The sequence below is a fragment of the Carcharhinus amblyrhynchos genome, unplaced genomic scaffold, assembly GCF_965287045.1.
Source record: "Carcharhinus amblyrhynchos unplaced genomic scaffold, sCarAmb.v2.hapA scaffold_40, whole genome shotgun sequence".
NCBI lineage: Eukaryota > Metazoa > Chordata > Chondrichthyes > Carcharhiniformes > Carcharhinidae > Carcharhinus > Carcharhinus amblyrhynchos.
Window position 1 is genome coordinate 2489249 of NW_027649781.1, and position 72089 is coordinate 2561337.

The following is a 72089-nucleotide window of genomic DNA, read 5'->3' on the forward strand; positions in this document are numbered from 1 at the left end:
ACAATGTTAGTTTAATGAAACTAGTGATTTGTGAGAAAGAGCTGGAATTGTGGCAGTAGTTAGAGGTGGGAGTGCATTTGTGTGAATCCCAGAGAACACAGGCCCAGGAGAAACAATGGAACCATCGGAAGGCTGAGACAGTCCGAGTCAGAATGGTTTATGTGGGAATTCAGAGTCTAAGGGTGAGATTCTCTGGCATCCCAGCTGCGTGTTTCCCACTGGTGGGAGGTGGAACGTTGTTTGCGAGTGGCAGGATTCTCTGGTCTGTCACTGTCATTGGGAATCCCATTGACACCAACCCATGTCAGCAGGAAACCTGCTGCTGGTGGGGCCAGAGAATCTCGCTGGTGTAAATGGCCAGAGGATTCAGGCCTAAATTCTCAACATCATGAGTTGAACCCTGTCCTGAGAGGAACATTGATTTAATGGCATGTTCTAACTCACAATGGTCACTGATATCTGGGTGGACTGCTGAGAAATCCAAGAAATCTATCTTGGTGGCATCTGCCATTTAAAGTGCTGTGTGGTGGACTTGGCCACAACTTCCCTGCTAATGTGCATGTATCTCGTGTTAAAAATGAATACTGGAGTATAAGTTAGATGTTATAGATTGTTTGACTTTGCGGACTTTGTAGAGTGAATTTTACATATTTTGTTCCAAATCATTGTTTATTCTCCGAGCGGGTAACTGGCATTTCAAACTTTTGTCTCCTCTAAACACAACGTTACTGATCACTAACGGGATCGTAAGGAAATCAGGTCTGGAGTTCTTTCATGGACAGGAACGACACAAATAAGAAGCAACTGATGTGAACAGAGCCAGTACCGAGGGGGAGAGTCAAGTCAATGCCTGTCCGATTGGAAATACAGTGAGGAACAGAATACTGAAAGGACTGGATAGAGTGGACGTGGGGAAAGATGTTTCCATTAGTCGGAGAGACTCAGATCTGAGGACACGGCCTCAGAATAAAGGGACGACCCTTCAGAACCGAGATGAGGAGGAATATCTTCAGTCAGAGGGTGGTGAATCTGTGGAAGTCATTGCCATAGAAGATTGTGGAGGCAGGGTCACTGAGTACATTTAAGACAGAGATTGATAGTTTCTTGTTTGGTAAGGGGAGCAAAGATTATGGGAGAATGGGGTGAGAAGCTTATCAGCCATGATTGAATGGTGAAGCAGATTCGATGGGCAGAATGACCTCACTCTGCTCCTTGTGGTCGTATGGTCTAAAAGGCCAATTGGTTGGTAGGAAAACCAAGAGAACGTAATTCTCAAAAACACCCTGATGGTGTAGAGACCCTGTGATGAGCAACAGTCTAAAAGCCAGGGGAATAGTGAACCTGCAACTTTCCAAATTACTGTTACTGGTGATGAAATTACCCCCTGATCTGAAAATCATTTCATTCATGATGTTTTGCTGGATTGTCTGTGTCCCCACTGGCAGCTGTTAGGTAACTTCACCGAGCCATTGGAGGATTGGTTCAGGTATAAATCTGTGTGCTGCTTCCAATGCATTACGCAGAGCGCCAGTTGGAGGCTTGATCTCGGGAAGTTTCAATAATCTCCGTGTAAAATGGGAGCAACCAAACCTATCGACATCACTGTGATTGGTTATCCAATTCTTGTCATTATCAGTATCCCTGGTGAGTAACAGTAAACAACTATTTATTTTAGAAAACCCTGGTTTCGATGTGTTATCTTTTTCTTCCCCATTGCTGTCTGTTGCTGTCTCCACGTTGACCATTGCTGCTCCAGTTCAGGCAAGAAAATAATCATATTTTTCCTGAATTGTATTGATGTGTGGATCTGAGACAGATTTTTGACAGGATACTGTGATTCACAGTGGACACTAATATATGGGTGGATTGCTGAGAAATCCATGGAATCTGTCTTGGCAGCATTTGCCATTTAATGTGCATTGTGGTCCATTTGATCACAGTTTGCCTGGAAACTCACACGCATCTCATGTTAATTATGTTAATGTGACGGTGATACAATGGCACCGTGTTTAGCACTGCTGCCTCACAGCGGCAGGGACAGGGGTTCCATTCCCGGCTCGGGTAAATGTCTGTGTGGAAACTGCACATTGTCCCCTGTCTGCATGGGTTTCCTCCGGGTGCTCCGCTTTCCTCATACGGTCTGAAACACGTACTGGTTAGTTGCATGGGTAATGCTAATTTCTCCCTCAGTGAACCCGAACAGGCATCAGAGTGTGGCGAGAAGGGGAGTAATTATTTTTTCCAATTTCTTACAGCTAATCTGATGGCGATTGTGGTCCTGTCCCGGGGAAGGTGCGGCCTCTCCAAAGGGATGACCTGTTATATGATCACCATGGCGATAGCCGATCTCCTGGCCTCCATTTTTAACGTCACTCTGGGCGGCATCTTTAGCCATCATTTCCCGTATTCATTCTTGATGTACACCAGTTTCTGCCGTGTCAATAACGTGATGCAAACATCCAGCGTCCAAATGTCCGTCTGGTCCACAACATTATTTACTCTTGACCGTTTTGTGGCCATTTGTTGCCCAAAACTAAAATTAAAATACTGCACCAGGAGAACTGCCACTGTGATTCTAATGGCCGTAAGTGTACTCAGTTTTGTCATGAATATTCCGGTCTATTTCCGTCATGAACCCGACTATATTGTTGACAATGTGCAGTGGGGCTGCCGCACAGTGAAAGATTACGTTTCTTCACCAGCATGGAGAGCTTACAAGTGGGTCATTCGCCTCTCAGTGCCATTATTGCCATTCTCCTTGTTGCTGCTGTTGAATTCTCTCACCGTCCGTCACATCTTGGTGGCCAGTAGGTCTCGCAGGGCCCTGAAGGCTCACGGCCCTGGGGAGGGAAGCAGTGACCCCGTGTTGAAGAGCAGAAGAACGACTATCATCCTGCTCTTCACTGTCTCCGGGAGTTTTATGGTTCTGTGGACACCACTCGTAATAATTGACCTCCTGTTCGATTTCACCGAGATGCCTACCTCGGAAGATTTCAGTTTGCTTCACTTGGCAATGAGAATCTCACTCCTGATGATGTATTCCAACACCTGTACGAACACATGCATTTATATATTGACCCAACGGAGGTTCCGGGAAGAGATTCTGAACATGGTGAAATCTCCATTGATTCTCCTGTTCAAATTCCTTAAGTAATTTTTGAATAATGTAAAGCTTGATTGAGTGGACGTAGGGAAGATGTTTCCATCAGTCGGAGAGACTGAAATCCGAGGGCACAGCCTCAGAGTATAGGAACCAACCTTTAGAACTGAGATCAGGTGGGATTTCTTCAGCCAGAGGGTGGTGAATCTGTGGAACTCATTGCCACAGAGAGCTGTGGGGGCCCGAGCATTGAATGTTTCTAACACAAAAATAGATAGTTTCATGATTGGTAAGGGGATCAAAGATTATGAGGAAAAGTTGGGAAAATGGGTCAAGAAACATATCAGCCATGATTAAATAGTGGATAAGATTTGATGGGCCGAATAGCCCAATTCTGCTCCGTTATCTTACAGTCTTAAGTATTGGAAGGTTGAGTTGATGGAGTTGGGGACCTAGTTATTGTTTGATATCTCAATTGGACCTCACCAAGTGGCCAGTAGATTGAAGCAAGTCTCGCTGTTCACGGCTTCTCAATCTCTCACAAAATCAAGGGTTTTTATAACTGAACAGTTTGGACCAATATTGTTGTCCTCGGCACATGTGGTCACCATTGACCAGAAACTCAACTGCACTCGCGACATGAATACCATGGCTACACAAACAGGTTAGAGGCTCGGGTAACTTGGGGGAGTTTTTGTTTGCCCAGAAACAGTAAAAATCCTAACCGAGATCAACGGATCTCATAGAGTCATAGAATCATAGTCATGGAGGTTTACAGCATGGAAACAGGCCCTTCGGCCCAACGTGTCCATGCCACCCCTTTCTTTTTAAACCCTAAATAGTACCAATTGCCCTTATTTAGCCCATATCACTCTATACCCATCTTCCCCATGTAACTACCTAAATGATTTTAAAAGACAAAACTGTACCCACATCTCCTCCCACCTCTGGCAGCTTGTTCCAGACACTCATCACTCTCTGTGTAAAAAAATTGCCCCTCTGGACATATTTGTATCTTTCTTCTCTCACTTTAAATCTATTCCCTCTAGTTTTAGACCCCACTACTTTTGGGAAAAGAGATTGACTCTCCAGCTGATCAATGCCCCTCATTACTTTATCGATCTCAGTAAGATCACCCCTCAGCATCCTTCGCTCCAGAGAAAAAAGTCGCAGTCTACCCAGCCTCTCCTTTAAACTCAAACTATCAAGTCCTGTAACATTGTAGTCAATATTTTCTGCACACTTTCTAGTTTAATACTATCCTTTCTATAACAGGGCAACCAGAACCGTACACAAGATTCCACGTTTGGCCTTACCAATGTTTTGTACAACTTCAACAAGACGTCCCAACTCCTGTATTCAATGTTCTGACCAATGAAACCCAGCATGCCGAATGCCTTCTTCACCACTCTGTCCACCTGTGACTCCACTTTCAGGGAGCTATGAACATGTACCCCTAGATCTCTGTGTTCTGTAACTCTCCCCAGTGCCCTACCATTTACAGATGATCTTTCCATGGCCTGCCCCTCGCCCACTCCAATTCCCGTGACGGACTGGTAAAATTCCGGCCGCTGTATCCAAATATGTGTGAAATTAATAACTCAAATCAAATCAAAATCAAATCAAACTGTGTCTATCCTGTGACACTTTGGCCCTCTGCTAGCACTACATTCCTGCTAACTGCTTCAATGACTTCCTGTACCATGGTGTCCAGGTCAATTATCCACCTTTGAATAATTCCAAAGCTGAGAGAGACGGATCTCAGGATTTTTAGAGAGTCAATGGATATTGGGGAATGAGATGGGAAGTAGAGTAGAGGAAGGAGATCCTGCTGATTGTATTGAATGGTGGGGCAGCAGGCTGGTGGGGGACATATAGTCTACTCCTGCTCCTATTTCTTATGATCTGATGCCCATCGTGTTTTCCTATTCCTTTTGTTACGACACAGACGTTAATCCCCCAAACAGGAACACCTCACCTTGTAATGTGTTAAAAGTGTGTGTGAAAGTCTGAACCGCCCTTCAGTCATGTTCAGCGGTTAACTGACAGAAATACCTGTCACTCACTTTAAAATAAAAATTTAACAATTTATTTATCTAACAGGGAACTTTAAATCAACATTAAACACAACGAAAAAACAAGATTCTACTGGATTGCTGTTCAAATAAACACAATATTATTTCATTAAAAAAGATGGAATTTAGACACTCTCAGACCACATCCAAGCAGGAATTGTGTCTTTTGGAAGGTTCCGGAGATTCTCATTTGATTTCCCAATTTGGTAACTGTGTGTCAGAGGGTGTTTTCTCTTCAGAGATATATAAAGCTGGCAGGGGGGAGAGCTGGTCACTCCCTCTTCAGACTTGAGAGGTGACAGTTGTTAACACCTCTTTTCCCTTTTGCACAATCTTTTATACCTGTGATGACCGATCAATTTTCCCACAACTGGATTGGTCTGATTTTTTTTACAACATCATCAAATTCAAATTGTACAGGTTCTTGGTAGCTGAGCACCAGCTTTAAATTATTTGGGTCAATTCAAATGTTCAAATGCCTGACGACTGTTACCAAGGCAACTCTGCTTTCTGGCCTTGGAGAAAAATGTTTCAGCTTGGATTCAGTGTGTACTTTTCATTTTCAGTGCGGTACGGTGGCACAGTGGTTAGCACCGCTGCCTCACAGCTCCAGGATCTTGGTTCGATTCCCGGCTTGGGTCACTGTCTGTGTGGAATTTACACATTCTCCCTGTGTCCACGTGGGCTTTCTCTGGGTGCTCCGGTTTTCTCCCACAGTCCAAAGGTTGATTGGCCATGCTAAATTGACCCTGAGTGTCGCAGGATTTGTGTGTCAGAGGGATCTATGCCCTCATTGTGAACATCCTCTGGACTCTTTCCAAGGCCAGCGCATCTTTCCTTAGATACGGGGCCCAAAACTGCTCACAATATTCCAAATGGGGTCCAATCAGAGCCGATACAGCCTCAGAAGTACATCCCTGCTCTTGTATTTTAGCCCTCTTGACATGAATGTGAGCATTGCATTTGCTTTCTTAACTGCCGACCGAACCTGCAAGTTAAGCTTAAGAGAACCTTGAACAATGACTCCCAAGTCCATTTGTATTTCTGATCTGTGAAGCGTTTCCCCATTTACAAAATAGTCTCTGCCTCCATTCCTCGATCCAAAGTGCATAACCTCACACTTTTCCACATTGTGTTCCATCTGCCACTTCTTTACCTACTCTCCCAACCTGTCAAATACTTCTGCACCCTCCTGCTTCCTCAATAATACCTGCCCCTCTTCATGTTTTTGTATCATCTGCAAACTTAGTAACAGTGTCTTCAGTTCCTTCCCCCAAATCGTTGATGTATATTGTGAAAAGCTACGGTCCCAGCACCGTCCCCTGAGGCACATCACTAGTCACTGGCTGCCTTCCGGAGAAGACCCCTTTATCCCCACTCTCTAACTTCTGCCAGACAGCCAATCCTCTATCCGTGCCTGATCTTACCCTTTATACTTTGGACTCTTCATTTCTTTTATAGTCTGCTGTGTGACACCTTGTCAATGGCCTTTTGGAAATCTAAATAAATCCTGTCCATTGGTTCTCCTTTATCGAACTTCCTTGTTACCTTCTCAAAGAACAGATTTGTCAGACATAACCTCCCCTTGACAAAGCCATACTGACTCTGTCCTGTTTTATCACACACTTCTAAGTACTCCACAATCTCATCTTTAATAACGGACTCTAAAATCCTGCCAATGACTGAACTCAGGCTAACCAGCCTATAATTTCCCATCTGCTGCCTCCCTCCCTTCTTAAACATTGGTGTTACATGAGCTACTTTCCATTCCTCTGGGACCCTCCCTGCCTCCAACGATTCCTGAAAAATCACCACCAATGCCTCCACAATTTCCTCAGCAATCTCTTTTATAACACAGGGGTGTACTCCATCTGGTCCAGGTGATTTATTCACCTTCAGACCTTTCAGCTTCCCCAGAATCTTCTCCTTAGTGATGGTCACTGCGCTCACCTCTGCCCCCTGATTCTCCTGAAGCTCTGGCATCCCACTGGTGTCTCCCACCTTGAAGACTGATGTAAAGGAACTATTCAGTTCTTCTGCCACTTCTTTGTTTCCTATTGTTACGACTCCAGCCTCATTCCCACTGGTCCAATGTCTATTTATGCCTCTCTCTTACCTTTTATATATTGAAAAAGAAAGCTTCCTATTTTCTTTTATATTCCTAGTTAGCTTACACTCATATTTCTTTGTCTCCCCTCTTACTGCTTTTTTTAGCTGTCCTCTGCTCACTTTAAAGTCTTCCCAATCATCTGGCTTCCCACTAACCCTCACCACTTTGTTTACTTTTCCTTTTGCTTTCATATTTCCCTTGACTTCCCTCATCAGCCATGGATCCTCCCCGGAGCATGTTTCCCCTTCCTTGGGATGAATTTCTCTTGTGCCTTCCGAATAACTCCCAAAAACTCCTGCCATTGCTGTTCCACTGTCTTCCCTGCTGGGTTCACCTTTCCAATCAACTCTGGCCAGCTCCTCTCTCATGTCTTTGTAGTTGCCTTTATTTAATTGGAATTCCATTCCATCTGATTCCAGCTTCTCCCTCTCAAACTGCAGGGTGAATTCTATCATACTGTGATCACTGCTCCCTAAGGGTTCCTCCACCTTCCGTTCCCTAATCCAGTCTGTCTCATTACACATCACCAAATCCAGAATTGCCTGTTCCCTCACAGGCTCTGCCACAAGCTGCTCTGAAAAACCATTGTCGGGCGATGTTCATTCATCCGTTGTCGTAGCGTCTGCATGGTCTCCCCAAAGTACCATGCTTCGGGACATCCTTTCTTGCAACGTATCAGGTAGACAATGTTGGCCGAGTTACAAGAGTATTTACCGTGTACCTGGTGGATGGTATTCTGACGTGTGATGATGGTATCCGTGTCGATGATCCGGCACGTGTGAGAACCTCTCCGGCTACGTTGAGTGCATCCTGAAACCCATTTTCCAAAGAACCCCCAGCTTTTGTTGCAACACTACGGACTTCCTACAGAAACTCAGCACACATGGAGCAGTTGAACCAGGGACACTCCTCGTCACAATGGATGTCTCGGCGCTCTACACCAACATCCCCCACAACGATGGCATTGCTGCGACTGCCTCAGTACTCAATGCTGACAACTGCCAGTTTCCAGATGCAATTTTACAACTCATCCGCTTTCTCCTGGACCACAATGTCTTCAGCTTCAACAACCAGTTTTTCATCCAGACTCACGGAGCAGCCATGGGGACCAAATTTGCACCTCAATATGCCAACATCTTCATGCACAGGTTCGAACAAGACTTCTTCACTGCACAGAATCTTCAACCGATGCTATACACTAGATACATCGATGACATCTTCTTCCTTTGGCCTCATGGTGAACAATCACTGAAACAACTAAATGATGATATCAACAAATTCACCCCACCATCAGACTCACCATGGACTATTCCCCAGAATCAATTGCATTCTTGGACACATGCATCTCCATTAAGGATGGTCACCTCGGCACCTCACTGTACCGCAAGCCCACAGACAATCTCTCAATGCTCCACTTCTCCAGCTTCCACCCTAAACATGTTAAAGAAGCCATTCCCTATGGACAAGCCCTCTGTATGCACAGGATTTGCTCAGGTGAGGAGGATCGTGACAGACACCTCCAGACCCTGAAAGATGCCCTCATAAGAACAGGATATGGCGCTCGACTCATAGATCGACTGTTCCGATGCGCCACAGCGAAAAACCACACTGATCTCCTCACAAGACAAACACAAGACACAGTGGACAGAGTACCCTTCGTTGTCCAGTACTTCCCCGGAGCGGAGAAGCGACGACATCTTCTCTGGAGTCTTCAACATATCATTGATGAAGACGAACATCTCGCCAGGGCCATCCCCACACCCCCACTTCTTGCTTTCAGACAACCACACAACCTCAAACAGACCATTGTTTGCAGCAAACTACCCAGTCTTCAGGAGAACAGTGACCACAACACCACACAACCCTGCCACAGCAACCTCTGCAAGACATGCCGGATCATCGACAAGGATACCATCATCACACGTGAGAATACCATCCACCAGGTATACGATAAATACTCTTGCAACTCGGCCAACATTGTCTACCTGATACGTTGCAAGAAAGGATGTCCCGAAGCATGGTACATTGGGGAGACCATGCAGACGCTACGACAACAGGTGAATGAACATCACTCGACAATCACCAGGCAAGACTGTTCCCTTCCTGTTGGTGAACACTTCAGTGGTCACGGGCATTCAGCCTCTGATCTTCGGGTAAATATTCTCCAAGGTGGCCTTCACGACACACGACAGCGCAGAGTCACTGAACAGAGACTGATAGCCAAGTTCCACACACATGAGGACGGTCTCAACAGGGATCTTGGGTTCATGTCGCACTATCTGTAACCCCCGTGACTTGCCTGGGTTTGCAAAACCTCACTCACTGTGCTGTCTGGAGACAATACACATCTCTTTAACCTGTGATCAGTGCCCTTTCCACTCACATTGTCAGCCACTTTAGGACTTGAACAGCAGGTTAGGTGTCAGGATTCGCATTCTAATCAGTAATCTGTAAACTGTCGGTGATTTATATGCTCTGTCCGAGGCCAGAACTCTCCATTCACCTGACGAAGAGGGAGTCCCCTCGAAAGCTTGTGAGTTCACTATCAAATAAATCGGTTGGACTAAAACCTGGTGTTGTCAGACTTTTTGCTCTGTTTACCCCAGTCCAACGCCGGCACATCCACATCATTATTTAACCTTACCATAACACTCCAACCTTTATACTCGATACTCCGATTTACAAAGGCCAATGTACCAAAAGCACTCTTTATGACCCGATCTACCTGTGACGTCACTTTTAGGGAATTTTGGACCTGTATTCCCAGATCCCTCTGTCCAACTGCACTCTTCAGTGTCCTCCCATTTATCCTGTACGTTCTACTTTGGTTTGTCCTTCCAAATTGCAATACCTCACATTTGTCTGTATTAAATTCCATTTGCCATTTTTCAGCTCATTTGTCGAGTTGTAAATCATCCCAATAAATCTTTTCTGCACTCTGTCTAGTTTAATAACATCATTCCTATAATAGGGTGACCAGAACAGGACACAGTATTCCAATTGTGACCTGACAAACGACTTGTACAACTTCAACAAGGCATCTCAACTCCTGTGTTCAATATTCCGACCAATGAACCCAGGTATGCCGTAAGCCTTCTTCACCACTCTGTCCACCTGTGACTCCACTTTCAAAGAGATCTGTACCCCTAAATCTCTTTGTTCTGTGACTCTCCCCAGTGCCCTCCCATTAACTGAGTAAGTTCTGCTCTGGTTCGATCGATTAAAATGCATCACCTCACATTGATCTAAATTAAACTCCATCTGCCATTCGTCAGCCCACCGGCCCAATTGATCAAGGTTCCGTTGCAATCCGAGATAACGTTCTTCACTGTCCACAATGCCACCAATCTTGGTGTCATCTGAAACTTACTAACCATGCATACTAAATGATCATCCAAATCATTAATATAAATGACAAATAACAGTGGGATCAGCACCGATCCCTGAGGCACATCACTGGTCACAGGCCTTCAGTTTGAAAAACAACTCTCTCCAACCACCATTTATCTTCTGTCATCAAGTCAATTTTGTATCCATTTGGCTAGCTCACCCTGGATTTAACTTTATGCAACAACCTACCATGTGTTGCCCTGTCAAAAGCGAAGCTAAAGTCCATGTAGATAACATCAACTGCACTGCCCTCATCTACCTTCTTGGTTACCCTTCAAAAAACTCAATCAAATTTGTGGGATATGTTTTTCCACTCACAAAGCCATGCTGACAGTCCCTAATACGTTCTTGTGTCTCTAAATGCCTGTAGACCCTGTCTCTAAAAATACCTTCCAACAACTTATTCACGATGGATGTGAGGCTCATCTTCCTGTAGTCCCCAGGCTTTTCTCTGCAGTCCTCCTTGAACAAATACACATTTGCCACCCTTCAATCTTCAGGCACCTTCCCTGTGACTATCAATATTCAAATATCTCTGCTAGCGGACACACAATTTCCTCCCTAGCCTCCCACAGTATCCTCGGATACACTTCATCAGATCCCAGCGATTTATCGACTTTGCTGCATTTTAAGACTTAAACACCTTCTTCTCAGTGATACGTTCCCTCCTCAAGACATCACTATTTATTTCCCCAAGTTCCCAAACATTCATGATTTTCTCAGATGTGAATATTGATGAGAAATATTCATTTAGGATCTCACCCATCTCTTGTGGATCTGCACAGAGATGACTTTGTTGCTCCTTAAGAGGTCCTACTCTCTCCCGAGTTACTCTTTTGTCCTTTATGTATTTGTAGAAGCTGTTTGGATTCTCCTTTTCCTGATCTGACAAAAAAAGCTCGTGACCCCTTTTTACCCCCTGATGCCTCCTTAACTATCGATTTAACTTCATTCCTTACTAACAATACAACCCCCGCCCCCTTTGCCCATCTGCCTGCCCTTTCGATAGGACACATATCCTTGGATATTTAGATCCCAGCCCTGATCACCTTGTCCCTGTGAGGCCCACAACATCATACCGGCCAATTTCAATGTGTACAACAAGCTCATTTAAATTGTTCTGTATACTGCGTGCATTTCGGTACAACACCATCAGTCCTGCATTGACCATCTCCCTTCTCGGACTTGTCACCTTGTTTGCTCTGCTGGAGGTTAGATTCCTGCCACCTTCTATACTCTCTGTTCTATTACATGTTCTGGAAACATTACTAATCTCTCCTGAGCCCTCGGCTCCTTTAACTCATTGAAAGTCCTCAGCTTATGGTATGTTAGTCTTGATAGGAAGGGGTGTAGAGTACAAGAGCTGGTGTTGAATGTTGCAGTTGTATAGAACGTTGGTTGGGCCGCCTTTGGAGTGATGCGTCCAGTTCTGGAGGCAGGCACGCTGGAGTTGTTTAAGGGATACTTAGATAGGCACATGAGTGGGATGGCGATGGAGGGATGTAGGAGACTGTTTTCAATAAGAATCAAGAGCCTTGGGACATCCCTGGGAATCAATTGATTCCTATTGACCTTCCAACATATTTTCTGCCTCACTTGTTTTACCTTTGAGCTTCTGGGGATTCCCTTGAATGTTTGCGTAAGGATGTGCATGTTATTGATGTTTTTCTCTTTTAATCCACAGGTGCTGCGGTCCGCCTTGTTGTCCAACAAGGGGCAGACACGCGGTGGGTCGTGCGAGGGCTGCTCTTGGATGTTTCGAGAGTAGCCTAGTGATTCACGTCGTTAGTGTACGCTTAAACTGGACCAGCTGATGGGCACCACGACAGCTCAGTGACTATCACTGTTTGCTGTGCAGATACATGGATTTGGGCCAGTATAAGAACAAAAGAAATAGGAGCAGGAGTTGGCCATCTAGCCCTTCGAGCCTGCCCCGCCATTCAATAAGATCATGGCTGATCTGTCGTGTCTCAGTTCCACATTCCCGCCCTCTTCCCATAACCCTTAATCCCCTCGCTTATCAAAAACCCATCAACCCGCGTCTTAAAAATATTTAGCGAGACAGCCTCCACCACTTCAACGGGCAGAGAATTCCAGAGATTCACCACCCTTTGAGTGAAGAAGTTCCTCCTCAACTCCGTTACAAGTGGATCTCCAGCCTCAAAATCCCATTTTTGCCATTCCCCTTGTTGCTGCTTTTGAATTCTCTCACCGTCCGTCACATCTTGGTGGCCAGTAGGTCTCGCAGGGCCCTGAAGGCTCACGGCCCTGGGGAGGGCAGCAGTGACCCCGTGTTTTATGGTTCTGTGGACACCAATCGTAATAATTGACCTCCTGTTGGACTTCACCGAGATGCCTACCTCGGAAGATGTCAGTTTTGTTCACTTGACAATGACAATCTCACTCCTGATGATGTATTCCAGCACCTGTACAAACACATGCATTTATATATTGACCCAGAGGAGGTTCCGGGAAGAGATTCTGAACATGGTGAAATCTCCATTGATTCTCCTGTTCAAATTCCGAAAGTAATTTAAGAATAATGAAAAGCTTGGATCGAGTGGATGTAGGAAAGATGTTTCGATGAGTTGGAGAGACTGAGATCCGAGGACACAACCTCAGAGTAAAGGGGTGACCATTTAGAACAGAGATCAGGTGGGATTTCTTAAGTAAAAAGTCTGACAACACCAGGTTTTAGTCCAACCTATTTATTTGATAATATACTCACAAGCTTTCGAGGGACACCCTCTTCGTCAGGTGAATGGAGAGTGAATTGTCTGAGAGTCACGTCTGTTGTGGGTAAAATATTAGAATCTGTCATCAAGGAGGAAATAGCGAGGCATCTTGTGGGGAATTGCTTGATAGAGCAGACGCAGCACGGTTTCGTTAAGGGGAAGTCGTGTCTGACGAATTTACTGGAGTTCTGTGAGGATGTGTCTAGGGCGGTGGATAGAGGAGAGCCGGTGGATGTGGTCTTTCTTGATTTTCAGAATTCGTTTGACAAGGTACCTCACAAGAGGTTATTGCAGAAGGTCAGGGGGCATGGAGTTGGGGGTAGGGTGTTCGCGTGGATAAAGGATTGGCTGTCAAATAGGAGGCAGAGAGTGGGGGTCAATGGGTGCTATTCGGATTGGTGGTTGGTGACGAGTGGAGTGCCCCAGGGGTCGGTGCTGGGGCCTCAGCTATTTACCATTTATATAGATGATCTGGAGGAGGGAACCGAGTGTATGGTGTCGAAATTTGCTGATGACACCAAGATTGGTGGAACGGCAAATTGTGCGGAGGTTGTGGAAAGTCTGCAGAAGGATCTAGATAGGCTGGGCGAATGGGCCAGGAAATGGCAAATGGAATTTAATGTTGGCAAGTGCAAGGTGGTCCACTTTGGTCAGAATAATGGTAGGAAGGACTATTACTTACATGGCGAAAAACTGCAGCAGGCGATGGTGCAGAGGGACCTCGGGGTCCTTGTGCATGAGTCGCAAAAACCCAGCTTGCAGGTGCAGCAGGTGGTCAGGAAGGCGAATGGGATGCTGGCCTTCAAAGTGAGGGGGATTGAATATAAAAGTAGGGAGGTCTTGCTGCGGCTGTATAGGGCATTGGTGAGGCCGCAGCTGGAGTACTGTGTGCAGTCTTAGTCGCCACACTTACGCAAAGATATTTTGGCCTTGGAGGGAGTGCAGAGGAGGTTTACTAGGCTGATACCGGAGTTGAGGGGGTTGAACGATGAGGAGAGGCTGAATAAACGAGGCTTGTACTCGTTAGAGTTTCGAAGAATGAGGGGAGATCTCACTGAGACATATAAGATGATGAATGGGATGGATAAGATAGAGGTAGGGAGGCTCTTCTCACTCAGAAAGGACAGTAGGACTAGGGGGCACAGCCTCAAGATAAAGGGGGACGCGGTTTACAACTGAGTTGAGGAGGAACTTCTTCACTCAAAGGGTGGTGAATCTCTGGAATTCTCTGCCCGTTGAAGTGGTGGAGGCTGCCTCGCAACATATATTTAAGACACGGTTTGACAGGCTTTTGATACACAAGGGGATTAAGGGTTATGGGGAGAGGGTGGGAATGTGGAACTGAGACACGACAGATCAGCCATGATCTTATTGAATGGCAGGGCAGGCTCGAAGGGCTAGATGGCCGACTCCTGGGTTTCCTCCGGGTGCTCCGGTTTCCTCCCACATCCCCCAAAGATGTGCTTTTAGGCTGATTGATTGGGTACTAAATTGTCCCTAAATTGGACCTCCCTGATCCTCGCACGTTAGGTGTAGACTAAAATCATGAATAGGTCACTGAGATAGTAGGACGGCGGCGCGGGCTCGTTGGGCCGAAGGGCCTGTTTCCCGTGCTGTGTTGTTCTTTGTTCTTTGTTTGTTTTGTCCTGCTCCTATTTCTTATGTTCTTATGTTCTTACACTGGCCCAAATCCATGTATCTGCTCAGCAAACAGTGATAGTCACTGAGCTGTCGTGGTGCCCATCAGCTGGTCCAGTTTAAGCGTACACTAACGACGTGAAGCACTCGGCTACTCTTGAAACATCCAAGAGCAGCCCTCTCACAACCCATCGCGTGTATGCCCCTTGTTGGACAACAAGGCGGACCATAGCACCTGTGGATTAAAAGAGAAAAACATCAATAACATGCACATCCTTACGCAAACATTCAAGGGAATCCCCAGAAGCTCAAAGGTAAAACAAGTGAGGCAGAAAATATGTTGGAAGGTCAATAGGAATCAATTGATTCCCAGGGACGTCCCAAGCCTCTTGATTCTTATTGAAAACAGTCTCCTACATCCCTCCATCGCCATCCCACTCATGTGCCTATCTAAGTATCCCTTAAACAACTCCAGCGTGCCTGCCTCCAGAACTGGACGCATCACTCCAAAGGCGGCCCAACCAACGTTCTATACAGCTGCAACATTCAACACCAGCTCTTGTACTCTATATTGCTTCCTATCAAGGCTAACATAGCATAAGCTGAGGACTTTCAATGAGTTAAAGGAGCCGAGGGCTCAGGAGAGATTAGTAATGTTTCCAGAACATGTAATAGAACAGAGAGTATAGAAGGTGGCAGGAATCTAACCTACAGCAGAGCAAACAAGGTGACAAGTCCGAGAAGAGAGATGGTCAATGCAGGACTGATGGTGTTGTACCTCAATGCACGCAGTATACAGAACAATTTAAATGAGCTTGTTGCGCACATTGAAATTGGCCGGTACGATGCTGTGGGCATCACAGGGACAAGGTGATCAGGGCTGGGATCTAAATATCCAAGGATATGTGTCCTATCGAAAGGACAGGCAGATGGACAAAGGGGGCGGGGGTTGTATTGTTAGTAAGGAATGGAGTTAAATTGATAGTTAAGGAGGCATCAGGGGGGCAAAAAGGAGACACGAGCTTGTTTTGTCAGATCAGGCAAAGGAGAATCCAAACAGCTTCTACAAATACATAAAGGACAAAAGAGTAACTCGGGAGAGAGTAGGACCTCTTAAGGAGATGGATAGGATAGAGGTGGAGAGACTCTTCCCGCTCAAAAAAGACAGTAGGACTAGAGGGCACAGCCTCAAGATAAAGGGGGGGTGGTTTAGAACGGAGTTGAGGAGGAACTTCTTCACTCAAAGGGTGGTGAATCTCTGGAATTCTCTGCCCGTTGAAGTGGTGGAGGCTGCCTCGCTAAATATTTTCAAGAAGCGGGTTGATGGGTTTTTGATAAGAGAGGAGATTAAGGGTTTTGGAGAGAGGGCCGGAAAGTGGAACTGAGCCACGACAGATCAGCCATGATCTTATTGAATGGCGGGGCAGGCTCGAAGGGCCAGATGGCCTACTCCTGCTCCTATTTATTATGTTCTTATGTTCTTATGTCATCTCTGTGCAGATCCACAAGAGATGGGTAAGACCCTAAATGAATATTTCTCATCAATATTCACATCTGAGAAAATCATGAATGTTTGGGAACTTGGGGAAATAAATAGTGATGTCTTGAGGAGGGTACGTATCACTGAGAAGAAGGTGTTTAAGTCTTAAAATGCATCAAAGTCGATAAATCGCTGGGATCTGATGAAGTGTATCCGTGGATACTGTGGGAGGCTAGGGAGGAAATTGTGTGTCCGCTAGCAGAGATATTTGAATATTGATAGTCACAGGGAAGGTGCCTGAAGATTGAAGGGTGGGAAATGTGCATTTGTTCAAGGAGGACTGCAGAGAAAAGCCTGGGGACTACAGGAAGGTGAGCCTCACATCCATCGTGAATAAGTTGTTGGAAGGTATTTTTAGAGACAGGGTCTACAGGCATTTAGAGACACAAGAACGGATTAGGGACTGTCAGCATGGCTTTGTGAGTGGAAAAACATATCCCACAAAATTTGATTGAGTTCTTTGAAGGGGTAACCAAGAAGGTAGATGAGGGCAGTGCAGTTGATGTTATCTACATGGACTTTAGCTAAGCCTTTGACAGGGCAACATATGGTAGTTGTTGCATAAAGTTAAAGCCAGGGTGAGCTAGCCAAATGGATACAAAATTGACTTGATGACAGAAGATAAATGGTGGTTGGAGAGAGTTGTTTTTCAGACTGAAGGCCTGTGACCAGTGATGTTCCTCTGGGATCTTGTAACTCTTGTAACTCGGCCAACATTGTCTACCTGATACGTTGCAAGAAAGGATGTCCCGAAGCATGGTACATTGGGGAGACCATGCAGACGCTACGACAACGGATGAATGAACATCACTCGACAATCACCAGGCAAGACTGTTCCCATCCTGTTGATGAACACTTCAGTGGTGAGGGGCATTCAGCCTCTGACCTTCAGGTAAGCATTCTCCAAGGCGGCCTTCACGACACACGACAGCGCAGAGTCGCTGAGCAGAGACTGATAGCCAAGTTCCACACACATGAGGACAGTCTCAACAGGGATCTTGGGTTCATGTCGCACTATCTGTAACCCCCGTGACTTGCCTGGGTTTGCAAAACCTCACTCACTGTGCTGTCTGGAGACAATACACATCTCTGTAACCTGTGATCAGTGCTCCTTCCACACACATTGTCGGCCACTTTAGGACTTGAACAGCAGGTTAAGTGTAAAGATTCGTATTCTAATCAGTAATCTGTAAACTGTCTGTGCTTTATATGCTCTGTCCGAGGCCAGAACTCTCCATTCACCTGACGAAGAGGGAGTCCCCTCGAAAGCTTTTGAGTTTATTAACAAATAAATCGGTAGGACTAAAACCTGGTGTTGTCAGACTTTTTACGAAGCTAAATAAGGCATTTATATAACCGAATTTTGTATATTGTGTACAGTTGTGGTCACCTAGTTACAGGAAGGATGTGAATAAGGTTGAAAGAGTGCAGAGAAGGATCACGAGGGTGTGGCCGGGACTTGAGAGCGATTGAAGAGGTTAGGACTTTATTCCCTGGAGTGTAGAAGAATGAGGGGAGATTTGATAGAGCTGTACAAGATTTTGATGGGTATAGATAGAGTGAATGCAAGCAGGCTTTTTCCATTGAGGCGAGGGGAGGAAAAAACCAGAGGGCATGGGTTCAGGGTGAAAGGAGAAAAGTTTAAAGGGAATATTAGGGAGGGCTTCTTCACGCAGAGAATGGTGGGAGTGTGGAGTGAGCTGCCGGATAAAGTGGTAAATACCGGGTCACTTTTAACATTTAAGAAAAACTTGGATGGGTTCATGGATGAGAGGGGTGTGGAGGGATATGGTCCAAGTACAGGTCAGTGGGACTAGGCAAAAAATGGTTCAGCACAGACAAGAAGGGCCAAAAGGCCTGTTTCTGAGCTGTAATTTTTGATGGTTCGATGGATGCTCTCGGGATTTGACGGTCTGAGTTTTTAGGAAAGATTGGATCAACTGAGACTTTTTCTCTGGAATGTATGAGGCTTTGGGGTGATCTTATCAAGGTCTATAAGATCCTACAGGGGATCAATCATCTAGAGGGGCATCAATCATCTAGACAGTCAATATATTTTCCCAAAGTTAGGAGAGTCTGAAACTCGAGGGCATAGATTTAAGTTGAGAGGGGAGAGACGCAAACTGGCCCAGAAGGGCAATTTTTTCACACAGAGAGGAGTGAGTGTCTGGAACAAGCTGCTAGGTTTAGTAGTAGAGGCGGGTCCAATCCTGTCTTTTAAAAAACTTTTAGACATTTACATGAGTAAGATGGGTATAGAGGGATATGGGTGATACTGGGACAACTGGGATGAACTTAGGGGTCAAGAAAGGGCAGCGTGGACAAGTTGGGCCGAAGGGCCCGTTTCCATGCTGCAAACCTCTCTGACCCTCTGGCCCTCTGACTCTCTGACACTCTGACCCTCTGATTCTCTGACCCTCTGACCCTCTGACTCTCTGACCCTCTGACACTCTGACCCTCTGACTCTCTGACCCTCTGACACTCTGATCCTCTGACACTCTGACTCTCTGACTCTCTGACCCTCTGACTCTCTGACACTCTGACCCTCTGACACTCTGACTCTCTGACCTTCTGACCCTCTGACCCTCTGACTCTCTGACCCTCTGACACTCTGACTCTCTGACACTCTGACCCTCTGACACTCTGACTCTCTGACCTTCTGACCCTTTGACCCTCTGACTCTCTGACTCTCTGACCCTCTGACACTCTGACTCTCTGACCTTCTGACCCTCTGACCCTCTGACCCTCTGACTCTCTGACCTTCTGACTCTCTGACCCTCTGACTCTCTGACACTCTGACTCTCTAACCCTCTGATTCTCTGACTCTATAATAGGAAGAAGCGATCGAGGATCAGAAGGCATAACATCTCTGTGGGTGGATTTGAGGAATCAAAAAAAGATCCTGATGGGAATTATGTGTTGGCCCCTCGCAGTAATCAGGATGGGGGTAGCAAATAAATTAGGAGACAGAAAAGGCACATAAAAAAGGCAATAAAAGAATTATCATGGGGGATCTTCAAGATACAGGAGGACTGGGAAAATCAGGTCGGTATTAGATCCTGAGAAAAGGAATTTGTGGAATGTCTCAGGGATGGTTTTTCGGAGCAGCTTGTGGCAGAGCCTGTGAGGGAACAGGCAATTCTGGATTTGGTGATGTGTAATGAGACAGACTGGATTAGGGAACGGAAGGTGGAGGAACCCTTAGGGAGCAGTGATCACAGTATGATAGAATTCACCCTGCAGTTTGAGAGGGAGAAGCTGGAATCAGATGGAATGGAATTCCAATTAAATAAAGGCAACTACAAAGACATGAGGGAGGAGCTGGCCAGAGTTGATTGGAAAGGTGAACCCAGCAGGGAAGACAGTGGAACAGCAATGGCAGGAGTTTTTGGGAGTTATTCGGGAGGCACAAGAGAAATTCATCCCAAGGAAGGGGAAACATGCTTCGGGGAGGATGAGGGATCCATGGCTGATGAGGGAAGTCGAGGGGAATATGAAAGCAAAAGGAAAAGAAAACAAAGTGGTGAGGATTAGTGGGAAGCCAGATGATTGCGAAGACTTTAAAGTGAGCAGAGGACAGCTAAAAAAAGCAATAAGAGGGGAGACAAAGAAATATGAGTGTAAGCTAACTAGGAATATAAAAGAAAATAGGAAGCTTTCTTTTTCAATGTATAAAAGGTAAGAGAGAGGCAGAAATAGACATTGGACCAGTGGGAATGAGGCTGGAATCGTAATAATAAGAAACAAAGAAATGACAGAAGAACTGAATAGTTCCTTTGCATCAGTCTTCACGGTGGGAGACACCAGTGGGATGCCAGAGCTTCAGGAGAATCAGGGGGCAGAGGTGAGTGCAGTGACCATCACTAAGGAGAAGATTCTGGGGAAGCTGAAAGGTCTGAAGGTGAATAAATCACCTGGACCAGATGGAGTACACCCCTGTGTTATAAAAGAGATTGCTGAGGAAATTGTGGAGGCATTGGTGGTGATTTTTCAGGAATCGTTTGAGGCAGGGAGGGTCCCAGAGGACTGGAAAGTAGCTCATGTAACACCAATGTTTAAGAAGGGAGGGAGACAGCAGATGGGAAATTATAGGCTGGTTAGCCTGAGTTCAGTCATTGGCAAGATTTTAGAGCCCATTATTAAAGATGAGATTGTGGAGTACTTAGAAGTGTGTGATAAAACAGGACAGAGTCAGTATGGCTTTGTCAAGGGGAGGTTATGTCTCACAAATCTGTTCTTTGAGAAGGTAACAAGGAAGTTCGATAAAGGAGAACCAATGGACAGGATTTATTTAGATTTCCAAAAGGCCATTGACAAGGTGTCACACAGCAGACTATAAAAGAAATGAAGAGTCCAAAGTATAAAGGGTAAGATCAGGCACGGATAGAGGATTGGCTGTCTGGCAGGAGGTAGAGAGTGGGGATAAAGGGGTCTTCTCCGGAAGGCAGCCAGTGACTAGTGATGTGCCTCAGGGGACGGTGCTGGGACCGTAGCTTTTCACAATATACATCAACGATTTGGAGGAAGGAACTGAAGGCACTGTTACTAAGTTTGCAGATGATACAAAAACATGAAGAGGGGCAGGTATTATTGAGGAAGCAGGAGGGTGCAGAAGTATTTGACAGGTTGGGAGAGTAGGTAAAGAAGTGGCAGATGGAACACAATGTGGAAAAGTGTGAGGTTATGCACTTTGGAACGAGGAATGGAGGCAGAGACTATTTTGTAAATGGGGAAACGCTTCACAGATCAGAAATACAAATGGACTTGGGAGTCATTGTTCAAGGTTCTCTTAAGCTTAACTTGCAGGTTCGGTCGGCAGTTTGGAAAGCAAATGCAATGCTCGCATTCATGTCAAGAGGGCTAAAATACAAGAGCAGGGATGAACTTCTGAGGATGTATCGGCTCTGATCGGACCCCATTTGGAATATTGTGAGCCGTTTTGGGCCCCGTATCTAAGGAAAGATGCGCTGGCCCTGGGAAGAGTCCAGAGGATGTTCACAATGAGGGCATAGATCCCTCTGACACACAAATCCTGAGACACTCAGGGGCAATTTAGCATGGCCAATCAACCTTTGGACTGTGGGAGAAAACCGGAGCACCCGGAGAAAGCCCACGTGGACACAGGGAGAATGTGTAAATTCCACACAGACAGTGACCCAAGCCGGAAATCGAACCAAGTTCCTGGAGCTGTGAGGAGCTCAATCGAACCAAGTTCCTGAGGAGCAGTGTCGAGAGGCAGCGATTTTTGGGTGTGTGAGGAGGCAGCAAAAAGGTACATTTTTCTGTTTATATTGTTTAACTTTTTATTTCTAGTTTTAAGTCGCGAGTTTCGGCGGGTTTTTTTTTAAATTAGTTAGAAACCGGAAGTCGTCACTAGGACGCTTGCCGGTAGTTGTAGTTTTCTTTTCTCGGGCCCCTAACCCTATAATTTAGCGCAGAGAGGATACCCGATGCTCTACACTAGTAGAGAATCCCACCCTCCCACCTCCTCTAACCTAATTATAAGTGTGGGGGAAGTTTTTTTTTATTTTTATTTTTCTGCTGGTAATTGTTTCAGGGATGGCAGTTCAGGCAGTAAGCTGCATCTCCTGTGGGATGTATGTGGTGAGGGACTCTAGTAGTGTTTCAGGTGATTTTACTTGTCAGAAGTGTGTCCGATTGCAGCTTCTGGAGGAGCGAGTAAAGGAGCTGGAGGTGGAATTAGAGGAACTCCGCATAATTCGGGAGGCGGAAGCAGATATCGATAGGAGTTATAAGGAGATAGTCACTCCTAGAAATGAGGCTTGGGTCACTGCCAGGAGGAGGGGAAAGAAGCAAGTGGGGGGACGATCCCCTGGGGCTGTTCCCCTCCAAAATAGGTTTTCGGTCCTGGAGGCTACAGTTGAGGAGGAATCAACTGGGGATAGCCAAAGGGAGCAGGTCTCTGGGGGTGAGCCTATTGTAAAACCTCAGGTGGTTAGGGGATGTAAAAGATTGGGCCTCGTGATTGGGGACTCCACAGTTAAGGGGACGGATAGGAGAGTCGGAAGTAATGGTAGGGACTCAGGGCTGGTGTGTTGCCTACCAGGGGCTGGGGTCCGGGATGTATCGGAGAGGGTATTCAGGATTCTCAGGGGAGGGGGAGATCAACCCCAAGTTATAGTTCATGTGGGGACGCATGACATAGGGAGGTTAAGGGAAGGGGATATTAAGCAGAGATTTATGGAGTTGGGGTGGAAACTAAAGGCCAAGTCAGAGAGAGTGGTTATCTCCGGACTCTTGCCTGTGCCACTGGATAGTTTAGAGATGAATAGAGAGAGGGAAAGTTTGAACTCTTGGCTGAGGGGATGGTGCAGGAGGGAGGGGTTCAGGTACTTGAGCAATTGGGGCTCATTCTGGGGAAGGTGGGACCTCTACAAGAGTGATGGTCTACACCTGAATCAAAGGGGAACAAATATCCTGGGGGGTAAATTTGCAAAGGCTATGAAGGGAGGTTTAAACTGATTCGGAGGGGGGGGTGGGGTCCTGAGTAGAGGGGGTGAAAGTAAGGGGGGCTTAGATGGGGACTGCAATGCACCGCATCGTGGGGGTGGGGCAGAGCAGGGTTTGAAATGCATATACTTTAATGCGAGGAGTATTCGCAATAAAGTGGATGAACTTGCACCGTGGATCAGTACCTGGGACTTTGATGTTGTGGCCATTTCAGAGACCTGGATAGAGCAGGGTCAGGAATGGTTGTTGCAGGTCCCGGGGTTCAAATGCTTTAGTCGGAGTAGAGAAGGAGGTAGAGTCGGGGAGGGGTAGCATTATTAGTCAAGGACTGTATCACAGTGTCAGAGAGGAAGTTTGATGAGGACTTGTCTGTTGAGGTAGTATGGGCGGAGATTAGAAATAGGAGAGGAGAGGTCACCCTGTTGGGAGTCTTTTATAGACCTCCTAAAAGTTCTAGAGAGGTTGAGGAAAGGATTGCGGAGACGATCCTGGTTAGGAGTGAAAGTAATGGGTAATTGTTATGGGGGACTTTAACTTTACTAATATTGATTGGAATTGCTACAGCTCTAGCTCATTAGAGGGGTCAGTTTTTGTACAAAGCGTGCAGGAAGGTTTTTTGACTCAGTATGTAGATAGGCCAACTAGAGGTGAGGCTATATTGGATTTGGTGTTGGGAAATGAGCCAGACCAGGTGCTAGACTTGGAAGTTGGTGTGCATTTTGGTGATAGTGATCACAATTCGGTTAAGTTCACCTTAATGATGGAAAGGGATAGGCATGAACCTCGGGTCAGTAGTTTTAGCTGGGGGAAGGGTAATTATGAGGCTATTAGGAGAGAATTAGGAAGCATAGGTTGGACTAGGAGATTACAGGGACTGGGAACGTCCGAAATGTGGAGTTTTTTCAAGGAGCAGCAACTGCGAGTCCGTGATAGGTATGTCCCTGTCAGGCAAGGAGGATTTGGTAGGGCTAGGGAACCGTGGTGCACTAAAAAAGTTGATTCGTTGGTTAAAAAGAAAAAGGAGGCTTATGTTCAGATGAGGCTTGAGGGCTCAGGTAGTGCATTAGAAAGCTTTAGATTGGCTGGGAGGGAGTTGAAGAGTGAGTTAAGAAGGGCTAAAAGAGGACATGAGAAGACTTTGGCTGATAGGATTAAGGAGAATCCTAAGACGTTCTATAGGTATGTCAAGAACAGAAGGTTGGTTAGGGCAAGATTAGGGCCAGTTACGGACAGTAGAGGGAAGTTGTGTGTGGAACCGGAAGAGATTGGAGAGGCATTGAACCAATATTTCTCTTCGGTGTTCACGCAGGGGGACGTGAATATAGCTGAGGAGGAGACTGGGTTGCAGGGGTGTAAAATAGACAGTATTGCAGTTGATAAGGGGGATGTGCTGAATATTCGAGAGGGTTTGAAAATAGATAAGTCCCCTGGTCCGGATGGGATTTACCCTAGGATTCTCTGGGAGGCAAGAGAGGTGATTGCAGAGCCTCTGGCTCTGATCTTCAGGTCGTCGTTGGTCTCTGGTATAGTACCGGAAGATTGGAGGATAGCGAATGTTGTCCCATTGTTTAAGAAGGGGAACAGAGACTTCCCCGGGAATTATAGACCGGTGAGTCTTACTTCTGTTGTGGGCAAGGTTTTAGAAAAAATTATTAGGGATAGGATTTATAGTTATTTGGAGAGTAATGAATTGATTGGAGGTAGTCAGCATGGTTTTGTAGCGGGGACGTCGTGCCTTACTAACCTTATTGAGTTTTTTGAGAAAGTGACCAAAGAGGTGGATGGGGGTAAGGCAGTTGACGTGGTGTATATGGATTTTAGTAAGGCATTTGATAAGGTTCACCATGGTAGGCTTCTGCAGAAAATGCAGATGTATGGGATTGAGGGTAGTCTAGGAAATTGGATCAGGAATTGGCTAGCAGATAGGAGACAGAGGGTGGTGGTTGATGGTAAATATTTGTCATGGAGTTCGGTTACGGGTGGTGTGCCTCAGGGGTCTGTTTTGGGGCCACTGCTGTTTGTAATTTTTATTAATGATCTGGATGAGGGTATAGTTGGGTGGATTAGTAAATTTGCTGATGACACCAAAGTCGGAGGTGTGGTAGATTCTGAGGAAGGGTGTCGTAGTGTGCAGGGAGACTTGGACAGGTTGCAGAGCTGGGCCGAGAGGTGGCGGATGGAGTTTAATGCGGAGAAGTGTGAGGTAATTCACTTTGGAAGGAATAACAGATGTGTTGAGTATAAGGCTAACGGGAGGACTTTGAATAGTGTGGATGAACAGAGGGATCTAGGTGTATGTGGACATACATCCCTGAAAGTTGGGAATCAAGTAGATAAGGTTGTTAAGAAGGCATACGGTGTCTTGGCGTTTATTGGTAGGGGGATTGAATTTAGGAGTTGCAGCGTCATGTTGCAACTGTACACAACTCTGGTGCGGCCGCACTTGGAGTACTGTGTGCAGTTCTGGTCCCCACATTACAGGAAGGATGTGGAGGCTTTGGAGAGGGTGCAGAGGAGGTTTACCAGGATGTTGCCTGGTATGGAGGGGAGGTCCTATGAGGAGAGACTGAGCGATTTGGGGTTGTTTTCACGAGAAAGAAGGCGGCTAAGAGGGGATCTTATTGAAACATATAAGATGATTAGAGGTTTAGATAGGGTGGACAGTGATAGCCTTTTTCCTCGGATGGAGAAAGCTAGCACGAGGGGGCATGGCTTTAAATTACGGGGGGGGTAGTTATAGGAGGGATGTCAGGGGTAGGTTCTTTACCCAGAGGGTGGTGAGGGATTGGAATGCCCTGCCTGCTGCAGTTGTAAATGCACCTAGTTTGGGGGCGTTTAAGAGATCCGTGGATAGGTTTATGGACGAAAAGGGATTGGTTTAGATTAGTGGGTCATTGTTTTTTAACTTGTCGGCGCAACATCGTGGGCCGAAGGGCCTGTTCTCCGCTGTAATGTTCTATGTTCTATGTTCTGTGTGAGGCAGCGGTGCTAACCACTGTGCCACCGTGCCGCACTGAAAATGAAAAGTACACACTGAATCCAAGCTGAAACATTTTTCTCCAAGGCCAGAGAGCAGAGTTGCCTTGGTAACAGTCGTCAGGCATTTGAATATTTGAATTTACCCAAATAATTTAAAGCTGGTGTTCAGCTACCAAGAACCTGTACAATTTGAATTTGATGATGTTGAAAAAAAATCAGACCAATCCAGTTGTGGGAAAATTGATAGGTCATCACAGGTATAAAAGATTGTGCAAAAGGGAAAAGAGGTGTTAACAACTGTCACCTCTCAAGTCTGAAGAGGGAGTGACCAGCTCTCCCCCCTGCCAGCTTTATATATCTCTGAAGAGAAAACACCCTCTGACCCACAGTTACCAAATTGGGAAATCAAATGAGAAACTCCGGAACTTTCCGAAAGACACAATTCCTGCTTGGATGTGGTCTGAGAGTGTCTAAATTCCATCTTTTTTAATGAAATAATATTGTGTTTATTTGAACAGCAATCCAGTAGAATCTTGTTTTTTCATTGTGTTTAATGTTGATTTAAAGTTCCCTGTTAGATAAATAAATTGTTAAATTTTTATTTTAAAGTGAGTGACAGGTATTTCTGTCAGTTAACCGCTGAACATGACTGAAGGACGGTTCAGACTTTCACACACACTTTTAACACATTACAAGGTGAGGTATTCCTCTTTGGGGGATTAACGTCTGTGTCGTAACAAAAGGAATAGGACAACACGATGGGCATCAGATGATAAGAAATAGGAGCAGGAGTAGACTATATGTCCCCCACCAGCCTGCTGCCCCCCCATTCAATACAATCAGCAGGATCTCCTTCCTCTACTCTACTTTCCATCTCATTCCCCAATATCCATTGACTCTCTAAAAATCCTGAGATCTGTCTCTGTCAGCTTTGGATTTATTCCAAGGTGGATAATTGACCAGGACACCATGGTACAGGAAGTAATTAAAGCAGTTCAGTGGAATGTAGTATTAGCAGAGAGCTGTAGATCGGAGGCTGGATGCAGTTTGATTTCATTTGATTTTGATTTGATTTATTAATGTCACACATATTGGGATACAGTGACCGGAATTTTCCCAGACACATGTCACAGGGATCAGTGCGGGTGAGGTGCAGGGAATTCCAGGGTTTTGAACCAGCGACAGTGAAGGAGCGGTGATATATTTCCAAGTCAGGATGGTGAGAATGGTTTGGAGGGGAACTTGCAGGCAGTGATGTTCCCATGTATCTGCTGCCCTTGTCCTTCTAGATGGAAGAGGCTGTGTGTTTGGAAGGTGCTGTCTAAGGGTCTTTGGTGGATTGCTGCAGTGTATCTTGCAGATAATACACGCTGCTGCTACTGAGCGTTGATGGTGGAGGGAGTGGATTTTTGTGGGTGTGGTTCCAGTCAAGCGGGGCTGCTTTGTCCTGGATGGTGTCAAGTTTTTTGAGTGTTGTTGGAGCTGTGCCCATCCAGGCAAGTGGGGAATATTCCATCACACTCCTGACTGGTGCCTTGTAGATGGTGGACAGGATTTGGGGAGACAGGAGGTGAGTTACTCACTGCAGTATTCGGAGTCTCTGACCTGCTCTTTGAGTCAATGTGTTCATGTGGCAAGTCCAGTTGAGTTTCTCGTCAATGGTAACCCCATGTGTCAAGGACAACAAAATAAATCCAGACATCTTCAGCTGAACAAAAACCCTGATTTTGTGAGAGATTGAGAAGCCGTGAACAGCGAGACTTGCCTCGATCTACTGGTCACTTGCTGAGGTCCAATTGAGATATCAAACAACAATTAGATCCCCAACCTCCATTCCCACCTCCCAATATTTAAGACCAGATGATAAAGGAGCAGGATTGGGGAATTCAGCCCATCTAGTCTACTCCACCATTGGATCATGGCTGATATATTTCTCACCCTCATTTTCCCACCTTCTCCCCGTAACCTTTGATGTCCTTACCAATCAAAGCCCTTCAGTGCCTTCTGTGGCAATGAATTCCACAGGTTCAGCACCCTCTGGCAGCAGGAGTTCCTCCTCATTTCTGTGCTAAAAGGTCGTTCTTTCACTCTGAGACTGTGCTCTCAGAACTAATCTCTCCTAACAATGGATGTCTACCACATCCACTCGATCCAAGCTTTTCATTATTCTAAAATTACTTAAGGAATTTGAACAGGAGAATCAATGGATATTTCACCATGTTCAGAATCTCTTCCCGGAACCTCCTCTGGGTTAATATATAAATGCATGTGTTCGTACAGGTGCTGGAATACATCATCAGGAATGAGATTCTCATTGTCAAATGAAGCAAACTGGCACCTTTCAAGGTAGATATCTCAGTGAAGTCAAACAGGAGGTCAAGTATTACAATTGGAGTCCACAGAACCATAAAACTCCCGGAGACAGTGAAGAGCAGGACGATAGTCATTCTTCTGCTCTTCAACACGGGGTCACTGCTGCCCTCCCCAGGGCCGTGAGCCTTCAGGGCCCTGCGAGACCTACTGGCCACCAAGATGTGACGGACAGTGAGAATATTCAACAGCAGCAACAAGGGGAATGGCACTAATGGGACTGAGAGATTAGCGACCCACTTGTAAACTCTCCATGCTGGTGAAGAAACGTACTCTTTCACTGTGCGGCAGCCCCACTGCACATTGCCAACAAGAGAGTAGGGTTCATAACGGAAATAGAGCGGAATATTCATGACAAAACTGAGTACACTCACGGCCGTTAGAATCACAGTGGCAGTTCTCCTGGTGCAGTATTTTAATTTTAGTTTTGGACAGGAAATGGCCACAAAACGGTCAAGAGTAAATAATGTTGTGGACCAGACGGACATTTGGACACTGGATACTTGCATGATGACATTGACACGGCAGACACTGGTGTACAGCAAGAATGAATATGGGAAATGATAGCTAAAGATTCCTTCCAGAGTGACGTTAAAAATACAGACCAGGAGATCGGCTATCGCCATGGTGATCATATAACAGGTGATCCCTTTGGAGAGGCCGCACCTTCCCCGGGACAGGACCACAATCGCCATCAGATTAGCTGTAAGAAATTGGAAAGAAAATTACTTCCCGAGTTGCCACACTCCAGCTCCTGTTCGGGTACACTGAGAGAGAAGTCAGCATGGCCAATGCACCGAACCACTACGTATTATGGACTGTAGCAGGAAACCGGAGCACCCGGAGGAAACACAGGCAGACAGGGAGGAAATTACAGAGTCCGAACACACAGTCATACAAGCCGTGAATGGCGACCAGGCCCTGGCGCTGTGAGGCAGCAGTGCTAAAAACTGTGCCATTGTGCCACCAGTTTAACATAATCAACATGAGGTACATGTGAGTTAACAGGAAAACTGTGCTCAAGCTCACCACACTGCACATTAAATGGCAGATGCGACCAAGAGAGATTCCATGGATTTCTCATCAACCCATCCAGATATCAATGTTCACTGTGAATCACAGCAGCTTGCTAAAACACTGTCTCAGATATGCTGATCCGTGCAAATAAGGGAAAACATGATTATATTCTTGCCAGAACTGTTCGCAGAAACTACAGCAGCAATGGTTAATGTGGAGTCTGTGACAGACAGCAAGGGGAAAGAAAAAGACAACACATCGAAACCAGGGCTTTCTAAAATAAATAGTTGTTTACTGTTACTCACCAGGGATACTGATAATGACAAGAATTGGATAACCAATCACAGTGATGTCTACAGATTTGGTTGCTCCCATTTTACAGGGAGATTATTGAAACTTCCCGAGATCAAGCCTCCAACTGGCGCTCTGCGTAATGCATTGGAAGCAGCACACAGATTTATACCTGAACCAATCCTCCAATGGCTCGGTGAAGTTACCTAACATCTGCCAGTGGGGACACAGACAATCCAGCAAAACATCATGAATGAAATGATTTTCAGATCAGGGGATAATTTCATCACCAGTAACAGTAATTTGGAGAGTTGCAGGTTCACTATTCCCCTGGCTTTTAGACTGTTTTTCGTCACAGCGTCTCTACACCATCAGGGTGTTTTTGAGAATTCTGTTCTTTCGGTGTTCCCCCGAATCTAATGGCATTTTTGACCATCAGACCACAAGGAGCAGAATTAGGCCATTCGATACTTCACCATTGCATCATGGTTGATAAGTTTCTCAACCCCATTCTCCAGGAAACTTTGGTCCCTTTACCAATCAAGAAACGATCTATCTCTGTATTAAATGTACTCAAAGTCCCAGCCTTCACAGCCTTCTCTGGGAATGAATTCCCCAGATTCACCACCCTCTGCTGGATGAAATTCCTCCTCATCTCCGCTCTGAAGTGTCGTCTCTTTATTCTGAGGCTGTGCCCTCAGATCTTAGTCTCTCCTCCAAATGGAAATATCTTTCCCCGTGTCCACTGTATCTGGGCCTTTCAGTATTCTGTTCCTCCCTTCAGTTCCAATAGGACAGGCATTGACTTGACTCTCCCACTCGGTACTGGCTGTGTCCAGCTCAATCGCTCTTTTTTGGCATCGAGCCTGTCCACAAAAGAACTCCAGACCCGATTATCTGATGGTTCATTTCGTGACCAGTAACATTGTACTTCGGATAGACAAAAGTCACCCGCGAAGAGGATAGACAACAGTTTGGAACAAACAATGTAAAACTCACTCTACAAAGACAGCAAATTCAAACAATCTGAAATATCTGACTTATATTCCAATATTCAGATTTAACACAAGATACATTTGAATTAGCAGGGACTGAGGGGGCAAGAAAACCACACTGCACATTAAATGGTAGATGCGACCAAGATAGATTCCATGGATTTCTCAGCAACCCAGCCAGGGGTCAGTGACTACAAGGAGTCCCACTGGCATCGCACCCCCACCTGTAGTTCCCAGCCGGCATACGGCGATGTCAATGTGAATTCTCATTGACAGTGCTGGCATGGACAAGTTGGGAATAAATGCTGGTGTGGTACAGTCTGAGCTTGCATCATTACACATCTCTTATCCAGAGGAGGGACTAAACAATAATATAGGAGAAAGAGCAGCAAGGTGGGGTCTAATGTGGGTGGGGCATAGGGCTGACTGGCATGGGTGGCGGGGGGTCCCTGTACCATTCTGTAGATAGGATTGGTCAGGGCTGGGGGTGGACAGTGATTGGGATGGGCTGGGATGTTGGTCTGCAGGGGGGACTCTGCCTCCCGAGGGGGAGTGTCTGCCTCTGGTGGGGTGGTCAGGGGCTGGGTCTGCCGGAGGGGGATGGAGGTGTATCGTCACTGCTGGGGGTGGGGGTGCTGGAGACCAGGGCACTGCAGGATGGGAGGGTGGGTTGGGACTGCCTTGGGAATGGACAGTGGGGCTGTGATTGGGCTGTGGGGAGGTCTGGAGGGTCAGCAGTGTGGGGGTCCCGGGGTGGTCAGCGATCGAGTGAGTGGGATGCTGACAGTTCGGGGCCACTGCACGTGTGCAGAGTTCTGGAACTGGTGACTCTGTCCTGAATAGGCCCCCCCGAGCTTTTAATGATATTCACAACTGTGACCTCTGCATTGCACAGTGGGAGATTCCAGTCTGAACTCCCACTGAAAAAAAACAACAGTGATTTACAGCATTTTTCAAACCAATTCAGCACTTAGAATTTTTTTGGGAGGATCGGGCCCCAAATTCTAACTTGACAACTGGGAGCAGACTGGAACGGCGAACCCACACCCTCACTTTTCTCAGTAACCAATCTGTACCTGCCCTCCCCAGCACCAATCAGCCTTACACAGCATCAGTTTCACACTTGCTGGCTTCGTGGTCACTTCTGGGCCCATTGGCTGCCCAACAGGTGAAAAAGCCACCCATTTGTTTCAATGGGTTTCTGTAGTGACAGATTCAACAGAGTGAGTCTCAATACATTATTGTAAATCTCCCAGTGTCGTGGTCACAGCCGGCGAAATAATATTGTTATTTCTTGAAAGTAATTGGAGAATACGACAGTATCAGATGATAAGAAATAGGAGCAGGAGTAGACTATATGTCCCCCACCAGCCTGCTGCCCCACCATTCAATACAATCAGCAGGATCTCCTTCCTCTACTCTACTTCCCATCTCATTCCCCAATATCCATTGACTCTCTAAAAATCCAGAGATCCGTCTCTCTCAGCCTTGGATTTATTCCAAGGTGGATAATTGACCAGGACACCATGGTACAGGAAGTAATTAAAGCAGTTCAGTGGAATGTAGTATTAGCAGAGAGCTGTAGATCGGAGGCTGGATGCAGTTTGATTTCATTTGATTTTGATTTGATTTATTAATGTCACACATATTGGGATACAGTGACCGGAATTTTCCCAGACACATGTCACAGGGATCAGTGTGTGTGAGGTGCAGGCTATGGAAAGGTCCGTTGACCTCGGGTGGGATTTTCTGGATTTGGGACAAGCGAGGCCATGAAATCCCAACCAGTAAAAAATCATTGTTTCCTGAGCATTATACAGGCAAAACAAACAGTCCATAGAGTACATGGTGGTGGAGGAAAGGAGAGGGTACAGACTATAGTGTTACAGTTATAGTGAGTGTGTAGAGAAAGATCAATTTAATATATGGTAGTTCCATTCCAAAGTCTGATGGCAGCAGGAAAGAAGCTGTCCTTGGGTCAGTTGGAATGTGTCCTCAGACTTTTGTATCCTTTTCCCGATGGAAGAACATGGAAGAACGTATGTCCATGGTGCATGGAGTCCTTGTTTATACTGGCTGCCTTTCTGAGGCAACGGTAAGTATCGACACAGTCAGCGGATGGGAGGCTGGTTTGTGTGATGGACTGGGCTTCATTCACCATCTTTTGTAGTTTCCTGCAGTCTTGGGCAGAGTGGGAGCCCGGACCCAAGCTGTGATACATCCGGAAAGAATGCTTTCATTGGTACATCTGGAAAAGTTGGTGAGATTCATAATATTCAGGCCAAATTTGCTTCGCTCCCTGGGATATTCTTCCTGAATTTTCCCCAAATCCCTCATTCCGAAACTTGCCCCCACTAATTTACCAAATTGAAACCACACACTGGCAGAGCAAATCCCCTCAGTCCCTGGTCAGAATGTGGTGGGTTCCAGTCCCAGGCCAGGACTTGACAATAGTCAATAATGAAGGCTGTCACTCCATTCCAGCACTGAGGGGGTGCTGCACTCACACCGGTGCTGTCTTTCAGAGTTAACATTAAATTGAGACCTCTGTCGTCCTCTCAGACACTGGTTAGACCTCACCTGGAATACTGTGTGCAGTTCTGTGTGCCACACGATAAAGTAACATCGCCATAGTCCCAGGTGACCATGGGCTGCTCTGTACTTTGAGTGGGGAGCGGTGACTGGTGGTGATTTAACCTGAGGGTCACCACACCTCAGGCACGGGGCAAGGAGGGACCTTCATGGATAACCTCAGCCAGTGTGGGAATTGAACCCTCGCTGTTAGCATCGCTCTGCATCACTAACCATCCAGCCAGCCCCTGAGTTAAGTGGCTAACACCAGGAGTGGGACTGACAGGCTGTTCAAGTCAATGGAGAAGACTTCAGCATTGGGGACGTGGGTTCACTTCAACTCTGGGGAAAGCTGGACACCGGATATGGAATTGGCCCCCCACGGTGACTGATTTTCCTCTCTGTTGATGGGGAAGGTCATTGGATTTGGAGGCCAGCTCTCCGACACAGCCGAAAGTTAAAATTAACATCGGGTCCCCCCGCAGCAGTTGTGAAACAGCTGAAGAGGCTGGATTGCTGCTTTCTCACACGGACACATTTCTCCTTCCAGGAAAACCCTGTGATTCAGTTCTGAAAAATCCACTTTACCTCTAATTGATTTTGTGGATGGTATTCAGTTAAAATACTTTTACAGTTTATTTATTAGTGTCACAAGTGGCCTTACATTAACACTGCAATGAAGTTACTGTTATAATCCCCAATTTGCCGCACTCCGGAGAATTTAGCATTGACAATGCATGTCCCACAAATGAATTTGAAAAATTGGGTGTCACTGGCTGGGCCAGAATTTATTTCCCATTCCTAGTTGCCCTCGAGAAGGTGGTGGTGAGCCGCCTTCTTGAATCGCTGCAGTCCACGTGCTGTGGGTTCACCCACAATTCCATTAGGGAGGGAATTCCAGGATTTTGACCCAGCGACAGTGAAGGGACGGTGATATATTTCCAAGTCAGGATGCTGAGTGGCTTGGAGGGGAACTTGCAGGTGGTGGTGTTCCCATGTATCTGCTGCCCTTGTCCTTCCAGCTGGAAGTGGTCGTGGATTTGGAAGATGCTGTTTAAGGATTTTTTGGTGAATTGTTGCAGTGCATCTTGTAATGGTAAAGACTTCTGCTGCTGAGCGTCGATGGTGGAGGGATTGAATGCTTTTAGAGATGATGCAAATCTAGCGGGCTGATTTGTCCTGGATGGGGTGAAGCTTCTTGAGTGTTGTTGGAGTCGCACCCATCCAGGCAAGTGGGGAATATTCCATCACACTCCTGACCTCTGCCTTGTAGATGTTGGACAGGCTTTGGGAAGTCGGGGGTAAGTTTCTCACTGCAGTATTCCGAGCCTTTTACCTGCTCTTGTAACCACTGTGTTTATGTAGCGAGTGCAGTTGAGTTTCTGGTCAATGGTAACCACATGTGCCCAGGATAACAATATTAGTCCAAATTCCTTCAGCTAAAAGAAAACCCTGATTTTGTGAGAGATTGAGAAGCTGTGAACAGCGAGACTTGCCTCGATCTCCTGGTCACTTGGTGAGGTCCAACTGAGATATCAAATAACAACTAGGTCCCCAACCCCCTCATCTTAACCTTCCAATACTTAAGACCATCAGATAAAGGAGCAGGATCAGGCTATTCGGCCCATCGTGTCTTCCCTGCCATTCGATCATGGCTGATATGTTTCTCAACCCCATTCTCCCACCTTCTCCCTGTAACCTTTGATCCCCTTACTAATCAATACCGATCTATTTCTGTATTAAAAACACACAATGACCCAGCCTCCACAGCCTTCCACAGAGTTCCACAGATTCACCACCCTCTGGCTGAAGAAATCCCACCTGATCTCAGTTCGAAATGGTCACCCCTTTACTCTGAGGTTGTGTCCTCGGATCTCAGTCTCTCCGACTGATCGAAACATCTTTCCTATGTTCAGCTTTCCTCGATCCAGTTTTTCATAAGAACACAAGAAATAGGAGCAGGAATAGGCCATCTAGCCCTTCGAGCCTGCCCCGCCTTTCAATAAGATCTGAAGTGGATCAGTTCCACTTTCCCGCTCTCTCCCCATAACCATTAATTCCCTCGTCTGTCAAAAACCTATCTACCCGTGACTTAAATATATTTAGCGAGGCAGCCTCCATCACTTCAACGGGCAGAGAATTCCAGAGATTCACCACCCTTTGAGTGAAGAAGTTCCTCCTCAACTCCGATCCAAACTGCAGTCCCCCCCGCCGCCTTATCTTGAGGCTGTGCCCTCTCGTTCTGCTATCCTTTCTCAGCGGGAAGAATCTCTCTACCTCTACCCTATCCATCCCTTTCATTATCTTATACGTCTCTATAAGATCCCCTCCCATCCTTCTAAACTCCAATGAGTACAGACCCAGTCTATTTGGTCTCTCTTCATCGTCCAATCCCTGCATCTCCGATATCAGCCTAGTGAACCTCCTCTGCACTCCCTCCAAGGCCAAAATATCCTTCCTCAAGTGCGGCGATTGAAACTGCACACAGTACTCCAGCTGCGGCCTCACCAGTACCCTGTACAGTTGCAGCGAGGCCTCCCTGCTTTTATATTCTATCCCCCTCGCTATAAAGGCCAGCATACCATTCGCCTTCTTGATCACCTGCTGCACCTGCAGACTGGGTTTTTGCGACTCGTGCACAAGGACCCCCAGGTCCCTCTGCACTGTAGCATGCTGCAGCTTTTCGCCTGTTAAATAATAATCCCTCCGACGATTATTTCTGCCAAAGTGGATAACCTCACACTTGCTAACATTGTACTCCATCTGCCTGGTCCTCGCCCATTCACTCAGCCTATCCAGGTCTCTCTGCAGACTTTCCACACCCTCCACGCAATTTGCTTTTCCACTCATCTTCATGTCATCAGCAAATTTCGTCACACTACACTCAGCCCCCTCCTCCAGATCATCTATATAAATGGTAAATAGCTGAGGCCTCAGCCAATCAGAATAGCACCCATTGATACCAACTCTCTGCTTCCTATCAGATAGCCAATCCTCTATCCACGCTAACACCTTACCCCCAACTCCGTGCACCCGGACCTTCTGTAGCAACCTTTTATGAGGCACCTTATCAAACGCCTTTTGGAAATCTAAAAACCCCACATCCACCGGTTCCCCTCTGTCTACCACACGAGTCACATCCTCATAGAAATCCAATAAATTCGTTAAACACGACTTCCCCTTCACAAATCCGTGCTGCGTCCGCTCTATCAAACTATTCTTTTCTAGGTGCTTCGCTATTTCTTCTTTAATGACGGATTCAAGCATTTTTCAAACTACAGACATTAAACTAACCGGACTATAATTCCCTGCCTTTTGTCTGCTACGTTTTTTAAACAGCGGCGTAACATTAGCCGTTTTTCAATCTTCCGGCACTTCCCCAGAATCCAGCGAATTTTGGTAAATAATTACTAAGGCATCCACTATCACCTCTGCCCTTTCCTTCAGAACCCTGGGATGCATTCCATCCGGTCCTGAGGACTTGTCCACCTTCAGTCCCATTAGTCTATTAAGTACTCCCTCTCTTGTTACAGGAATCGCATTCGGGCCCTCAACTCCTACCATCCTTCTATCTTTAAGATCCAGCAAACTATTCGTGTCCTCCTCCATGAAGGCTGAGGCAAAAAACGTGTTTAAAGCCTCAGCCATTTCCTCATCTCCCACCGCTAAACGCCCCCTCACCCACGAAGTATCCAACATTCACTCTAGCCAGCCTCCTCTTCTTTATATATTTGTAAAAGCTTTTACTGTCCTTTTTTATATTTAGTGATAGTTTAGCTTCATAGTCTATCTTTCCTTTCTTTATCACCTTCTAAGTCACTCTTTGTTGATTTTAAAATTTTTCCCAATCTTCGAAATCGCCCACTACTTTTAGCCACTCTGAACGCATCAGCTTTTAATTGAATATTCTTCCTTATTTCCTTAGATAACCACGGCTGGTTATCCCTTCTCCAACATTCCTTTATTACCATTCTTTACGATCATTATTCTAAAATTACTTAAGGAATTTGAACAGGGGAATCAATGGATATTTCACCATGTTCAGAATCTCTTCCCGGAACCTCCTCTGGGTCAATATATAAATGCATGTGTTCGTACAGGTGGTGGATGACATCATCAGGAATGAGATTCTCATTGTCAAATGAAGCAAACTGGCACCTTCTAGGGAAGCTACCTCGGTGAAATCGAACAGAATGTCAAGTATTACAACTGGTGTCCACAGAACAATAAAGCTCCCGGAGACAGTGAAGAGCAGGACGATAGTCGTTCTTCTGCTCTTCAACACGGGGTCACTGCTGCCCTCCCCAGGGCCGTGAGCCTTCAGGGCCCTGCGAGACCTACTGGCCACCAAGATGTGACGGACGGTGAGAGAATTCAACAGCAGCAACAAGGGGAATGGCAAAAATGGGACTGAGAGACGAGCGGCCCACCTGTAAACTCTCCATGCTGGTGAAGAAACGTACTCTTTCACTGTACGGCAGCCCCACTGCACACTGCCAACAACAGAATAGGGTTCATAACGGAAATAGACCGGAATATTCATGACAAAACTGAGTACACTCACGGCTGTTAGAATCACAGTGGCAGTTCTCCTGGTGCAGTATTTTAATTTTAGTTTTGGGCAACAAATGGCTACAAAACGGTCAAGAGTAAATAATGTTGTGGACCAGATGGACATTTGGATGCTGGACACTTGCATCATGATATTGACACGGCAGACACTGGTGTACATCAGGAATGAATGCGGTAAATGATAGACAAAAATGCCTTCTAATGTGATGTTAAAAATGCAGACCAGGAGATCGGCTATCGCCATGGTGATCATATAACAGGTCATCCCTTTGGAGAGGCCGCACCTTCCCCGGGACAGGACCACAATCGCCATCAGGTTCGCTGTAAGAAATTGGAAAAATAATTACTCCCCTTCTCGCCACACTCTGATGCCTGTTCGGGTTCACTGAGGGAGAAATTAGCATTACCCATGCAACTAACCAGTACGTGTTTCAGACCGTATGAGGACAGCGGAGCACCCGGAGGAAACCCATGCAGACAGGGGACAACGTGCAGTTTCCACACAGACATTCACCCGAGCCGGGAATGGAACCCCTGTCCCTGCCGCTGTGAGGCAGCAGTGCTAAACACGGTGCAATTGTGCCGCAATCACATTAACATAATTAACATGAGATGCCTGTGAGTTTCCAGGCAAACTGTGATCAAACAAACCACAATGCACATTAAATGGCAAATGCTGCCAAGACAGATTCCATGGATTTCTCAGCAAAACACCCAGATATTAGTGTCCACTGTGAATCACAGTATCCTGTCAAAAATCTGTCTCAGATTCACACATCCATGCAAATAAGGAAAAATACAATTATTTTCTTGCCGAAACTGAAGCAGCAATTAGTGTCCTCTATGAATCACAGTGTCCTGTTAAAAGTTTGTCTCAGATCCACAGACGCGTGCAAATGAAGAAAAGAATGGTTCTATTCTCACCAGGACTGTTAACAGAAACTGGAGCAGCAATGGGCAACGAGGATTCAGCAACAGACAGCAAGGGGGAAGAAAAAGACAACACATCGAAACCAGGGCTTTCTAAAATAAATAGTTGTTTACTGTTACTCACCAGGGATACTGATAATGACAAGAATTGGATAACCAATCCTAGTGATGTGTTCAGATTTGGTTGCTCCCATTTTACAAGGAGATGATTGAAACTTCCCGAGATCAAGCCTCCAACTGGCGCTCTGTGTAATGCATTGGAAGCAGCACACAGATTTATACCTGAACCAATCCTCCAATGGCTCGGTGAAGTTACCTAACAGCTGCCAGTGGGGACACAGACAATCCAGCAAAACATCATGAATGAAATGATTTTCAGATCAGGGGATAATTCCATCACCAGTAACAGTAATTTGGAGAGTTGCAGGTTCACTATTCCCCTGGCTTTTAGACTGTTGTTCATCGCAGCGTCTCTACACCATCAGGGTGTTTTTGAGAATTACGTTCTCTTGGTCTTCCTATCAACCAATTGGCCTTTTAGACCATACGACCACAAGGAGCAGAATGAGGTCATTCTGCCCATCGAATCTGCTTCACCATTCAATCATGGCTGATAAGCTTCTCACCCCATTCTCCCATAACCTTTGCTCCCCTTACCAAACAAGAAACTATCAATCTCTGTCTTAAATGCACTCAACGACCCTGCCTCCACAATCTTCTATGGCAATGACTTCCTCAGATTCACCACCCTCTGGCTGAAGAAATTCCTCCTCATCTCGGTTCTGAAGTGTCGTCCCTTTATTCTGAGGCCGTGTCCTCGGATCTGAGTCTCTCCGACTAATGGAAACATCTTTCCCCACGTCCACTCTATCCAGTCCTTTCAGTATTCTGTTCCTCACTGTATTTCCAATCGGACAGGCATTGACTTGACTCTCCCCCTCGGTACTGGCTCTGTTCAGATCAGTTGCTTCTTATTTGTGTCGTTCCTGTCCATGAAAGAACTCCAGACCTGATTTCCTTACGATCCCGTTAGTGATCAGTAACGTTCTGTTTCGAGGAGACAGAAGTTTGAATTGCCAGTTATCCGCTCGGAGAATAAACAATGATTTGGAACAAAATATGTAAAATTCATCTCCAAAGTCAGCAAAGTCAAACAATCTATAACATCTAACTTATACTCCAATATTCATTTTTAACACGAGACTCATGCACATTAGCAGGGAAGTTGTGGTCAAGTCCACCACACAGCACTTTAAATGGCAGATGCCACCAAGATAGATTCCATGGATTTCTCAGCAGTCCACCCCGATATCAGTGACCATTGTGAGTTAGAACATGTCATTAAATCAATGTTCCTCTCAGGACAGGTTCACAACGTTTGAAATTTAAGTTCAAATCTTCTGGCCATTTATACCGGCGAGTAAGTCACCCAGTTTATCACGTAAACCAACCTTCCATCCATTGCCTCTGTCTACTCTCCCCCGCTGCCTCAGAAAAGCAGCCAGCATAATCAATCCCACATCATTCCGGACATTCTCTCTTCCACCTTCTTCCATCAGGAGAAAGATGCAAATTCAGAGGTCATGTACCAACTGACTCAAGAAAAGCTTCTTTCCTGCTGCCATCAGAGTTTTGAAAGGACCAACCTTATATTAAGCTGATCTTTCTCTACACCAGAGCTGTGACTGCAACACTACATCCTGGACCCTCTCCTTCCCTTCTCCCCATGTACTCTATGAATGGTATGCTTTGCCTGTATAGGGCAAAGAAACAATACTTTTCACCGTACCATGTGATAAAAATGAATCAAGTCAAATCAATAAATCAACATGTATATTTTTATGGAATTCTTTATGTGTTTCAAGCCTGTCCACCCCAGTAATCTCCTGTTCATTTACCACCTCCAGCCTCAGAAATCTTGGTGTGTCTCTCTCTCTGCTTCCTTGTTTGTGTCCCTTCTTATTTCTCATCCTTGGCAGCTATGACTAAACTCACAGGAAATCCTTCCCTGAATCACTTTGCCTTTCACCCTCATTTCCTCCCAGAAGGTCATCTTGAAATGTATTTTCTTCACCCATCAAACCATCGGAAGGCTGAGACAGTCCGATTCAGAGTGGCTTTTCTTGGAACTCAGAGGCTAGGTCTTCAAAAGTAAAGAATCAAAACCTGTCCTGAGGGAGACAGAGATTGAAGGAGATGTTGTGACTCACAGCGGTCACTGACATCTGGGTGGCTTGCTGAGAAATCCATGGAATTTGTTTTGGTCGCGTCTGCCATTTAATGTGCAGTGTGGTGTGCTTCGACCTTTGCCTCAGAGCCTGTTATCACAAAGACTCACGATCCTCCACGGGGTATTTTTGGATGTGAACAGTGATATATGAATGATAGGTTCTGTAATGCATTCACCAGTGGGCTCGCTCCAAGTTAGTCAGAGGAGGTGGTCTATATTTTAACTGTGTTGGTTTTAGTCGATGGAATGAGGTTGGATCCCTAATTTGTTGGTGGAATTACTCCTGGAGTGAAGCACACAATCCTCACATTAATGCCAAAACAGAAAAGTTGCTGGGCTCTAATCTGTCTTCCTGATGGAATTTGGGATTCTGCTCCAGGGCACGAACACATGATCAGACACAGAGCTCAGTCCCCAGACACATTGGTGAATTGATTTGAAGCCTCACCTTTCACCCTGCCCTGGATCCAGGATGCAGTTTCACCGTAAAAGCTGCCTTGTCAATCGGAACATCTGCCCATTGCAAAGGCAGAAGGACAATATCAAATTCTGGGCCATTGGTGGCTAATAAGTTTAAATTGTCTTCTTGTTGGTTGGTGGGTGTCTGACTCTCACGCGCATCCCTCAATCAGAGTATCGCTGAAAGTTTTATCTATTTATTCTTGTCACAAGTAGGCTTACATTAACACTGCAATGAGGTTACTGTGAAAATCCCCTAGTCACCACACTCTGGCACCTGTTTGGGTTCACTGAAGGAGAATTTAGCGCGTCCAATGCACCCTAACCAGCAGATCTTTCGGACTGCTGGTGCAAAGCGGAACATTCTTGCATTCACAGCGAGAGCAAACTCCACACAGAAAGTGACTCCAGCCTGGAATCATACCCGGGTCCTTGAAGCTATGATGCAGCAGTGCCAACCACTGTGTCACTAGGATGCATGTCCAAAGCTTCCTTTTTTTAATTTCATGCACTTAAGTGTCAGGCGCATGTCTGAACTTGTTCGGTAAAGTTCTGGCAGTTTTATAACATAGAACATTACAGTGCAGTCCAGGCCCTTCGGCCCTCGATGTTGCGTCGATCAATGGAACCAATCTAATGACCCTCTCACCGAAACTATTCCAATATTATCCATATGCCTATCCACTGACCATTTGAATGCCCTTAAATTTGGTGAGTCCACAACTGCCGCAGGCAGGGCATTCCACGACCTTACTACCCTCTGAGTAAAGAACCTACCTCTGATATCCGTCCTATAATTACCACCGCTTAATTTAAAGCTATTTCCCCTTGTATTAGCCATCACCATCCGAGGTAAAAGGCTCTCACTGTCCACCCTATCCAATCCTGTGACCATCTTACATGCCTCAACCAGGTCACCTCGTAACCTTCTTCTCTCCAATGAAAATAACCTCAAGTCCCTCAGCCTTTCCTCATAAGACCTTCCCACCATACCAGGCAACATCCTAGTAAACCTCCTCTGCACCCTTTCCAATGCCTCCACATCTTTCTTATAAAGCGGCGACCAGATCTGTACGCAATACTCCAAGTGCGGCCGCACCAGAGTTTTGTACAGTTGTAACATAACCTCACAGCTCCGAAATTCAACCCCTCTACCAATAAAAGCTAACACACCGTAAGCCTCCTTAACAACCTTATCAACCTGAATGCCACCTTTCAGGGAGCTATGCACATGTACCCCGAGATCTCTCTGCTCGTCAACACTACTAAGAGTCCTTCCATTGGCCCTATATTCTGTACTCCTGTTATTCTTACCAAAGTGAATCACCTCACACTTTTCTTTATTAAACTCCATCTGCCACCTCTCGGCCCAGCTCTGCAGCTTATCTATGTCCCTCTGCAAACTGTAACATCCATCCTCACTGTCTACAACTCCTCCAACTTTAGTATTGTCAGTAAATTTACTAATCCATCCTTCTACACCCTCATCTAGGTCATTTATCAAAATGACAAACAACAGTGGCCCCAAAACAGATCTTTGAGGTACACCACTTCTGACTGCACTTCAGGTTGAATATTTCCCATCAACCACCACCCTCTGTCTTCTATCAGCTAGCCAATTTCTGATCCAAACTGCTAAATCACCCTCAATCCCATGCGTCTGCATTTTCTGCAATAGCCTACCATGGGGAACCTTATCAAACACTTTACTAAAATCCATACACACCACGTCAACCGCCTTACCCTTATCCACTTCTTTGGTCACCTTTTCAAAAAACTCAATAAGGTTTGTGAGGCACGACCTACCCTTCACAAAAATGTGTTGACTATCCCTAATCAATTTATTTCCTTTTAGATGATTATAAATCCTATCCCTTATAATTCTTTCCGAAACTTTGCTCACAACAAAAGTAAGGTTCACTGGTCTATAATTCCCAGGATGGTCTCTACTCCCCTTCTTGAACAAGGGGACAACATTTGCTATCCTCCAGTCTTCTGACACTATACCTGTAGCCAATGACGACATGAAGATCAAAGCCAAAGGCTCTGCAATCTCCTCCCTAGCCTCCCAGAGAATCCTAGTGTAAATCCCATCCGGCCCAGGGGACTTATCTGTTTTCACACTCTCAAGAATTGCCAACACCTCCTCCTTGTGTACCTCAATCCCGTCCAGTCTACGACCTGGTATCGCAGTATTCTCCTCGACTACACTAACTTTTTCCTGTGTTAATACTGTCGAAAAATACTCATTCAGTGCGTCTCCTATCTCTTCAGGCTCCATGCACAACTTCCCACTGCTGTCTCTGACTGGCCCTAATCTTGCCCTAACCAATCTTTTATTCTTGTCATACCTGTAGAAAGCTTTAGGATTTTCCTTGATCCTGTCCGCCAAAGTCTTCTCTTGTCCTCTTTTAACTCTCTCTTTAGCTCCTTCCTGGCTAATTTATAACTCTCTAGTGCCCTAACTGAGTCTTCACATTTCATCTTTACATAAGCCTCCTTCTTCCTCTTCACCAGAGATTCAACTTGCTTAGTACACCACGGTTCCCTCGCTCGACCACTTCCTCCCTGCCTGACAGGTACATATTTATCAAGGACTCGCAGTAGCTGCTCCTTGAATAAGCTCCACATTTCAGATGTTCCTGGGCCCTGCAATTTCCTACTCCACCCTATGTATCCTAAATCTCACCTAATAGCCTCATACTTACCTTTCCCCCAGCTATAACTTCTGCCCTTCGGTCTATGCCTATCCCTTTCCATCACTAAGGTAAGCGTAACCGAATTGTGGTCACTATCACCAAAATGCTCACCTACCTTCAGGCCTAACATCTGGTCTGGTTCATTACCAGTACCAAATCCAATGTCGCCTCACCTCTTGTTGGCCTATCTACATACTGTGTCATGAAACCTTTCTGCACACATTGGACAAAAACTGACCCCTGTAACGTGCTTGAACTATAGCTTTTCCAATCGATATTTGTAAAGTTGAAGACCCCCATAACAACTACCCTGTTACTGTCGCACCTATCCAGGATCATCTTTGAAATCCTTCCCTCTACATCTCCAGAACTTTTTGGAGGCCTATAAAAAACTCCCAACAGTGTGATCTCTCCTTTCCTGTTTCTAATCTCAGCCCATACTCCCTCAATAGACAGGTCCACATCAAACGTCCTTTCTGCCACCGTAATACTGTCCTTGACTAACAATGCCACTCCTCCCCCTCTTCTACCACCTTCTCTGCTCTGACTGAAACATCTGAACCCCGGAACCTGCAACAACCATTCCTTTCCCTGCTCTATCCATGTCTCTGTAATGGCCACAACATCGAAGTCCCAGGCACCAATCCAGGCTGCAAGTTCATCCACCTTATTGCGTATGTTCCTCGCGTTAAAGTATATGCACTTCAAACCACCCTCCCTCCTGCCAATACACTGCTGTGACCTAGAAACCTTATCCATGATCTCCTTATTCTCATCTTCCTGTACACTGGAGCTACAGTTCAGGTTCCCATCTCCCCTCTGAATCAGATTAAACCCCCCTGAATAGCATGGGCAAATTTTCCCCCCAAGATATTAGTTCCCCTCTGGTTCAGGTGCAGACCATCCCTCTTGTAGAGGTCCCACCTACCCCAGAATGAGCCCCAATTGTCCAAGTATCTGAACCCTTCCCTCCTGCACCATCCCTTTAGCCACGAGTTCAAATGTTCTCTCTCTCTATTCTTCTCCATGCGATCCCGCGGGACAGGTTCCAAACCAGAGATAACCACTCTGTTTGTTTTAGCCCTAAGCTTCCACCCTGACTCTCTGAATTTCTGTTTTCTATCCCCAGCCCTTTTCCTACCTGTGTCATGGGTGCCTACATGTACCACAACTTGGGGCTGGTTCCCCTCCCCCTTAAGGATCTCAAACACTCGCTCAGAGATATCATGGACCCTGGCACCTGGGAGGCAACATACCAACTGCGAGTCTCTCTCTTTCCCACAACCTCTCCTATCTATCCCTTTAACGATGGAATCCCCAATCACTAATCCTGTTCTTTTCATCCCCCTTCCCACCTGAGCATCAGGGACAGGCTCTACCCCTGAGACCTGTACTCCATGGCTTACCCCAGTTGAGTCTTCCTCCCCAACAACATCCAAAACAGAGTACTTATTTTGGAGAGGAGCAGCCTCAGGGGATCGCTGCTCTGACTGCTTCTTACCCCTTCTAGCAGTCACCCATACACCACTTTTAGGAGTAACTATCTCCGTGTAACTTTTGTTGAGAGCTGCCTCTGCTTCCCGAATGATTCTTAGTTCCTCCAGTTCCAGCTCCAGGTCCCTAACACGGTCCTCAAGGAGCAGTGTTCCTGTTGGAACAGTAACACCATGTGGTGACTGTTCCCATCGGGGCAGCACAGCAGAATAGGGTCACCTGACTTGAGGGACCAATTGGGACTGAGGGTGGGTCATCACCACATGGAAGGAAACATGTCGAAGGCACATAGAAGATCTGTAGGAACCGGGCCTGCCTGTGGGCTGCTCCCATAGCTATTGGGGTGGAAGGGGTGGAGGATGTAGGCCTCTGTGCAAGCTTTTCCTTATTAATAAATGATGGTGTGATGAGGTCTGAGCTTGCATCATTACACAGCCCTTATCCAGAGGAGGCAATAAACAATAATGAAGGGAGAAAGAGCAGCAAGTTGTGTTTTGATGCTTGATTGAGAGTTGGTATTCAAACAATTTTACATTTTTCAGAGTAAAACAAATTTTATTTAACACCACAGTTTAACTATAACTCTAACAATAAGGCAGCTAAAATATTATCATGGAGCAAGATTTAAAAGAAACAACTCTCATTTCTACTTTATCACTATTTCACTTCAAAATAAGCAGCATTCTTCTTACAGACTCAAAAACAACTTCAAATACAGTTCGCAATCAAATGTATATTTGCTAGAAGGGTGCAGTCAGTCTCGAAGCTTCCAGAGAGAGATTTTGAATTGCACAGAAGCTTCTATCTCTCTGTCTTTAAGCAAACCCCAGCCAGAACTCAAAGCTGCTTTTGCCTTTGCTTCTGTACCGAGCTGCTTCCAGTGGCCACAGTATCACATGAACGGTTAGTCTAAATGGACCTTCCATTCCTTTAACTAAAACCCCAGAGGAACTTTCAATGTTGTAAACTAAAGTTTGGTAACTGTCTCCGAAGTAGACACTATGTGGCTGAAATGAATAATTATCTTGCTCTCCCAGCATCTGAACTGTGTTCCCTCAAGACATACTAACTGCCTGTTGTAAGTAACCAAACATTAAAACAGTCCCGTTAACATACAAAACCAAGATATATGTATGTATCAATAGGAATATTCCATTATTATAACACAAGCTGCCCAGGCACAATTTTCCACAGGCACAGTGGTTAGCACTGCGGCCTCACAGCGCCAGGGACCGAGGTTCAATTCACGGCTTGGGTAACTGTGCAGAGTCTGCATGTTCCATCCATGTCTGCCTGGGTTTCCTACAAATTCTCCAGTTTCCTCCCACAGCCTGAAAGACGTGCTGGTTAGTTGCATTGGCCGTGCTAAATTCACCCTCAGTGAACCCAAACAGGCGCTGGAGTATGGCAACGAGGAGATTTTTCACAGGAACTTCATTGCAGCCTAATTATGACTCATCAATGAACTGTATGTTTTTCCAATGTTTCAGGGTCCCCCTGGAAAGCTCGGCAGTGTCTGCTCTGCTGAGGGAGCAGACTGAAAGGCCAGGCTGCACCCTCCCTTTTCTCAGCACCCACCCTCTACCTGCCCTCCCCGGCACCAGTCGGCCTGACACAGCACCAGTTTCACACTTGTTGGCCTTGTGGTCACTTCTGGACCCACTGACTACCCGACAGGTGAAAAATTCAGGCCATTGTTCTCCGCTTGTTTCAATGGGTTTCTGTAGTGACAGATTCAACAGAGTGAGTCTCAATACATTATTGTAAATCTCCCAGTGTAGTGGTCACAGCCAAATGAATAATATTGTTATTTCTTGAAAGTAAAAGGAGAATACAAAGTCATTAGAACATAAGAAATAGGAGCAGGAGTAGACTGTATGGCCCCCACCAGCCTGCTGCTCCACCATTCAATACAATCAGCAGGATCTCCTTCCTCTACTCTACTTCTCATCTCATTCCCCAATATCCACTGACTCTCTAAAAATCCAGAGATCCGTCTCTCTCAGCCTTGGATTTATACCAAGGTGGATAATTGACCAGGACCCCATGGTACAGGAAGTAATTAAAGCAGTTCAGTGGAATGTAGTATGAGCAGAGAGCTGTAGATCGGAGGCTGGATGCAGTTTGACTTCATTTGATTTTGATTTGATTTATTAATGTCACACATATTGGGATACAGTGACCGGAATTTTCCCAGACACATGTCACAGGGATCAGTGTGGGTGAGGTGCAGGCTATGGAAAGGTCCATTGACCTCGGGTGGGATTTTCTGGGTTTGGGACAAGCGAGGTCATGAAATCCCATCCAGTAAAAAACATTGTTTCCTGAGCATTATACAGGCAAAACATACAGTACATAGAGTACATAGTGGTGGAGGAAAGGAGAGGGTACAGACTATAGTGTTACAGTTATAGTGAGTGTGTAGAGAAAGATCAATTTAACATATGATAGATCCATTCCAAAGTCTGATGGCAGTAGGGAAGATGTTGTCCTTGGGTCGGTTGGAATGTGTCCTCAGACTTTTGTATCCTTTTCCCGACGGAAGAACATGGAAGAACGTATGTCCATGGTGCATGGAGTCCTTGTTTATACTGGCTGCCTTTCTGAGGCAACGGTAAGTATCGACACAGTCAGCGGATGGGAGGCTGGTTTGTGTGATGGACTGGGCTTCATTCACCATCTTTTGTAGTTTCCTGCAGTCTTGGGCAGAGTGGGAGCCCATACCCAAGCTGTGATACATCCGGAAAGAATGCTTTCATTGGTACATCTGGAAAAGTTGGTGAGATTCATAATATTCAGGCCAAATTTGCTTCGCTTCCTGGGATATTCTTCCTGAACTTTCCCCAAATCCCTCATTCCGAAACTTGCCCCCACTAATTTACCAAATTGAAACCACACACTGGCAGAGCAAATCCCCTCAGTCCCTGGTCAGAATGTGGTGGGTTCCAGTCCCAGGCCAGGACTTGACAAAAGTCAATAATGAAGGCTGTCACTCCATTCCAGCACTGAGGGGGTGCTGCATTTCCACCGGTGCTGTCTTTCAGAGTAAACATTAAATTGAGATCTCTGTCGTCCTCTCAGACACTGGTTAGACCTCACCTGGAATACTGTGGGCAGTTCTGTGTGCGACACGATAAAGTAACATCGCCATAGTCCCAGGTGACCATGGGCTGCTCTGTACTTTGAGTGGGGAGCGGTGACTGGTGGTGATTTAACCTCAGGGTCACCACACCTCAGGCACGGGGCAAGGTGGGACCTTCATGGATAACCTCAGCCAGTGTGGGAATTGAACCCTCGCTGTTTGCATCGCTCTGCATCACTAACCATCCAGCCAGCCCCTGAGCTAAGTGGCTAACACCAGGAGTGGGACTGACAGGCTGTTCAAGTCAACAGAGAAGACTTCAGCATTGGGGACGTGGGTTCACTTCAACTCTGGGGAAAGCTGGACACCGGATATGGAATTGGCCCCCCACGGTGACTGATTTTCCTCTCTGTTGATGGGGAAGGTCATTGGATTTGGAGGCCAGCGCTCCGACACAGCCAAAAGGTAAAATTAACATCGGGTCCCCCCGCCCCCAGCAGTTGTGAAACAGCTGAAGAGGCTGGATTGCTGCTTTCTCACACGGACACATTTCTCCTTCCAGGAAAACCCTGTGATTCCGTTCCAAACAAAATATCCACATTAACTCTGATTGAATCTGTCTATATTATTCAGTCCAACTATTTCTGTAGTTTATTCATTATTTCACAAGTAGACTTATATTAACACTGAATTGAAGTTACAGTGAAAATCCGCCATTGGCCGCACTCCGGAGAATTTATCAAGGTCCATGCATGGATGTCCCACAGATGAATGTTTAAAAATGGGTGGCATTGGCTGGACAAGCGTCTCTTGTCCATCCCTATTTTGCCCTCGAGAAGGTGGTGGTGAGCCGCCTTCTTGAATTGCTGCAGTCCACGTGCTGTGGGTTCACCCACAATGCCATTAGGGAGGGAATTCCAGGATTTTGACCCAGTGACAGTGAAGGGACGGTGATATATTTCCAAGTCAGGATGCTGAGTGGCTTGGAGGGGAACTTGCAGGTGGTGGTGTTCCCATGTATCTGCTGCCCTTGTCCTTCCAGCTGGAAGTGGTCGTGGATTTGGAAGATGCTGTTTAAGGATTTTTTGGTGAATTGTTGCAGTGCATCTTGTAATGATAGAGACTTCTGCTACTGAGCGTCGATGGTGGAGGGAGTGAATGCTTTTAGATATGATGCAAATCTAGCGGGCTGATTTGTCCTGGATGGTGTGAAGCTTCTTGAGTGTTGTTGGAGCCGCACCCATCCAGGCAAGTGGGGAATATTCCATCACACTCCTGACCTCTGCCTTGTAGATGGTGGATAGACTTTGGGGAATCAGGGGGTGAGTTTCTCCCCACAGTTACCCGAGCCTCTAACCTGTTTGTGTAGCCATGGTATTCATGTGGCGAGTGCAGTTGAGTTTCTGGTCAATGGTGACCACATGTGCCGAGGACAACAACATTGGTCCAAACCCCTTCAGCTATAAAAATCCTTGATTTTGTGAGAGATTAAGAAGCTGTGATCAGCAAGACTTGCCTCGATCCACTGGTCACTTGGTGAGGTCCAATTGAGATATCAAACAACATCTCGTTCCCCAATCCAATCATCTCCACCTTCCCATACTGAAGACTGGAGCAGAATTTGACCATTAGCCCATCAAGTCTTCTCCACCATTTAACCATGACTGATATGTTTCTCGACCCATTTTCCCAACTTTTCCTCGTAACCTTTGATCCCCTTACCAATCATGAAACTATCTATTTTTGTGTTAGAAACATTCAATGCTCGGGCCCCCACAGCTCTCTGTGGCAATGAGTTCCACAGATTCATCACCCTCTGGCTCAAGAAATTCCTCCTGATCGCGATTCTAAAGATTGGTCCCTTTACTCTGAGGCTGTGCCCTTGGATCTCAGTCTCTCCAACGAAAGGAGACATCTGTCCTACGTCCACCCTGTCCAGTGTTTCATTATTCTAAAATTACTTCAGGAATTTGAACAGGAGAGTCAATGGATATTTCACCATGTTCAGAATCTCTTCCCGGAACCTCCTCTGGGTCAATATATAAATGCATGTGTTCGTACAGGTGCTGGAATACATCATCAGGAGTGTGATTCTCATTGCCAAGTGAAACGAACTGACATCTTCCAAGGTAGGCATCTCGGTGAAGTTGAACAGGAGGTCATTTATTACGATTGGTGTCCACAGAACCATAAAACTCCCGGAGACAGTGAAGAGCAGGATGATAGTCGTTCTTCTGCTCTTCAACACGGGGTCACTGCTGCCCTCCCCAGGGCCGTGAGCCTTCAGGGCCCTGCGAGACCTACTGGCCACCAAGATGTGCCGGACGGTGAGAGAATTCACCAGCAGCAACAAGGAGAATGGCAATATTGGCACTTTGAGGCTAGAGATCCACTTGTAAGCTTGCCATGCTGGAGAAGAATAATAATTTTTGACCGTACGGCAGCCCCACTGCACATTGGCAACAATATAGATGGGTTCATGACGGAAATAGACCGGAATATTCATGACAAAACTGAGAACACTCACGGCCGTTAGAATCACAGTGGCAGTTCTCCTGGTGCAGTATTTTAATTTTAGTTTTGGACAACAAATGGCTACGAAACGGTCAAGAGTAAATAATGTTGTGGACCAGACGGACATTTGGACACTGGATACTTGCAAGACAATCGTGACTCGGCAGACACTGGTGTACATCAGGAATGAATGTGGGAAATGATAACGAAAGATGCCGACCAGAGTGACGTTAACAATACAGACCAGGAGATCGGCTATCGCCATGGTGATCATATAACAGGTGATCCCTTTGGAGAGGCCGCACCTTCCCCGGGACAGGACCACAATCGCCATCAGATTAGCTGTAAGAAATTGGAAAAATAATTACTCCCCGAGTTGCCACACTCCAGCTCCTGTTCGGGTACACTGAGAGAGAAGTCAGCATGGCCAATGCACCGAACCACTACGTATTATGGACTGTAGCAGGAAACCGGAGCACCCGGAGGAAACACAGGCAGACAGGGAACAACATGCAGAGTCCAAACATACAGACATATTCGCCGTAAATGACACACGGTCTCTGGCACTGTGAGGCTGCAGTGCCAAAAACTGTGCCACCGTGCCACCACCTTAACATAATTAACATGAGGTACATGTGAGTTAACAGGCAAACTGTGCTCAAGCTCACCACACTGCACATTAAATGACAGATGCGACCAAAACAGACTCCATGGATTTCTCACCGACCCACCCAGATATCAATGTCCTCTATGAATCACAGCATCCTGTTAAAACCCTGTCCCTGATCGACAGATGCATGTAAATGAGGAAAAACACGATTCTATTCTCAGCAGGACTGTTAGTAGAAACTGGAGCAGCAATGGTCAACGTGGATTCAGCAACAGACAGCAAGGGGGAAGTAAAAGACAACACATCAAAACCAGGGCTTTCTAAAATAAATAGTTGTTTACTGTTACTTACCAGGGATACTGATAATGACAAGAATTGGATAACCAATCACAGTGATGTCTACAGATTTGGTTGCTCCCATTTTACACGGAGATTATTGAAACTTCCCGAGAACAAGCCTCCAACTGGCGCTCTGCGTAATGCATTGGAAGCAGCACACAGATTTATACCTGAACAAATCCTCCAATGGCTCAGTGACGTTACCTAACAGCTGCCAGTGGGGACACAGACAATCCAGCAAAACATCGTTAATGAAATGATTTTCAGATCAGGGGATAATTTCATCACCAGTAACAGGAAGTTGGAGAGTTGCAGGTTCATTATTCCGCTGGCTTTTAGGGTGTTTCTTGTCACAGTTTCTCTACACCATCAGGGTGTTTTTGAGAATTATGTTCTCTCAGTATTCCTCCTGATTCAATAGCCTTTTACACGATGAGACCCAGCATTGACATCTTATCGACTATGTGATTGTCAGGAGAAAAGACAGGCAGGATATCAGAGTGACCAAGGCCATGTGTGGTGCTGACTGCTGGACAGATCACAGGCTCATTGTCTCCAATATGAGGCTCCACATCAGACCCAAGAGGCGACCACAAGGAAGCAAAGTTATGAAAAGAATCAATGCAGCCAAGCTAAAGAAACCCAGTATAGCTTCAGCACTGGCTGAAGACTTAGAAATCAAGCTTGCTGACCTACACCTTGCAGACAGCGCTGAGGATGACTGGGAACACTTCAGGGATGCTGTCCATATATCTGTGCTGAAGATGCTCAGGCCCTCTACCCACAAGCAGCATGATTGGTTCGATGAGAATGATGAGGTGACACAGGCTGTACTTGTTGAAAAGCACTGTCTTCATCGGGCCTGTCAGAACGACCCAGCTTCAGCTGCCAAGAAAAATGTTTTTACCTGTGCTCGCAGGATAGTCCAGAATAAACTGTGTAAAATGCAGGATGCCTGGCTGAGTGCCAAGGCAGATGAAATACAGGGATACGCTGACAGAAACGACTTGAAATGGTTCTGTGAAGCCCTCAACACTCCCTACGGACCTCAATTTCTCCGGAGCTCCCCCCTCCTGAGTACAGATGGCACAACTCTCATTACAGAGAGGGCTCAGATCCTGCAGAGATGGGCTGAACACTTTGAAACCGTCCCCAACCGACCCTCATCTATTAACGATGAGGCAATAGACAGGATTCGATGTCAGCAGCACCATGGATGACCCACTGGTAGAAGGCGAAGTCACAAAAGCTGTCAGCCAGTTATCCAGTGACAAACCCCCGCAGGAGATGCCATACCCGCAGAGATCTATAAAGCTGCTGGTCCTGTACTTATCGAGAAGCTCACCGAGTTGTTCCAGTCCTTTTGGAAGCAAGGATCCATTCCTCAGGAACTTAAAGATGCTTCCATCGTACACCTCTACAAGAGGAAGGGCAATCGGCAAGTGTGCGACAACCACCGGGGAATCTCCCTGCTCTCCATCACAGGAAAAACCCTCGCAAGAATCCTGCTAAATCGTCTGGTCACCCATCTGGAGCTGGGCCTGCTTCCAGAGTCACAGTGTGGCTTCTGTAAAGGTTGCGGGACGATTGACATGATTTTTGCTGTGCGCCAACTTCTGGAGAAGTGTCAGGAGCAGAATCGCGAACCCTACACAACCTTTGTTGACCTCGTGAAAGCCTTCAACACTGTCAGCCGACAAGGTCTGTGGAGGATCATGTCAAAGCTCGGGTGCCCCACCCCCAAATTCATTCAGATGGTACGCCAGTTCCATGATGGCATGAGGGTCAGGGCACTGGATGGCGGAGAATCTTCTGAGGCATTCCCAGTCACCAATGGTGTCAAACGGGGAAGGGGGGCGGGGGGTTCTAATCGGGGGAGCGTTTGCCAGGCGGGCTGCCCCCCAGGGGGGTCCGATCGATACTCATTCCACCCTCCCCACCACCCCGGCTCTCTCTCTGTTTTGATCTCTCGCGCTCGGACGTGCTGTTTCAGATTTTTTACGAACTGCGCACGCACAGTTCAAAGCTCCGATCATTCCGGCAGCGCTAAGCCCCGCCCACAGTGCGGACCGGACCGGAGCCGGCAGAAAGCGTATGGGCGTGCGGGAAGGAGGATTCCAGGTTTGCATCCATTTTACATCCGGATCTGGCCCTAAGCCTCCAATTGGTAAAATCAGGCCCTTAGTGTCACGATCTTCCACGGGGTATTTTTGGATGTGAACAGTGATGTATGAATGACAGGTTCTGTAATACATTCACCAGTGGGGTCGCTCCAAGTTAGTTGGCGAATTAATTTAAATTGTCTTCTTCATTGTTGGTGGGTGCACGTCTGACTCTCACTGATCTCAATATTGGACAATCCATCCAGGCATGGACCTTGATAAATTCTCCGGAGTGCGGCCAATGGCGGATTTTTACTGTAACTTCAATTCAGTGTGAATATAAGTCTACTTGTGAAATAATAAATAAACTACAGAAATAGTTTGACTGAATAATAGAGACAGATTTGATCAGAGTTAATGTGGATGTTTTGTTTGGAACGAATCACAGGGTTTTCTTGGAAGGAGAAATGTGTCCGTGTGAGAAAGCAGCAATCCAGCCTCTTCAGCTGTTTCACAACTGCTGGAGGGGTTGGGCCCCGATGTTAATTTTAACTTTCGGCTGTGTCGGAGAGCTGGCCTCCAAATCCAATGACCTTCCCCATCAACAGAGAGGAAAATCAGTCACCGTGGGGGGCCAATTCCATATCCGGTGTCCAGCTTTCCCCAGAGTTGAAGTGAACCCACGTCCCCAATGCTGAAGTCTTCTCCATTGACTTGAACAGCCTGTCAGTCCCACTCCTGGTGTTAGCCACTTAGCTCAGGGGCTGGCTGGATGGTTAGTGATGCAGAGCGATGCTAACAGCGAGGGTTCAATTCCCACACTGACTGAGGTTATCCATGATGGCCCTGCCTTGCCCCTCACCTGAGGTGGGGCGACTTTCAGGTTAAATCACCACGAGTCTCCTCTTCCCCTCAGAGGGGAGAACAGCCTATGGTCACCTGGGACTATGGAGAAGTTACTTTATAGTGTAGTGCCCAGAAATGGACACAATACTCCCGCTGAAGTCTAACCGGTCTCTGGGAGGATAGAACAGGTCTTAATTTCAGGTTTTCTATGAAAGACAGCACCGGTGGGAGTGCAGCACCCCCTCAGTGCTGGAATGGAGTGACAGCCTTCATTATTGACTTCAAGTCCTGGCCTGGGACTGGAACCCACCACATTCTGACCAGGAACTGAGGGGATTTGCTCTGCGAGTGTATGGTTTTAAATTTGGTAAATTAGTAGCAAGTTTAGGAGTGCGGGATTTGGAGAATATTTGGGAAGAATATCCCAGGAAATTAGACATGTCTGCTATGATTCTCACCAACTTTAGAAAGCGTGCTTTTGAATGTATCACAGCTTGGCATGATTCCTGCTCTGACCAAGACCACAAGGAATTACAAAGGGTTCAAAAATAGCCCAGTCCATCACACAAACTAATCTCCCATCCACTGACTCCATCTCCACTTCCCAATGCCTTGGAAAAGCAGACAGCATCATCAAGAACCCCACACACTCCGGACATACTCTCTTCCACCTTACTCCGTTAGGAAAAAGTTATTAAAGTCTGAGGTGACGTAAGGACTGACTCAAGGACAGCTTCTTCCCTGCTTCCTTCAGACTTTTGAATGGACCTGCCAGATATTAAGTTGACCTTTCCCTGCACCCTAGCTATGACTGTAACACTACATTCTGCACCCTCTCCTTTCCTTCTCCCCGATGTACTCTATATACTGTATACTTTCTGTACAGTGCACAAGAAACAATACTTTTCACCAGTGGGATTTTACAGCCTTGTTTGCCCCAAAACCGGAAAGTCTTGCCCGAGGTCAGTGGGTCTTACGACGGCCTGTCTCTCGCTCTGCCTATTTCCCATGATGGACAGGCTGGTAAAATTCCAGCCTCTGTTTCCCAATACGTGTGACATCAATAAATCAAATCAAATCAAAATTCAATCCAACTGTGTCTATCCTCTGACTCTGCGGCCCTCTGCTAGCACTACATTCCTCTTAACTGCTTGAATGGTTCTTGTACCATGGTGTGCTGGTTAATCATTCATCATTGAATATTCACCGTGTTCAGCATGTGTCTGAATCAGAAGTGTGTGAAATTACAAAAGGAAACATCAGGCATACATCCCGGTGGCACAGTGGATAGCACAGCTGCCTCACAGCGCCAGGGACCTGGGTTCGATTCCCGGCTCAGGTCACTGTCTGTGCGGAGTTTGTACAATCTCCGCGTGTCTGCGTGGGTTTCCTCCGAGTGCCCTGGTTTCCTCCCTGAAGGATATCATTCAACCCACTGAGATTGCATTGACTCTTACACACACTCTATCCCCATAACCCCACTAATCCCCTGGGGCAGCTCGGTGGTCCAGCAGTTAGTGCTGCTGCATCAAAGCACCAGGGACCCGGTTTCGATTCTTGGCTTGGATCCCTGTCTGTGTGGTGTCTGTACATTCTTCCCGTGTCTGCGTGGGTTTCCTCCCATAGTCTGGGGGACGAGCTAGTTAGGTGCATTTGCCATGCTAAGTTCTCACTCATTGTAACCAGCCTGGCACCGGAGTGTGGTCTCTCGGGGATTTTCAAAGATACTCCATTGTCATGTCAATGTAAGCCTCCTTATGATGTATTAAATAAGTAAGACTTTGTCCAATGTTGAGATCAGTGAGAGTCAGACGTGCACCAACCAACAATCAAGGAGATAATTTAAATTAATTAACCACCAATGGCCCAGAATTTTACATTGTCCTTCTGTCTTTGCAATGGGCAGATGTTCCGATTGACAAGGCAGCTTTTACGGTGAAACTACATCCTGGATCCAGGGCAGGGTGAAAGGTGAGGCTTCAAATCAATTCACCAATGTGTCTGGGGACTGAGCTCTGTGTCTGATCATGTGTTTGTGCCCTGGAGCAGAATCCCAAATTCCATCAGGAAGACAGATTAGACCCCAGCAACTTTTCTATTTTGGCATTAATGTGAGGATTGTGTGCTTCACTCCAGGAGTAATTCCACCAACAAATTATGGATCCAAACACATTCCATCAACTAAAACCAACACAGTTAAAATATAGACCACCTCCTCCGACTAACTTGGAGCGACACCACTGGTGAATGCATTACTCAAGCTGTCATTCATATATCACTGTTCGCACCCAGAAATACCCCATGGAACATCGTGACACTGTGTGATGACAGACTCTGAGTCAAAGGGTCAAACACACCACACTGCACATTAAATGGCAGACGCGACCAAGACAAATTCCATGGATTTCTCAGCAAGCCACCCAGATATCAGTGACCGCTGTGAGTCACAACATCTCCTTCAATCTCTGTCTCCCTCAGGACAGGATTTGAACCATTATTTTGGAAAATGAAGATCTCCAGCAGTTGCCCCCAACATTGACAATCCCCCCTACTCCATTAGACCTACCCCCCAGGTGACAGACTCCCTCTGCAGACCAACCCCCTTCGCGCACTCCAATTGCTGCCCTCCCTGTCTGCTCCCCATGCAGATTGGCAGAGGGACCCCCCCCACCACCACTGATCACCCCGAAGCCCACCCACAATGGGCCCCACCACCTTCAGTGGTGATGGTTTAGTTCTGGGATGAGGAAAGTTGAACTCCAGGAAATGAGAAAGTGGCACGGTGGCACAGTGGTTAGCACTGAGGCCTCACAGCACCAGGGATCCAGGTTCGATTCCTGGCTTGGGTCACTGTTTGTGTGGAGTGTTCACATTCTCCCCATGTCTGCGTGGGTTTCCTCCGGGTGCTCCGGTTTCCTCTCACAGTCCAACAAAGTTGTTGGTTAAATTGTTTGGCCATGCTAATTTGTCCCTTAGTGTCAGGGGATTAGCAGAGTAAATATGTGGGGTGACAGGGATAGGGCCTGGGTGGGGTTGCTGTTGGTGAAGGCTTGATGGGACAAATTGCCTCCTTCTGCACTGAAGGGATATTATAACTTTATGATTCGAGAACGAAAGCATCTTGGAGTCTATTCCAGTTAAAAGGTTGGAGCTATATTGATGTAAGGGGATGGCAGGTTTAATGCTCAGACCCTAAAACAGGAGATGGGTTTACAAAACTGAAGAACTGGGAACACGATGTCTCATCTAAATGCTTGTATTTTGGCACTATTTTTTAAAAGTTTATTTATTAGTTTCAGAAGTAGGATTACATTAACATAGCAATGAAGTTACTGTGCAAATCCCACAGTTGCCATACTCCGGTGCTTGATTGGGTACACTGAAGGAGAATTTCAGCGTGGCAAATGTACCGAACCAACACGTCTTTCAGACTGTGGGAGGGAACTGGAGCACTGGCAGGATACCCATGCAGCCATGGGGAGAATGTGTCGGCTCCGCACAGTGACCCAAGCAGGGAATTGAACCCTGGTTCCTGGCGCTGTGAGGCAGCAGTGCTATCCACTGTGACACCGTGCCAAACTGAGCTCATTGAGTGCAAAAGCAATCAGTGAACCCTGAAAGGCCATGTTGTTATGGAGAGGAGTGGAGGATAAGAAACTTCTTTGGTTTCAGTTTATCTGTGTGTTGGCTGGAGAGGTGTCGGTTTCCGTTTGGACCTCATGTTGTTTGCAGATCACAGAGAAACGCTGGAACCCTTTACAGCTCAGTGCAGCTGCAAGACTGGAGTTGGGAGAAACCTGGGACAATGCTAGTTTATTGAAACTAGTGATTTGTGAGAAAGAGCTGGAATTGTGGCAGTAGTTAGAGGTGGGAGTGCATTTGTGTGAATCCCAGAGAACACAGGCCCAGGAGAAACAATGGAACCATCGGAAGGCTGAGACAGTCCGAGTCGGAGTGGTTTATGTGGGAATTCAGAGTCTAAGGGTGAGATACTCCAGCCTCCCAGCCACCTGATTCCCACCAGCGGGATGAGGCATGTTGTTTGCCAGCGGCAGTATTCTCTGGTCCCTCCACTCTCAATGGGAACTCCCATTGATGTCACCCCATGCACCTACGGACAGGGGTGCGCTGCCGGTGGGACTCCCAATGGTCACTGACATCTGGGTGGGCTGCTGAGATCATGGAATCTATCTTGGTCACATCTGCCATTTAATATACAGTGCGGTGTGCTTCCCCACCACTAACTGCTAATTCTCATGTACCTGGTGTTAAATCTGAATATGGGAGTGTCAGTTCGATATTGTAGATTGTTTGACTTTGCTGACTTTGTAGAGTGAATTTTACATTGTTTGTTCCAAACCGTTGTCTATTCCCTTCGCGGTTAACTGTCATTTCCAACTTTTGTCTCCTCTCAGCACAATGTTTCTGGTCACTATCTGGACAATAAGAGAATCAAGTGTGGGGCTCTTTCATGGGCAGGCTCGGTGTAAAAAAGAGTGATTGTTCTGAACACAGAGAGTGCCGAGCGGGAGAGTCAAGTCAATGCCTGTCCTAATGGAAACACAGTGAGTGACAGAATACTGAAAGGCCTGGATAGAGTGGACGTGGGGAAGGTGTTTCCATTAGGAAGAGAGACTCGGACCTGAGATCACGGCCTCAGAGTTAAGGGGCGGCCATTAAGAATCGGGATGAGGAGAAATTTATTCAGACAGAGGGTGATGAATCTGTGGAAATCATTGCCACAGAAGGCCGGGGAGGCTGGGTCATTGAGTGTATTTAAAACAGAGATAGATAGGTTCTCAATTGGGAAGGAGATCAAAGGTTACGTGAGAATGGGATTGAGAAACATGTCAGCCATGATGGAATGGTGAAGAAGGCTCGATGGGCCGAATTGTTTAATTCTGCTCCTTGTTGTCTTCTGGTCTAAAAGGCCATTGGATTGGGAGGAATACAGAGAGAAAATAATTGTCAAAAACACCCTGATGGTGTAGAGACCCTGTGACGAGCAACAGTCTAAAAGCCAGGGGAATAGTGAACCTGCAACTCTCCAAATTCCTGTTACTGGTGATGAAATTATCCCCTGATCTGAAAATCATTTCATTCATGATGTTTTGCTGGATTGTCTGTGTCCCCGCTGGCAGCTGTTAGGTAACTTCACCGAGCCATTGGAGGATTGGTTCAGGTATAAATCTGTGTGCTGCTTCCAATGCATTACGCAGAGCGCCAGTTGGAGGCTTGATCTCGGGAAGTTTCAATAATCTCCGTGTAAAATGGGAACAACCAAATCTGCAGACATCACTGTGATTGGTTATCCAATTCTTGTCATTATCAGTATCCCTGGTGAGTTACAGTAAACAACTATTTATTTTAGAAAGTCCTGGTTTCGATGTGTTGTCTTTTTCTTCCCCCTTGCTGTCTGTCACAGACTCCAAATTAACCATTGCTGCTGTAGTTTCTGCGAACAGTTCTGGCAAGAATATAATCATGTTTTTCCTTATTTGCACAGATCAGCATACCTGAGACAGTGTTTTAGCAAGCTGCTGTGATTCACAGTGAACATTGATATCTGGGTGGGTTGATGAGAAATCCATGGAATCTGTCTTGGTCGCATCTGCCATTTAATGTGCAGTATGGTGATCGTGAGCACAGTTTGCCTGTTAACTCACGTGTACCTCATGTTAGTTATGTTAAACTGGTGGCACAATGGCACAGATTTTAGCACTGCTGCCTCTCAGTGCCAGGGCCTGTGTGCCATTCACGGCTTTGTATGACTGTGTGTTCGGACTCTGTAATTTCCTCCCTGTCTGCCTGTGTTTCCTCCGGGTGCTCCGGTTTCCTGCTACAGTCCATAATACGTAGTGGTTCAGTGCATTGGCAATGCTGACTTCTCTCTCAGTGCACCCGAACAGGAGCTGGAGTGTGGCAACTCGGGGAGTAATTTTCTTTCCAATTTCTTACAGCTAACCTGATGGCGATTGTGGTCCTGTCCCGGGGAAGGTGCGGCCTCTCCAAAGGGATCACCTGTTATATGATCACCATGGCGATAGCCGATCTCCTGGTCTGCATTTTTAACGTCACTCTGGGCAGCATCTTTCGCTCTCATTTCCCACATTCATTCCTGATGTACACCAGTGTCTGCCGTCTCACTACCGTCTTGCAAGCATCCAGTGTCCAAATGTCCGTCTGGTCCACAACATTATTTACTCTTGACCGTTTCGTAGCCATTTCCTGTCCAAAACTAAAATTAAAATACTGCACCAGGAGAACTGCCACTGTGATTCTAACGGCCGTGAGTGTACTCAGTTTTGTCATGAATATTCCAGCCTATTTCCGTTATGAACCCTATTCTGTTGTTGGCAATGTGCAGTGGGGCTGCCGCACAGTGAAAGAGTACTTTTCTTCACCAGCATGGAGAGTTTACAAGTGGGTCACTCGCCTCTCAGTCCCATTTTTGCCATTCCCATTGTTGCTGCTGTTGAATATTCTCACCGTCCATCACATCTTGGTGGCCAGTAGGTCTCGCAGGGCCCTGAAGGCTCACGGCCCTGGGGAGGGCAGCAGTGACCCCGTGTTGAAGAGCAGAAGAACGACTATCGTCCTGCTCTTCACTGTCTCCGGGAGTTTTATGGTTCTGTGGACACCAATTCTAATACTTGACATTCTATTTGACCTCACCGAGATATTGACCTGGAAAGGTGCCAGTTTGCTTCATTTGACAATGAGAATCTCACTCCTGATGATGTTTTCCAGCACCTGTACGAACACATGCATTTATATATTGACCCAGAGGAGGTTCCGGGAAGAGATTCTGAACATGGTGAAATATCCATTGATTCTCCTGTTCAAATTCCTTAAGTAATTTTAGAATAATGAAAAGCTTGGATCGAGTGGATGTGGTAGACATCCATTGTTAGGAGAGATTAGTTCTGAGAGCACAGTCTCAGAGTGAAAGAACAACCTTTTAGCAGAGAAATGAGGAGGAATTCCTGCTGCCAGAGGGTGCTGAACCTGTGGAATTCATTGCCACAGAAGGCAATGGAGGTTTTTGATTGGTAAGGACATCAAAGGTTACGGGGAGAAGGTGGGAAAATGAGGGTGAGAAATATATCAGCCATGATCCAATGGTGGAGTAGACTAGATGGGCTGAATTACCCAATCCTGCTCCTTTATCATCTGGTCTTAAATATTGGGAGGTGGGAATGGAGGTTGGGGATCTAATTGTTGTTTGATATCTCAATTTGACCAGTAGATCGAGGCAAGTCTCGCTGTTCACGGCTTCTCAATCTCTCACAAAATCAGGGTTTTTGTTCAGCTGAAGATGTCTGGATTTATTTTGTTGTCCTTGACACATGGGGTTACCATTGACGAGAGACTCAACTGGACTTGCCACATGAACACATTGACTCAAAGAGCAGGTCAGAGACTCCGAATACTGCAGTGAGTAACTCACCTCCTGTCTCCCCAAATCCTGTCCACCATCTACAAGGCACCAGTCAGGAGTGTGATGGAATATTCCCCACTTGCCTGGATGGGCACAGCTCCAACAACACTCAAAAAACTTGACACCATCCAGGACAAAGCAGCCCCGCTTGACTGGAACCACACCCACAAAAATCCACTCCCTCCACCATCGACGCTCAGTAGCAGCAGCGTGTATTATCTACAAGATACACTGCAGCAATCCACCAAAGACCCTTAGACAGAACCTTCCAAACACACAGCCTCTTCCATTTAGAAGGACAAGGGCAGCAGATACATGGGAACATCACTGCCTGCAAGTTCCCCTCCAAACCACTCTCACCATCCTGACTTGGAAATATATCACCGTTCCTTCACTGTCGCTGGGTCAAAATCCTGGAATTCCCTCCCTAATGGCATTGTGGGTGAACCCACAGCACGTGGACTGCAGCGATTCAAGAAGGCGGCTCACCACCACCTTCTCGAGGGCAGCTAGGAATGGGAAATAAATTCTGGCCCAGCCAGTGACACCCAATTTTTCAAATACATTTGTGGGACATGCATTGTCAATGCTAAATTCTCTGGAGTGCGGCAAATTGGGGATTATAAAAGTAACTTCATTGCAGTGTTAATGTAAGGCCACTTGAGACACTAATAAAGAAACTGTAAAAGGTTTTTTAACTGAATAATATATGCAGAATCAATTCTTATTCAAGAGGATATTTTTCAACAGGATCACAGGGTTTTCCTGGAAGGAGAAATGTGTCCGTGTGAGAAAGCAGCAATCCAGCCTCTTCAGCTGTTTCACAACTGCTGGGGGGGGACCTGATGTTAATTTTAACTTTCGGCTGTGTCGGAGAGCTGGCCTCCAAATCCAATGACCTTCCCCATCAACAGAGAGGAAAATCAGTCACCGTGGGGGGCCAATTCCATATCCGGTGTCCAGCTTTCCCCAGAGTTGAAGTGAACCCACGTCCCCAATGCTGAAGTCTTCTCCATTGACTTGAACAGCCTGTCAGTCCCACTCCTGGTGTTAGCCACTTAGCTCAGGGGCTGGCTGGATAGTTAGTGATGCAGAGCGATGCTAACAGCGAGGGTTCAATTCCCACACTGGCTGAGGTTATCCATGATGGCCCTGCCTTGCCCCTCACCTGAGGTGGGGGCGACTTTCAGGTTAAATCACCACGAGTCTCCTCTTCCCCTCAGAGGGGAGAACAGCCTATGGTCACCTGGGACTATGGAGAAGTTACTTTATAGTGTAGTGCCCAGAAATGGACACAATATTCCAGCTGAGGACTAACCGGTCTCTGGGAGGATAGAACAGGTCTTAATGTCAGGTTTTCTGTGAAAGACAGCACCGGTGGGAGTGCAGCACCCCCTCAGTGCTGGAATGGAGTGACAGCCTTCATTATTGACTTCACGTCCTGGCCTGGGACTGGAACACACCACATTCTGACCAGGAACTGAGGGGATTTGTTCTGCAAGTGTATGGTTTTAAATTTGGTAAATTAGTGACAAGTTTAGGAGTGCATGATTTGGGGAACATTTGGGAAGAATATCCCAGGAAATTAGACATGTCTGCTACAATTCTCGCCAACTTTAGAAAGCGTCCTTTTGAATGTTTCACAGCTTGGCATGATTCCTGCTCTGACCAAGACCACAAGGAATCACAAAGGGTTCAAAAATAGCCCAGTCCATCACACAAACCAATCTCCCATCCACTGACTCCATCTCCACTTCCCAATGCCTTGGAAAAGCAGACAGCATCATCAAGAACCCCACACACTCCGGACATACTCTCTTCCACCTTACTCCATTAGGAAAAATTTATTAAAGTTTGAGGTGACGTATCGACTGACTCAAGGACAGCTTCTTCCCTGCTTCCTTCAGACTTTTGAATGGACCTGCCAGATATGAAGTTGACCTTTCCCTGCACCCTAGCTATGACTGTCACACTACATTCTGCACTCTCTCCTTTCCTTCTCCCCGATGTACTCTATATACTGTATACTTTCTGTACAGTGCACAAGAAACAATACTTTTCACCAGTGGGATTTTACAGCCTTGTTTGCCCCAAAACCGGAAAGTCTTGCTCGAGGTCAGTGGGTCTTTCGACGGCCTGTCTCTCGCTCTCCCTATTTCCCACGATGGACAGGCTGGTAAAATTCCAGCCTCTGTTTCCCAATACGTGTGACATCAATAAATCAAATCAAATCAAAATTAGATCCAACTGTGTCTATCCTCTGACTCTGCGGCCCTCTGCTAGCACTACATTCCTCTTAACTGCTTGAATGGTTCTTGTACCATGGTGTGCTGGTTAATCATTCATCATTGAATATTCACCGTGTTCAGCATGTGTCTGAATCAGAAGTGTGTGAAATTACAAAAGGAAACATCAGGCATACATCCCGGTGGCACAGTGGATAGCACAGCTACCTCACAGAGCCAGGGACCTGGGTTCGATTCCCGGCTCAGGTCACTGTCTGTGCGGAGTTTGTACAATCTCCGCGTGTCTGTGTAGGTTTCCTCCGAGTGCCCTGGTTTCCTCCTTGAAGGATACCATTCAACCCATTGAGATTGCATTGACTCTTACACACACTCTATCCCAATAACCCCACTAATCCCCTGGGGCAGCTCGGTGGTACAGCAGTTAGTGCTGCTGCATCAAAGCACCAGGGACCCGGTTTCGATTCTTGGCTTGGATCCCTGTCTGTGTGGTGTCTGCACATTCTTGCCGTGTCTGCGTGGGTTTCCTCCCATAGTCTGGGGGACGAGCTAGTTCGGTGCATTTGCCATGCTAAGTTCTCACTCATTGTAACCAGCCTGGCACTGGAGTGTGGTCTCTAGGGGATTTTCAAAGTCACTCCATTGTCATGTGAATGTAAGCCTCCTTATGATGTATTAAATTAGTCAAACTTTGTTCAATATTGAGATCAGTGAGTCAGACATGCCCCCACCAACAATCAAGGAGATAATTTAAATTAATTAACCACCAATGGCCCAGAATTTTACATTGTCCTTCTGTCTTTGCAATGGGCGGATGTTCCGATTGACAAGGCAGCTTTTACGGTGAAACAGCATCCTGGATCCAGGGCAGGGTGAAAGGTGAGGCTTCAAATCAATTCACCAATGTGTCTGGGGACTGAGCTCTGTGTCTGATCATGTGTTCGTGCCATGGAGCCGAATCCCAAATTCCATCAGGAAGACAGATTAGACCCCAGCAACTTTTCTGTTTTGGCATTAATGTGAGGATTGTGTGCTTCACTCCAGGAGTAATTCCACCAACAAATTATTGATCCAACCACATTCCATCAACTAAAACCAACACAGTTAAAATATAGGCCACCTCCTCCTACTAACTTGGAGTGACCCCACTGGTGAATGCATTACAGAATCTGTCATTCACATATCACTGTTCACATCCAAAAACACCCCATGGAAGATCGTGACTCTGTGTGATAACAGACTCTGAGGCAAAGGGTCAAACACACCACACTGCACATTAAATGGCAGACGCGACCAAGACAAATTCCATGGATTTCTCAGCAAGCCACCCAGATATCAATGACAGCTGTGGGTCACAACATCTCCTTCAATCTCTGTCTTCCTCAGCATGGGATTTGAACCATCATTTTGGAAAATCGAGATCTCCAGCAGCTGCCCCCAGCATTGACAACCCCCCCCAACTCCATTAGACCCACCCCCCAGGTGGCAGACCCCCTCTGCAGACCAACCCCCTTCGTGCACTCCAATTGCTGCCCTCCCTGACTGATCCCCATGCAGATTGGCAGAGGGACCCCCCCCACCACCACTGATCACCCCGAAGCCCACCCACAATGGGCCCCACCACCTTCAGTGGTGATGGTTTAGTTCTGGGATGAGGAAAGTTGAACTGTAGGAAATGAGAAAGTGGCACCGTGGCACAGTGGTTAGCACTGAGGCCTCACAGTACCAGGGATCCAGGTTCGATTCCTGGCTTGGGTCACCGTTTGTGTGGAGTTTACACATTCTCCCCATGCCTGCGTGGGTTTCCTCTGGATGCTCCGGTTTCCTCTCACAGTCCAACAAAGTTGTTGGTTAAATTGTTTGGCCATGCTAATTTGTCCCTTAGTGTCAGGGGATTAGCAGAGTAAATATGTGGGGTGACAGGGATAGGGCCTGGGTGGGGTTGCTGTTGGTGAAGGCTTGATGGGACAAATTGCCTCCTTCTGCACTGAAGGGATATTATAACTTTATGATTCGAGAACGAAAGCATCTTGGAGTCTATCACAGTTAAAAGGTTGGAGCTATATTGATGTAAGGGGATGGCAGGTTTAATGCTCAGACCCTAAAACAGGAGATGGGTTTACAAAACTGAAGAACTGGGAACACGATGTCTCATCTAAATGCTTGTATTTTGGCACTATTTTTTAAAAGTTTATTTATTAGTTTCAGAAGTAGGCTTACATTAACATAGCAATGAAGTTACTGTGCAAATCCCACAGTTGCCATACTCCGGTGCTTGATTGGGTACACTGAAGGAGAATTTCAGTGTGGCAAATGTACCGAACCAGCACGTCTTTCAGACTGTGGGAGGGAACTGGAGCACTGGCAGGAAACCCATGCAGCCATGGGGAGAATGTGTCGGATCCGCACAGTGACCCAAGCAGGGAATTGAACCCCGGTCCCTGGCGCTGTGAGGCAGCAGTGCTATCCACTGTGACACCGTGCCAAACTGAGCTAATTTAGGGGAAAAGTAATCAGTGAATCCTGAAAGGCCATGTTGTTATGGAGAGGGGTGGAGGATAAGAAACTTCTCTGGTTTCAGTTTATCTGTGTGTTGGCTGGAGAGGTGTCGGTTTCCGTTTGGACCTCATGTTGTTTGCAGATCACAGAGAAACGCTGGAACCCTTTACAGCTCAGTGCAGCTGCAAGACTGGAGTTGGGAGAAACCCGGGACAATGTTAGTTTAATGAAACTAGTGATTTGTGAGAAAGAGCTGGAATTGTGGCAGTAGTTAGAGGTGGGAGTGCATTTGTGTGAATCCCAGAGAACACAGGCCCAGGAGAAACAATGGAACCATCGGAAGGCTGGGACAGTCCGAGTCGGAGGGGTTTATGTGGGAATTCAGAGTCTAAGGGTGAGATACTCCACCCTCCCAGCCACCTGATTCCCACCAGCGGGATGAGGCATGTTGTTTGCCAGCGGCAGTATTCTCTGGTCCCTCCACTCTCAATGGGAATTCCCATTGATGTCACCCCATGCACCTACGGACAGGGGTGCGCTGCCGGTGGGACTCCCAATGGTCACTGACATCTGGGTGGGCTGCTGAGATCATGGAATCTATCTTGGTCACATCTGCCATTTAATATACAGTGCGGTGTGCTTCCCCACCACTAACTGCTAATTCTCATGTACCTGGTGTTAAATCTGAATGTGGGAGTGTCAGTTAGATATTGTAGATTGTTTGACTTTGCTGACTTTGTAGAGTGAATTTTACATTGTTTGTTCCAAACCGTTGTCTATTCCCTTAGCGGTTAACTGTCATTTCCAACTTTTGTCTCCTCTCAGCACAATGTTTCTGGTCACTATCTGGACAATAAGAGAATCAAGTGTGGGGCTCTTTCATGGGCAGGCTCGGTGTAAAAAAGAGTGATTGTTCTGAACACAGAGAGTGCCGAGCGGGAGAGTCAAGTCAATGCCTGTCCTAATGGAAACACAGTGAGTAACAGAATACTGAAAGGCCTGGATAGAGTGGACGTGGGGAAGGTGTTTCCATTAGGAAGAGAGACTCGGATCTGAGATCACGGCCTCAGAGTTAAGGGGCGGCCATTAAGAATCGGGATGAGGAGAAATTTATTCAGACAGAGGGTGATGAATCTGTGGAAATCATTGCCACAGAAGGCTGGGGAGGCTGGGTCATTGAGTGTATTTAAAACAGAGATAGATAGGTTCTCAATTGGGAAGGAGGTCAAAGGTTACGTGAGAATGGGATTGAGAAACATGTCAGCCATGATGGAATGGTGAAGAAGGCTCGATGGGCCGAATGGTTGAATTCTGCTCCTTGTGGTCTCATGGTCTAAAAGGCCATTGGATTGGGAGGAATACAGAGAGAAAATAATTCTCAAAAACACCCTGATTGTGTAGAGACGCTGTGATGAACAACAGTCTAAAAGCCAGGGGAATAGTGAACCTGCAACTCTCCAAATTACTGTTACTGGTGATGAAATTATCCCCTGATCTGAAAATCATTTCATTCACAATGTTTTGCTGGATTGTCTGTGTCCCCACTGGCAGCTGTTAGGTAACTTCACCGAGCCATTGGAGGATTGGTTCAGGTATAAATCTGTGTGCTGCTTCCAATGCATTACGCAGAGCACCAGTTGGAGGCTTGATCTCGGGAAGTTTCAATAATCTCCGTGTAAAATGGGAGCAACCAAATCTGTAGACGTCACTGTGATTGGTTATCCAATTCTTGTCATTATCAGTATCCCTGGTGAGTAACAGTAAACAACTATTTATTTTAGAAAGCCCTGGTTTCGATGTGTTGTCTTTTCCTTCCCCCTTGCTGTCTGTCACAGACTCCACATTAACCATTGCTGCTGTAGTTTCTGCGAACAGTTTTGGCAAGAATATAATCATGTTTTTCCATATTTGCACGGATCAGCATACCTGAGACAGTGTTTTAGCAAGCTGCTGTGATTCACAGTGAACATTGATATCTGGGTGGGTTGATGAGAAATCCATGGAATCTGTCTTGGTCGCATCTGTCATTTAATGTGCAGTGTGGTGAGCGTGAGCACAGTTTGTCTGTTAACTCACATGTACCTCATGTAAATTATGTAAAACTGGTGACACAATGGCACAGTTTTTAGCACTGCTGCCTCTCAGTGCCAGGGCCTGTGCGCCATTCACAGCTTGTATGACTGTGTGTTCAGACTCTGTAATTTCCTCCCTGTCTGCCTGTGTTTCCTCCGGGTGCTCCGGTTTCCTGCTACAGTCCATAATACGTAGTGGTTCGGTGCATTGGCAATGCTGACTTCTCTCTCAGTTTACCCGAACAGGAGCTGGAGTGTGGCAACTCGGGGAGTAATTTTCTTTCCAATTTCTTACAGCTAATCTGATGGCGATTGTGGTCCTGTCCCAGGGAAGGTGCGGCCTCTCCAAAGGGATCACCTGTTATATGATCACCATGGCGATAGCCGATCTCCTTGTCTGCATATTTAACGTCACTCTGGCTGGCATCTTTCGCTATCATTTCTCGTATTCATTCCTGAGTTACACCAGTGTCTGCCGCCTCAGTGTCATCATGCAAGCATCCAGCGTCCAAATGTCAGTCTGGTCCACAACATTATTTACTCTTGACCGTTTTGTGGCCATTTGTTGTCCAAAACTAAAATTAAAATACTGCACCAGGAGAACTGCCACTGTGATTCTAACGGCCGTGAGTGTACTCAGTTTTGTTATGAATATTCCAGTCTATTTACGTTATGAACCCTATTCCGTTGTTGCCAATGTGCAGTGGGGCTGTCGCACAGTGAAAGAGTACGTTTCTTCACCAGCATGGAGAGCTTACAAGTGGGTCACTCGCCTCTCAGTCCCCTTATTGCCATTCCCCTTGTTGCTGTTGTTGAATATTCTCACCGTCCGTCACATCTTGGTGGCCAGTAGGTCTCGCAGGGCCCTGAAGGCTCACGGCCCTGGGGAGGGCAGCAGTGACCCCGTGTTGAAGAGCAGAAGAACGACTATCGTCCTGCTCTTCACTGTCTCCGGGACTTTTATGGTTCTGTGGACTCCAGTTCAAATACTTGACAATCTGTTTGACTTCAGTCAGATACCTACCTTGGAAGATGTCAGTTTGCTTCACTTGGCAATGAGAATCTCACTCCTGATGATGTATTCCAACACCTGTACGAACACATGCATTTATATATTGACCCAGAGGAGGTTCCGGGAAGAGATTGTGAACTTGGTGAAATCTCCATTGATTCTCCTGTTCAAATTCCTTAAGTAATTGTTGAATAATGCCGAGCTTGGATTGAGTGGATGTAGGGAAGATGTTTCCATCAGTCGGAGAGACTGAAATCCGAGGGCACAGCCTCAGAATAAAGGAACCAACCTTTAGAACTGAGATCAGGTGGAATTTCTTCAGCCAGAGGGTGGTGAATCTGTGGAACTCATTGCCACAGAGAGCTGTGGGGGCCCGAGCATTGAATGTTTCTAACACAAAAATAGATAGTTTCATGATTGATGAGGGGATCAAAGGTTATGAGGAAACTTTGGGAAAATGGATCGAGAAACATATCAGCCATGATTAAATAGTGGATAAGATTTGATGGGCCGAACAGCCCAATTCTGCTCCTTTATCTTACAGTCTTGTGTATTGGAAGGTTGAGTTGATGGAGTTGGGGACCTAGTTATTGTTTGATATCTCAATTTGACCTCACCAAGTGACCAGTAGATCGAGGCAAGTCTCGCTGTTCACGGCTTCTCAATCTCTCACAAAATCAAGGGTTTTTATAGCTGAAGAGTTTGGACCAATATTGTTGTCCTCGGCACACGTGGTCACCATTGACCAGAAACTCAACTGCACTCGCCACATTAATACCATGGCTACACAAACAGGTTAGAGGCTCGGGTAACTTGGGGGAGTTTTTGTTTGCCCCGAAACTGTAAAAATCCTACCCGAGATCAACGGATCTCATAGAGTCATAGAATCATAGTCATGGAGGTTTACAGCATGGAAACAGGCCCTTCGGCCCAACGTGTCCATGCCACCCCTTTCTTTTTAAACCCTAAATAGTACCAATTGCCCTTATTTAGCCCATATCACACTATACCCATCTTCCCCATGTAACTATCTAAATGATTTTAAAAGACAAAACTGTACCCACATCTCCTACTACCTCTGGCAGCTTGTTCCAGACACTCATCAATCTCTGTGTGAAAAAATTGCCCCTCTGGACATATTTGTATCTTTCTTCTCTCACTTTAAATCTAATCCCTCTAGTTTTAGACCCCACTACTTTTGGGAAAAGAGATTGACTCTCCAGCTGATCAATGTCCCTCATTACTTTATAGATCTCTGTAAGATCACCCCTCAGCATCCTTCGCTCCAGAGAAAAAAGTCTCAGTCTATCCAGCCTCTCCTTTAAATTCAAACCATCAAGTCCTGGAGCATTGTAGTCAATATTTTCTGCACACTTTCTAGTTTAATATTATCCTTTCTATAACAGGGCAACCAGAACCGTACACAAGATTCCAAGTGTGGCCTTACAAATGTTTTGTACAACTTCAACAAGACGTCCCAACTCCTGTATTCAATGTTCTGACCAATGAAACCCAGCATGCCGAATGCCCTTCTTCACCACTCTGTCCACCTGTGACTCCACTTTCAGGGAGCTATGAACATGTACCCCTAGATCTCTGTGTTCTGTAACTCTCCCCAGCGCCCTACCATTTACAGATGATCTTTCCATGGCCTGCCCCTCGC